The 60,948-nt window shown below is 38.2% G+C and overlaps 5 protein-coding genes across 7 annotated transcripts; 3 read left to right on the top strand and 2 right to left on the bottom strand.

Annotated features, from left to right (window-relative positions):
- The first annotated feature begins 3,156 nt into the window (after nt 1–3,156).
- On the top strand, nt 3,157–5,576 carry LOC126366090 (2-oxo-4-hydroxy-4-carboxy-5-ureidoimidazoline decarboxylase-like). The gene is made up of 3 exons (XM_050009022.1): nt 3,157–3,390; nt 4,050–4,200; nt 5,219–5,576. The coding sequence occupies exons 1-3, from the start codon at nt 3,201–3,203 to the stop codon at nt 5,397–5,399; spliced, it is 522 nt and encodes a 173-aa protein (XP_049864979.1). The 5' UTR covers nt 3,157–3,200; the 3' UTR covers nt 5,400–5,576.
- A 141-nt stretch (nt 5,577–5,717) lies between these two features.
- LOC126366097 (proteasome maturation protein) lies at nt 5,718–7,582 on the bottom strand. Its single transcript, XM_050009031.1, has 4 exons — nt 7,426–7,582; nt 7,160–7,318; nt 6,727–6,828; nt 5,718–5,953 (listed from the first exon to the last, which is right to left on the bottom strand). The coding sequence occupies exons 1-4, from the start codon at nt 7,426–7,428 to the stop codon at nt 5,792–5,794; spliced, it is 426 nt and encodes a 141-aa protein (XP_049864988.1). The 5' UTR covers nt 7,429–7,582; the 3' UTR covers nt 5,718–5,791.
- Nucleotides 7,583–8,231: 649 nt separating this feature from the next.
- Nucleotides 8,232–16,160, top strand: LOC126366048 (uncharacterized). Of its 2 annotated transcripts, XM_050008949.1 has the most exons (9): nt 8,232–8,428; nt 8,931–9,035; nt 9,753–10,008; nt 10,279–10,406; nt 10,680–10,874; nt 11,104–11,636; nt 11,826–11,895; nt 15,047–15,214; nt 15,993–16,160. In XM_050008949.1, the coding sequence occupies exons 1-9, from the start codon at nt 8,306–8,308 to the stop codon at nt 16,158–16,160; spliced, it is 1,746 nt and encodes a 581-aa protein (XP_049864906.1). In that variant the 5' UTR covers nt 8,232–8,305. The 2 variants fall into 2 exon arrangements, with proteins under 2 accessions (XP_049864906.1, XP_049864907.1); XM_050008950.1 differs by lacking the exons at nt 9,753–10,008; nt 10,279–10,406.
- Nucleotides 16,161–17,495: 1,335 nt separating this feature from the next.
- LOC126366024 (uncharacterized) lies at nt 17,496–45,671 on the top strand. Of its 2 annotated transcripts, XM_050008890.1 has the most exons (8): nt 17,496–17,691; nt 32,300–32,489; nt 36,549–36,680; nt 40,292–40,551; nt 41,288–43,718; nt 43,800–44,006; nt 44,096–44,220; nt 44,469–45,671. In XM_050008890.1, the coding sequence occupies exons 2-8, from the start codon at nt 32,384–32,386 to the stop codon at nt 45,276–45,278; spliced, it is 4,071 nt and encodes a 1,356-aa protein (XP_049864847.1). In that variant the 5' UTR covers nt 17,496–17,691; nt 32,300–32,383; the 3' UTR covers nt 45,279–45,671. The 2 variants fall into 2 exon arrangements, with proteins under 2 accessions (XP_049864847.1, XP_049864848.1); XM_050008891.1 differs by lacking the exons at nt 17,496–17,691; nt 32,300–32,489 and adding an exon at nt 34,960–35,372.
- LOC126366446 (uncharacterized) lies at nt 24,220–29,769 on the bottom strand. Its single transcript, XM_050009554.1, has one exon. The coding sequence runs from the start codon at nt 29,767–29,769 to the stop codon at nt 24,220–24,222; it is 5,550 nt and encodes a 1,849-aa protein (XP_049865511.1).
- Nucleotides 45,672–60,948: the final 15,277 nt, after the last annotated feature.

Raw genomic sequence — 60,948 nt, 5'->3', positions numbered from 1 at the left:
AGGTGTAACAAAAGGTATCTACCTACCTGAATGTCTACTTTTATACGATTGTGCATGCGCCGCTGGAGTGCCTTATAAGACATTAAAACTAGGTACCTACCTATAATTTTAGTTATTGCATAACGCGTCATAAAATTATTTATATGCCTCTGTAGGCATTATAAAAAAGACAACGTGTTTATTTTATGTAGGTAGGCATCTACATAATGACATGTCATGCATGAATTAATTACAAGTACCTAAGCACGGATAAAGCCAAAAACTTAATCTTAAAAAAGGGTAGTTACAGTCCAGATTGGTCTTATTATTAAACATTAGACTTTAATACCAGACGATAAAAAAGACTGGAAAGTTTTATGATTCTTGTCATGACGGGCATAAAGAGTTTTTTCTGACGAATGCTATTAGGTAGTCTTCAGACGACTTGCTCTACCCACCCTATTTCCACACTAATTTAAAAGCCACGTTCTTGTGTGTAGCATTCTCCATTATTGTCTATCAAGGGCCAAATCTTTAACTTCCTTATAAGACATAACGTTAACCTTCTCTTTAGGCTGTTCCATGTAAGCTCTTCTTGGTCTTTCCCTTCCTTTTTCTCCTTGTAGCTTCCCTTCTATGATGTCTTAATAAAATCATTTTGCCTCTTCCGTCCTCAAAGATACATAACTGAAGTTATGTATGTTACGGTGACGAAGTTGATCCGTATGCAGGAATCGGGGCCGTTATAATGTTAATTTTAACTTGACATCTCCACGCGTTCCCGGTAAAAAGGACTGTCTGTCAAGACGGACGGACAGAAAAGTTCGGTTCGGTTCGGATTTCCTTGTGAGGTTGAACCCTGAAAAGTAACGAACTATACTACACTTCAGTTATTTAGCTATCTGTAGACAACAATAATCAAAACTGATTGCAAGTTTTATTTAGTCGTGTAGACATTCTGCCTACCCCAATAAGAGATATAAATAGTTTAAATATTACGTCATAATAATATCACAAATCCAACCAACTATGACACCCGTAATTGTCCGTTGAATGGAATTAGAATATGATAAACAGCAGCCGTGTCGAATTTCAAATTGCTATTAAATGTTTGCATTCATGTTTCGAGTGCGCGAAATGGCTGAGTAGGGTGACCATAACAATTCGTTGCCAAAAATATTGTTTACAATTTGGCAGTCTTTAACGAAAGAACGATTTTTAATGTTAAATGGTAAAATATCATAACATACACTAATACAGGTTAGATAAGGCTAGCATAGGGGCTTTTGAAGACTAGGTTTATCGAATACAAAAAAATATCGGGCGTGCTAGCGAAACAATTTATTTAGTAGGTATTAATTTCTTTAGCTTAAAATTAAAATATTGTGCAAGATTCGAGGGAGAAAACATACACAATGAACTCACACCCTAATTCCGAATAAGAAAGCAACTATAAGAAATCAGAACACAATATGCAGCTACTTTTGATGCCTACGAAGACTCATGATGAATATTATTGGCGGAAAAGAAGATTTACAACAATTATTGTAAACCAAACAGAATCACAAACAGGCAGAATAAAATATTCTGCTATACAAATATATCTAGCAAAATATTAAACCCATGGTTTTCTTCATCCCGCGCGTTCCCTAGTGGCCATTTGTCGCGGGCGCGTCCCCGCGGACTCGTTAGCGCGACGTCGCGCGACTCCGCGACAAGATTTATGCGCCTCCCGGTACATACCACTGACACATAAATGTCGCTTTTGTTTCCCTTTACCAGACGATTTAGTGGCAGAGAAACAAATGGTGAATTCGTGAACTGTTTATCTTACGCAGGAGACCTTATTATCTGCCTACATATCTTATGTTTGGGATTATCATAGAAAAATCATAGGTCCAAATGTAAACTCACGCTTATAACAGGTTATGATAGGGTCAGAACTTAGTATAGTATACAGTATCAGTAACAGTGTAGGGAATACCAGAAGACAACATGCAGCCTCTTTAGATACGAAGTCCTAAGATGGATACTTATGATGACCACTGACTAGTACGGTGACAAATGATCACATTGCATCGCCGCCCCCCATATTGTTATGTAAGAAAGCTTAGCTCAGTCAAACGTAGAAGCAAAATCATAACATGTGTATCTGTTCTTGACTAACTTTTGTCTTCTGTTCCTAATAATCTAGTATCAAATTTTAGTAAGGTGTGTGGCGCTTGATTTTCTTATCTTCTGGACTAAGAATAATGAAAAAACAGAACGCCTTCGCCTCCGTCACCTTCCGGGCGTATATTTTATCATCAATATCGTGTACCTAAGGGAATGCGCTTTCTCCCATAGGTGGGTAGGTCACCAGGGCTTGGAATATTTGAATTCAGGTAGGTACTTACCGATTCTCAGGTTTCACAAAAAATATTGTTTTGATAAATCGGAATAAAAGTACCTACAATATTAAAAGCATTTTAAAGTTCCTATTTAGTTTTATATCATTGAAGGTAAAATAATCGTAAGAAGTAATTTAGCGGTGTTCCTTGTCTTTGACTTCCTTATAAGACACGACGTTCACCTTCTCTTTAATTTGTTCCATGTAAACTCTTGTTGATCTTCCCCTTCCTCTCTTTTCATCTATCTACCCCACAATCATGTTTTTAATAACTTCGTCTTGTCTTATTAAGTGTCCGATCGTCTTACCTCTTCTGTCCTGGATAACTCTCAATACCTATTAGGAAGGAGTCATCGTTTCCTTTTACTAGCACTACTTCTGCACTTATTCTTTCTAGCACTTCTTCATTAGTAACCCTTTCTGTCCAACTTATTTCTTTTCATCCTCCTTCAAAACTACATTACAAAAGCTTTGAGTTTTTCTGTCTTTCTGTGTCAGTACCTAAGTTTCACATCCAGATCACATCATTGCACTTAGATACTATTCTACTTTGTAATTTTATGTATCTACTTTAATTTAAATACTACAGTTGAAAGAAACATAGGTAAAAAGTATGAAGAAATAAAGTATAAAAACTCAGTCAATGACGAAACGTAAATATCTAACATTTGTTGATAATAATACAAATGACATTACTAAACAGTAATGATAGAATGTTACTGATTGTTTGAACTAATGACCTAAGACAACAACTCGCGATATGTGTACATAAGATAACGCCGGGGCAAAGACGTTCAGAGTCATTCCAACTCCAGACAAACGAGGCAAAAGTATGGCGGACGCGCGGATTAACATTGAGCAAGTGAACGGTTTGGAGGACAAACAGTTTGAGAGTATCTTCAGCAATGTGATAGAACTGTGCCCTGATGCTGCAGTGCAAGCGAAGAAGAGCAAGCCATTCGACAGTCTGTCAGCCGTCGCCAGAGCCTTCAACAAGTATCTGGATAACCTTAGCGTTGAAGGTGAGCGACAACTTCACTGTCAACGAACGAAAAGTCATGCAAGTAATCCCTAATGCATTAGGAAGCATCAACAAAGCAATCAGCAGCCAGTCCTGTTATTTCAGTCTAAAATTGTGGTATGGTATGGTCAATCGGGGATAGCTCGTTTTGGACGACTTTTGTGTGGAAGGTAAGCGACAACTCGACAGTCAATTGCATATAAATGACACCCAATAAATTGAATGAACCGTACGCTTAATTAAGTACCGACGTTTTATGATTTTAGAATCTTTAAATTGGAATTTTAATGTCGCGCTCCACTTTACTAAATTTCGATAAGGAACTTGTTATTTAGCTAGATACGTGTTTATGAATCTTTGCAAACGTTTACATATTGTAGTCGTGACTGTTCGTACAATATTTGTGAAAATGCTGCTTGAACTAAACAAACGAACCTTTAATTGATTAGTTATGCTAGTGGTATGAGCTCCAAATGGTAGGCTAAGTTGTCTAATTGTTAGGTGCGATGGACATCATAAACGGCAAAACTATCCTAACTTAGGGCCCCTTAAAATCATGTAGTGTGTATTAGCGGTATTCCCTCCACTTTTCTACATCTTAGGTTATTGACATCAATCAAAGTGTAGTTATAAATACGTACGTACCTATTGTTTTTCCAGGCAAGATAACCATTCTGAAGCTGCACCCGGACTTGGCGGGCAAGTTGGCCAGCGGCGAGCTGACACGGGAGTCTGCCAGCGAGCAGCGCAGTGCTGGACTGGACAAGTTGACCGATGAGCAGAGGAACATCATCCAAACTGCTAACGAACGGTAATATTCAAATATGGACTATTTAGTTGAAATCTGCAGTTGTTCATTAAACATTCTGTCAATCATAAAGTAATCTCTTTATTGGAAATAATGTAACATTAGGATAATTAGGTACAATTTGACAATAAACTCAATCGGTGACATTATTCCTAAACAGCAGTTACTTCCAGATAACCTTAGGGTTAAAGAACTTTCAATTTATCATCTATTACAGGGCGCAGGTACCTACAAGTATGCAGTAGATACTATTGCGATGTCAAGTCAGGAATTTTCTTAGTGAACTAGGATGCATATTATAAATAACCAATTGATATGGTAACACTGGGGCAACGTGGTAGAATATGCTTTTTATCCCCTCCGGTTGACTGAAAGGCCTGTGTGCCCAACAGTGGGACAGAATAATATAGGCTATTTATGTTATTATATGGGAGGTTGCCTCCCCACTGTGGGCATATCGTCGAAGTCAACGACGATGTCTTCTTGCGAATGACTAGTCATTTGTCGCTGTTCATCATGAATTTCTGTACACCAATCTACATACATACATACATAAACTCACGCCCGTAATCCCTAATGGGGTGGGCAGAGCCACACGCAATCAAAGACTACTTGCAGCCACTGTTGATACGTTATCGTAAGCTGGATATGATGAACCTTATGGTGATAAGGGATCAGCCTATCAATCTAATTGGTGTAGCCTAGCCTACACCAATCTACGAATAAATAATATAATATTCGTGTACAGAAATTAGCAAAGTAAATTACAGATTTTTTTATTTATTCGTAAATAAATAATAAATATTATTTATTCGTAGAAACCAATGTATTTCGGCATGGGAGACAGTTCCAGCGCTCAAGCTTAATTTGAAACAGAGTTATACTACTGCTGCCATCTATTTGTGAAACAGTATACTAGTTGCTCAGAATACCTAGTTCGCATACTTGCAGCTTGTATAAAAGTACAGCGTACTACCACTAGAGGGCAGTATAATTAAAAAAATGTTTTTCCTTTTTTCAGGTACAAAGCAAAATTCGGCTTTCCCTTCATAATCTGCGCTAGAGAGAACAGAGTTCAAGCGATAATTGATAATCTTCGTAACAGATACAATAACACGAAAGAACAAGAAATAATCAATGGCATAAATGAAGTTAAGAAAATTTGCAAATTACGTTTAATGGGGATTATAAAAGACGATTAGGTTACTTACTTACGAATAGACAGAAATTTACAAAACATAACACGTAAACTGGGTCTAACATTGGCAATAAGGAACTTAAGGAATGATATTGGCTATGATGTTTATGGTAATGTTTTATAAGTAGTAAGTAGTGTTTAACAAGCTGAGTTAACAAGTAAATATTACTACTAAACATGGGATGTTTGTTTTGTTCATATACCTTGACAGAAATTACTTCGTATTAACTATTAATTAGTGTTCTATAAAAAGGTAAAAGAAAAAGAGTGTCCTGTATTAACACATTATCACCTTTGGAATGTATGCTGAATTCATAAAACGTTTAAAATACAAATATTTTATTACATAAAAACCAATATTTCAGAGATTGTACAGTAGAACTAGACTTAACTACTTCACAGCAGTCCGAGGGAGCGCTCCATGACCGCATGCGGCTGTCCAGCCACCTCGCTGAAGTCTGGGGTGTTGAGGATGTCTTCGAAGCCAACATCTAGGTTCCGGCCAGTGATCACATCCATTTGGAAGTTTGAGCTAGGCAGGAATGGTAAATGTCCTACCTGAAAATTCCATAGCAGAAACCAATTAACATGTTTAAGTATGTGTAAAAACATTTAAAGAACTAGTAGACCTTCTAGTAATGAATGGCAAGTTCTCTTCAAATAATGTTAATTTTTCTGTTTAAAATGTTTGTTAAATCATCATAATGAAACAAAGCATTAGCAATGATCATACTCGTAAATATATGAAACAAAGTAATATTAAGTGCTTCAAGTATGATAATGTAAAAATATACTGCACAGAAAACTTTGACAGATCCACTCTGTTTATACTTGCATCCATTGATATCTTGATATTATTGAATGATAAATTGCTATCAGCTCATTTCTTGCATTATAATATTATACCTTAGAGAATACATTTTCAGAGAAGATTATCATAAGTCTTCTGATAACTTATGGCTCTGTCAATGCCAACCCAAAAAGGAATACAGGTTTGATTTTGTGTATATGTTTAACATAGGATGCTATGTTAATGTTAGGTGTGATGACACCTGTATAGGGGTAGGCAGTGGAGTATGGTACACCTTATCCTCACCAGCTACGTTCAAGGATGGTGTATTGCCATTAACTGTGCATAAATATTAGAAATCATGTGACAGCAATTATTATGACCCAAATATGAATTCAAACTCATAAAGTCAAATTTAGTAGTTCAGAGCCCAAGCTACGTATCAAGCCTGTGACAATACAACATAAGTTACACATTCTCCAAACACGGTGCTATCACGGATTGTATGTATGTCTATCTATATGACGACAGAAATTACAACCTTTGAACAGAATTTCTTCTCCATAGTGAGTTTCAGTGGTGCATGTAGGCCTTGCATGTTCCGAAGCATCGCCATGTTCATCTTTTCTTCATTCATGTGGTACTGAAAGAATAATAAAAACTTGTTTTTTTAAAATCATTATGTCAGGAAACTACATAATCTTTTTAATAATAATGATATTACATAGGTAGGTATTGCTAAGGAACTTTTTATTGAGATAAAATCATGTAGAATTTAAAATGTACAATATATTAATTTTAAAATATTAATTAAATTGTACAAAATATAAACTTCACAAGAGATTTTAAGATTATTTACTCATTTGGTATAAATTAATTTTATCTTTGTTTGAAATGGATATGGACTGATTAGCAACAATATAAGGTGACACATTCTAAAAGAAATTATGCGGAAACAGAAAACCTGAACTTACATTTCTTTCAGAATATTCCAGAGGATGAGACTGTCCCAGCTTGGGTCTCTCGGCACCCAGACCGGCGATGAACGGGTTTGGCACTCCAAACGTGCCCTGAGGCATTTTGAAGTTGGCCTCATGCTCAGGCTTCACTTTCACAGAGGGCAAGCCGAAACTCTAGAATGGTAAACAAGAAAACTGAGATAGGAAGCACAATTTCAAGTAAATAAAACATGAAAGTCACGCCGAAAAAGAAAATGAAAACCTATGGAAAATAACCTTACCATGTTTATATTTTTTGTAGAAAAGTAGTAATTATAGTAATACAATTAATTTTCTTCACAGTTTTATGCGATTTAATCGTAACTAATCGTAAAATATTAACTAAATTCAGGAAACAGCTTCATACAACACAACTTTTTGTCTATGGTAAAATGACAAATCGTGACAAATCAAATTTTTATTTTTTTATTCGTGTAGCCATATTATAAAACTTAAAAAATACAAATTTACCGATTAATCATACTCTTTTCAGGTTTGTATTAATTCTTAACATAATACAATGTTATAAAATATTTTATTTAACATTGTATATAACATTTATATCCCTTGCGTTTACTATAATATGTTTAAATCAATCAATTATAAAATATTTAAAATAACATAGCATTAATATCAAAAAACTTTTTTTTTACTACAGGTAACAGGTAACATTTTACATCAAAGACAATAAAGTTGTTTTTTTTTGGCTTGGACTATAAGTGTTTGGTCTCAAACTATTAAAATTATTATATTTCGTTTTTTCGGAAGAAATTAAAGAGAATCTTTTTATTTCGACATTCTAGAAATGTTATTATATGACAGGGAAAGAAAGAATTACGAATAATTCATTAGAGGCTTTCTATCAGTTAAACTTTTTTTGTTGTATTATATTTTTATTGTTTTTATTATTAATAAGTATATAAAATAGTAATATAATAATGGCTAATCGCGCCAAGGATAAAAAAGAGATTGTAATTTTTTTACCATGTTTTTGTTTAATTTTCTATTCTTTTACTTTTAAATTATATATTAAATTTTTATGCTTTGTGGTAGGATCCAGAAGAATTGTTGAGAAGGAAATTTCGCGCGAAATGTTTGTTCCGTGCGCTTGGGCGACTTGTCATGGCGAATGTTTATTGGCTGATAGAGTCCGTGGAACAGTACGAGGGCGTGGAGGACGTCAAGCGCAGGGTCGAGCAGGCCGTGCGAGGAAAGGTTAAGCAGAAGCAGTTGCTGAGTGTCAACGTTAGTCATAGTCTGACTGTTTTTTTTACAATTATCATCATTCTCTCTTCACCATCATCAGTTCGACAACAACCATTTTTGCATGATCATTCTGACTTAGTCAGTACCTATTCGCTTATAAAAATGAAGAGCAAAAGAAATACTAAAAGTTATCATCCAGTTTGTCTATTGACACCTATTACAACAGCGTGGTGGAGTACCTATGTTCTGTGCCCACGTGACGTATGTAGAAAGGATGCAGGACAAGCGGTTTTGAATGAAACCACATACAAAATCTCGCACCACGGCTCGCTTGTTTCGCTGTTCAGGCTCTTTGTGCATCAAGCTTAAAATGTTTCCAAATACCTAAAATTGTTTCTGATTGTAGTTTTGGCTTGTTCTATTTATGTTTCTAGGGTAGGTAGAAGCAGCGGTTTGATAAAATTAACCTAAGTATCAACACAGGAGCCACTCGACAGACTAAAGGCGGCGTGATTTTATTTAGATGTCTTTGTGTTTCCAGGACAAGGCTTTATTGAATAAGCCCACAGAAGACCGCACTGATCATGAGAAGAGGTATCTTTACAGAATCATTGGTGGCCTGAAATGCTTTAAGCGTTATCCTAACGTGAGTCGGAAAATATTTGCTTCCAATCGAACAATATTTAACAATCTTCTTAATTGTAGAGTCATCTCAGACTCAGTTCTACTCTACATTGTTATCTCTTCTACATTCATTCCACCGCTGTACCAATTCTACATCCAAAGACTGATTTCTCACTAAGTATTTTATTTCTGACGAACTATTAAGAGAATCCCAGCGAGTAGACGATCTTAGATTAATTTCGGGAACCGGCGTCCAGGCCCCGTTCAGCCCAGACGTTGATTCCGATCTAGTTCCCTTATGGGGGAGTCTTACACTGCAAAATGTATTGTGACCTCTTTTTATCGCAACCAGTGCAGTACATTGTGGCAGTACCTGACTATTTTTCGGTTCGTAATTTTCATTCTAATCTTATAGCATCTACATCTAGTTTCTACTCGTAAAAACACCTCCATCAGCACGAACTGGAGTAGCGTGGAGGAGTATATGCTGCATGCCTCTGGTTGATTGAGGAGATGCCTTTGCTCAGCAGTGGGTCTATATAGTACAATATTATGGGCTGTTTGTTTGTTTGTTGTGTGTTGGAAAGAGAGAAAGGGTAGACCAAAAAGAGTTTACATGGATCAAGTTAAAGAGAAGCGAAAGTTGTCTTATAAGGAAGTCAACGAATTGGCCTTTGATGGACAAGAGTGGAGAATGCTACGACAAGACCGATGATAGGCTGTTTCTGTTATCTTACAGCATGTTAAAAGGAAATTGGCAGCGTTGACGTACTTTAAGTACTACGGGCCGGGACGTGTGATAGTGAAGCAGCACCAAGAAGCCCATGCTCTGTACTTCATCGTGACTGGCGACGTCGCAGTTAGCCAGTCCGCATACGACGATCTTCTTCAACAATACGTGTCTATAGAAATCGGCACTATGCATGCCGGAGATATGTTTGGAGAGGTCTCCCTTCTACATAATATTAACAGAACAGCTACTGTTACTACTGTTGGTTAGATGATTTTTTTATATAGACGTATACGTAGATAGGTACTTACCGGAATATCTTGATTTAGAAACGTGTTCACGATATTTTTTGCTTTTTGATGACAAGAACGGAGGAACAGCGAAAATTTTTCAACTTACTACTACTTTACTTTACCAACTTCCATATAAGCGATATGCTATCAAATAACAATCTACTATGTTATCACACAAATCATTTTGTTTTTCATTGTAATAAATGAACATTGTTCAAAAGGTTGCTTATCTTGTCAAATAGGCCACTGTGAGTTGCTGCAACTGTTAAAGGAAGACTTCAAAAACGTGCTCTTGTCGTCTGTCCAAAAACAATGGGATGAAGTGCGCAGGGCCATGTCAGCATTTACTTATTTTGATGCTCTGGACGATGTAATTATACCTACTATATAATTATTATATTTCTATCAAATTTTGAGGAGGAAGTTGTTTTTTTTTTTTGACGTGACTTATTGTCGGTACAGGAGGGAGTTGCATAACGCTATAATAAGTATGTGCCTGTTGAAAAGTTACAGGAGTTTGTACACCTTAAACATTTCGATATAGTTGGTGGTAGGTAGTCTTTTCTCTTTAAACATATACTATAAAGAAATAAATAAATCTGCTCTTCTTTATATATCTTGTCATTATTATTGTTTGCTGCAGGTGGCTAGTCGAGAAGGTTGTATAGTGGCTAAACTGAAGTCATTCGTCATCGATGAAACGCTTCTCGGAGATGGGTGTGGAATACCTAATTACGTGTACTTCATTCTCTCCGGCCGAGTCCAGATGATAGAGTCGCTACAAGTTATCGTTACCAGTCGACTTGGCCACAAATATTATACTCTATATGATCCATGGGTGTGTTTTTTTGAGACGAATTAATCGTTACCCTATTTGTTTAATCCGGTAGATTTAAGAAAAAATACATTATATAAGAATATCTATTTAATCGTAACGTGCAGTTGAATCGATTAATGTAAGACTCTAAGGCTTGCTTGACTTCTAAAAGACGCCCAGAATCTCTATTATCTAAGTCAACTCATACCTATATTTAATTTGACATAAGTAATAATTATTACTGTTGTAGGTACCGAAAGAAGAAAGTGAACAGGACTTTGAAAAGAAATGGTTTGCCGCGTATCCAAATCTAAACGCAGAGAGTCAAGGAGTGCCAAAAGAACAAAGTGGAAGCGGAATGTTGCCAGAGCGGGGCACATTGAGCACCGCCACACAGACACACTCCAGGAGCGCAGCTGGTAGCATACTGAAGCTACGAGCATCATCCACTCCAAATTCTACCGTATTCAGCCGGCAACTGTCCTTTGTAGCACAAGAGGATAAAACAAGTGAAGTTGCACAAAAAGATTCTGGTGAACTGGACAAAGTAGAATCTGGGTTACATGTAAATGTAGGCGTTAACACTACAGATGAGTTCAAGAGAACCAGTTTCGATAATAGTGCGGATGATGTGAAACCTGGACAAAGAACTTTGTCACGTGTCAGGCACAGTGATGTCGTATTATCACGAAGATTTAGTGCAGGTGGGTCAAGTCGCCAGGAGAGCGCTACGGATTCAAAGTTGCTGCTGTCTCCTATTGATGAAGGACGACCATCTGTCAGGTAGTGTTATGTTTTCATTTACAGTTAGATGTTTTTAATAGCTAACATTACATAAGCTCACAACTTTGCCCTAATTGACTCGAATTGCGTCAGGTGTAGTCAGAGGTACAAACGTCGCAAAATGAACTAAGTACCCACACCTCATCGAGCTTACATTATTAGCTAATATTTTATAATTATTTTTAACAGATACAGCATTATGCCGACTAATGAATTAATTGCAGCTGGTCATTCAAAAATGAAAACCTATTTTATGCAGGTAAACTACAATACCAAATAAAATAATAATAGATATTTTGTTGTAGATATTTATAAAAATCTGCGTGTTAGTGGCTGTCGGTAATGTTCAATAAAACGGTATACTCATATATAGTTGACAGAAGAGATATACTGATGGCTCTAGTTACCTTAAATTACCTATATCAAACATGTGTTTTTATTAATTTAAGCTCGCAGGTTCACATTCCACACAGGGGTTATAATTTTACCTACTAATACTTTTGAATTTAAAATATTGTGTGTTGAAGTAGCTCCCTACCTAATTAAATTATAAATGTGATAAAAGTGTGCAAATAAATAAAATTTGCTTTTTTATATATTTAATGTTAACATTTGTTTACCTTATACCTTATTACCTTATACGTGATGCTGTCAGACGGATTTAAATTACGTCTGTTTGTGGAAAACTATAATTGGTTCTTCTGTATCCTATATATTTCAATAATGTTTATACAGGGTGTCCCGTAAAGAGCACGACAGACTGAAATGTAAGGAAGATTGAGGTGTGCCCTACTCGATAAAAAAAAATGACCTCAGTAAAAGTGTCACTGTTTTCGAGATATTCCCGACTTTTTATTTTTTTCGACAAATTCCGCTTATGGTCAGTTTTTTTGTTGCTGTGTGTACAAAAAAGCAGATAACTCTAATTTATTTTTGTAAATATTCTAGAATAGTAGATCTACCATATTTAAATACTATTTTGCTAAATATCATTAAGTATCTTTGAAAAAAAAATATTATTCTTATTATTTTTTTGTACAAAAATTATTTACCTCAACTTTGGCATTCGGTGGTGAAAAAAAAATGTACTGGACTGTCACTGCACATTTTACAGATAAATTACTTATTTAATAAGGATTTCAGAAAGGTATAATATTGGCCATATTTTTGAAGAAAAAAAAGAGATTGCCAGTTTTATGCCAAAGGGGCTGATTGTTATTAAATCCGATTTATTAATTTAAGTTTAAATTACACATTTTTACCCATCCCTGGCCATGCTAAATTGATGATAACAATAACATGAAACGACCACGTTCACACTCAGGTCTACAGTTAGCTTGACCGGGTAGTACCTGCTCTGGCCTTTTTTTATGATACCGACCGGTTTTCTATTGTCATATCTACAGCCGTTGCTATTGTGCTTATCTATCCTGTTTGCTATCTCGCTCTTACGATAGCAAAAGGATGCGTCTGTCTTTGTCACTTTCCTGCCCCTTCCTCTGCCTGCCAGCCGCCAGCCAGGGCAGCCAGTACGATCCTTAACGCTCTCCTGCGCACACGTCGTCGCTCTGTTACCGCTGTTGTTTTGCTATCGTACTACGTTTTTTGCTTGGAACTCGGACTCTGATTTGCCTAACGATTTGGACTTAGTTATCTGTGAACTTTGTGTTGTGAATTGAACTGTGACTGGCTGTGCTAGTTCGCTTGAACTTTAAATAAGGCGGCGGCGGCGTCCACGTACACGTCGCATGAGTATGCAGATATGCATCTTATTTATGGCGAAGTTCGCTGTAACGCCAGAGCTGCTGCGAGACTTTATGCTGAGCGATACCCTAACCGCCGGCATCCAGGTCATGAGGTTTTTACGCGAACCCATAGAGCCATTTCTGACGGGCGTGTACCTGGGCAGCGTACGAGCGAAGGACGACCACAAACGGCAGAGGAAGATATTGTATTGGACGAAGTTGAAGAAGACCCTTCAACTTCAGTGCGGATGATCGAACGACGTACCGGGGTTCCAAAATCTACGGCTCACAGAATTTTGCAACGTCATTCGTATCACCCATACCACATTCAACGAGTCCAAAGTTTGTAGCCACGGGATTACCCGGCACGAGTTAACTTTTGCCGAGAAATGCTGAGACGACATCAATCGGATCCCAATTTTTTTAATAAAATCTTGTGGAGCGATGAGTCATCATGCAAGCGCGATGGCTATTTTAATTTACACAATCTGCATAGCTGGCAGATATCCAATCCACATGAGATGCGGGAAGATCGATCTCAATACCAATACAAAATAAATTTGTGGACCGGTATCTACAATGGCCAAATACTAGGACCGGTCGAACTGCCACCCACTCTCAATGCCAATAACTACTTGGAGTTTCTTCAAAATCAGATGCCGATTTTACTTGAGGATATTCCACTGGCGGAGCGGCGTGCAATGTGGCTGCAACACGACGGGTGCCCCGCGCACTACGGCCGTCAAGTAAGGGACCATTTAAACTCTACATTCCCTCGTCGATGGATCGGACGAGGAGGCACAATCAATTGGCCTGCTCGATCCCCCGATCTAAATCCATTGGATTTCTTTTATTGGGGCTGCATGAAGGACAAGGTGTATAAAGAAGCTATTCAGAGTGAAGAACACCTGCGACAACAAATTAATACAGCAGCCCAAGAAATATCAGAATTAAGCTTAAGACGGTTAAAAAGGGCTTTCATTAAGAGGTGCCGCGCGTGTATCGCACAAGAAGGCCGGCAATTCGAGCACATACTAGATGTATTCATTGACTAAATATTAAAAAATGATTTTTTTACTCAAACATGTGTATTTTATTTATTATTCAAATTTAATATGAATTAGCCCCTTTTGCACAATACTGGCAATTTCTTTTCTTTTTCTACAAAAATATGGCCAGTATTATACCTTTCTGAAATCCTTATTAAATAAGTAATTTATCTGTAAAATGTGCAGTGACAGTCCAGTACATTTTTTTTTCACCACCGAATGCCAAAGTTGAGGTAAATAATTTTTGTACAAAAAAATAATAAGAATAATGTTTTTTTTTTCAAAGATACTTAATGATATTTAGCAAAATAGTATTTAAATATGGTAGATCTACTATTCTAGAATATTTACAAAAATAAATTACAGAGTTATCTGCTTTCTTGTACACACAGCAACAAAAAAACTGACCAAAAGCGGAATTTGTCGAAAAAAATAAAAAGTCGGGAATATCTCGAAAACGGTGACACTTTTACTGAGGTCATTTTTTTTTATCGAGTAGGGCACACCTCAATCTTCCTTACATTTCAGTCTGTCGTGCTCTTTACGGGACACCCTGTATAGTAAGTAGCTGTTATCCGAAAAATAAATAAATAAATCACACTTGTGGTTCTTTCAGGTTTGCATGATGAACCCTGGATCCACATTTGGTTTCGGCGAGAATATGCGTGACAGACGTATAGTGGCTTTGACTCCCGTAAACTGCATACTTATGCCCAAGGTATGGCTCTTGCAGCGCAATACGGCCAATATATGGACACGGATACAATATTACCTCGAGAAAAAGGTTTGTATATTTGTCACATTCAACAGCATCCAACAACCTCTCCTCTTATCTTTCTCTGATTAGGCCAATGGAGAATATTCCCTTGACTACATAGTTTAAAAAAATCATGACATTTTATATTGACATGTATTTTGACTCTTTGTTACACTGTTGATCATAACAAACAGAATAGAAGTTGAAGAAGTTGTTTCGTATAAACTTATCCTTTAGAATTTGATAGGTTATCGTGATTATTATGCTAAGATTCGTCATTCGTAACGGGTGTTATTATTTGGTATAAACCACTCAGGAAATCTCTATTTTATCCGATTTCAAAAAGGTTATCGATTTGACTCGTATGCATGTAATATTGGTAGAATTGCACAATATTCGGTATGTTAGTCTGTGTGTGCTTCTATTTCACAAAATACGTATGTATATGAAGTATCGTCCAATGTAAAAATAAAAAGAAAACCTTATTATGGAATAAAAACAATAAACTCGTTGATGTCTGTTGTATGAAGGAAGCCTTGAGCAGTGTTGTGTCTATATACAAATATCATTAGAACTGGTTTAGCGTAAATAAATGTAAATTAGAAAACGGTCAAGGGTGTGTCAGTCGTACATTATTCGACTGTCTTCCTACTTCAGAATTTATATTAAACACATACAAAACACATTACACTTTACTTTACTTTACATTTTTACATTGTATTAAATAAAATATTATTTGACAGTTTTTGGAGTTGGTTTATTTTTTTAGTTTTTTTTTGGTTTATTTTTGATTGTTGTTTGTCAGATCCCGAATAAGCAGCAGTTGTTCAACGAGTTCCTCAACCAGCGCCGGTGGGAAGAGTATAGACAGCAGTTGGTGGGAGACGTGGTGGCGGGCGCCAAGACCGTCAACTACACCACGGTGCACGACGTGCCTTACTCCGTGCGGATGGAGGAGATGTACGACATCTGAAACAACACTTCCAACAACACTTTCAACACTTCACTACCTCATACTTTTAACACTTCTAAGGACATGTCGAGACGACCTCGATTCCAATAGCATGGAATAAGGATTAATACTACTCACGTATACAACGGCAACTCTCCGCTCCCCACCAGCGGCTGAGCTAGGTTTACCTCACCCCCTTCAGTCTTACTTTAGTATTCAACCGTATGGGCGCATACACAGAGAGACGCGTGTACGATAACGCAAATGTATAGTGTCTGTGTAAAATGTGTTTTTGTATGAAGTGTCCGGGGTGTGCTGATGGTAAGTGACTAGAGCAACTTAGAAACTCTTGCTGAGTTTCTATCCCCTTCACTCCCCAATCCTCTCGTATTTCGGGCGTGTCTTTCTGTCGTATTATATAGGAAACATCCAGCTGGTTTCTCCAAAATTTTCAAAAATCACTGTTCTCTCAAGACTGTTTGATGTTTAGCCACACGGATCAATATTATTTTATTTTTATTTACACTTTTTAAAAGTTTCTTAGTGCCGTTTTCAGGATGTTACTTAATGAACTGATTCTTTGTCGTTATTTTATTGAGTGTCTATCCACAACGTTCCAAAGTTGATGATGAGTTCTCTCACTTTTTCTATAGTGTATTACACAATTTAGTTCTTTATTAAATGAATAAATGCATTCTTTAATTGAGTGATTTTTGTTTTGTTTAATTCTTATTATATAAGTTGTTTAAAAACATTTTGCAGTGTAAACATTTCGAGTCAAATCGTAAGTGAGCACTTTATTAAGAGAAATAATCAAATCAAATCTAAACGTTGACTGGACTAAATAACCCTGCCTGTCTTTTGTACTAACTTTAAATTCTGCAGTGTACTTTCTGTCGTTGCCCATATATGAGGAGTAGGATGTTTGCTGATCATAGGCGGGGGCGGGGGCCGTACTAGACAGTAAAGCAAAAATACTTGTTCATATAGTAGGTAGATAGCTTGCCTTGTTTGCGTAGTTTAATAGGTTCCGATCGTATGGCAAGGACAAAGTAGCAGTGGCAAGGGAGTAAAGTAATTGATACTTATACTTAAGTAGATAGCTAATATTGTAGGTACTCAAACAAAATAGCCACTAAAACACTAATAAAATTCCTTACTTATTGCATATTTTACATTTACGTGCATTAGCAGTCAAATTAATTAAAAACTTTTCGCAAAAGAAAGGCTGGAAAATTGAAGACGGAAGGCACGCGATGACGACATTATGGTAACTATGGCGACCGGTTTCGGCGGGAAGCGCCCACTCGGCACAGGCTGCCTCGCATTCAGCCAGCGGCCACCACATTCGACCGCAGTGCACAGCGACGATACCGCGCCTCTCGACGACAGCCCCGGCTGATCGAATTTTCGCGACTGTAGATAATGTAAATAAACAAGCTTTCCAACGAACGACATCCTCAATTGTTTTCCAATTAACTAGCCTAACGTATCTATTAGAAACGATTTTTCGGTTCAATATAAGTGAGTTCCTGATAAGAGAAGCTTTCAGGTGAGTTTGCCTTTCCATAATGTATGCGGATTTTACGGCACTTATGCAAAACCTGATATTTTGCAATAATGTATTGTTTGTGTTTGTAGCATAGTGAATACAAAAACTTAGGTATTTGGTTTTTTGCTGTGCTTTCTAGAAGCATATCTAAATGGGAAATGTACGTACTTAACTGAATAATATTTGGCCAACCCGCAGTGGAGCAGCGTTGTAAAATATGATTGAGGGAAAGAAATGAGAAGAGAGAAAAGCTCCATACTCCGATTGATTGAGAGAAGGCCTGTGCCTAGCAGACGGACGTATAGTTTGTTTTTTTTTATGTTTATGAACGCTACAAACGTAAACCAGATTTAAAATATCTATAAAATGCTGTTGTTTTTTTCCTGGCTTATAATGAACAAAACAAGCATTTAGTAAGTACTAAATAAAAAGAGTCAATTCCTTTGCCACAAATTTCACACGGCTGTTGTAATTCGTTCTTCGAAACTTCAAGAGGCACACAAGAGGTAAATTAGCAGTAGTTGGCAAAGTTCCGCAACTCTACGGAATGCAGTGCATTACATTTACTTGCAGCGGTTTATGAAGCTACTAATTAGTGTTTAACTTACTTACGATTTCCTTTTTTGGGTGGGCTTTTTTTAAATACTATTTTAAATAATGTTTGTCGTGTTAACACCACATTTAGTTTAAATTATCTTAAGGGACCTCTGTTGGTTTCAGTACCACACATGCCTTCCAAAAGCCATAACGAAAATTTCCAAAATATGGAAACGAATAAAAATAATGCTTTTTAGAACCCGTTTACGCAAAACGACTTGTATTATTTCTGTACGATTTTTAGTACTCTATTGTAGTCGATTTTCAGCTAAGGTCGATGCGTTACTATATGTAGTTTTTCAGGTCAGGACTGGATGCTTTAATTACCCATATTATGAGTAATAAATAATTATAATATACATGGATCTTACAGAGAACAGTATTATATTATTTTCCCTGTGATGTCATTAAAGTTTGTGAAAACTGTTCGTCTTTACATGTCCGTTTTTTGTCCTTTATGTAATTGATTCTGATTTACGTGAGTACGTACATTTATCTTGTTTAGTTATGTCAGGTGTTTATAATGTTTCCCATCTGCAAGTTAAATGTCAAAGGTTTTTTATTATATTTACTTGTTTACGCAAAAAACAAGTCGATACAAACCTACACTATTAATTGTTAGTATTTATCTATTTGACTCTTACAAGGTTCAATTAAATAAGGAAGTGCATACCTAAGTCTCGAGGTCTGATACTTACATTAAAATGGAAAAGCATTTTTATGATCACGATCTTAGATTGGTTCCTTTATGAGGATGCTAAAAGAAGGTTATTAAGATATATTAAGATAGGTATATTATATATATATAGGTGGTCATAAGTATAAATCTCCGTATGTTTAATGAAATATCCTAAGGTGGGCAAATCCAAAAGCAAGCCATAGAAAATACTAATCATGCTACCGAATATAATATATTATATATTTCTTAGTAATCCTATATAATTAAAATGATTCTAAAGTTGACATCTACAGTAGTCCATTCATAAATATGCAAAAATTGAGTAAGATCCCTTCATTATTCGTTTTAGTAATTATTCGCAAGGAAAAACGACATTCTTCACATAGTTCCACTAACTCATCCTTAAAATATGGAACGTGTTAAGTAACAGCGGTCTACACAGTACATGTAATGTGGAACAACCGACTTGGTCGTGAAGTGAGGTGTTACATCGCCCACTCCAATGATTTGCAGCTGTTGTACACATTAACATGATTGCTTGTAGCCGTGATTTACTCGCGAATTTACATATGTTTGCGAATCACCCCGCAAGTACTGTCATATTGTTTTGTTTATGAATAAACATCAGTAGAGTACTTGTACGCACTACAGTTGAGTACTTGTGTGGTCAGAGAGGCCTTCGCTTCTGTAAAAAACTGCTCCTGTCAAATGTTCAGATTAGGTTAGGTCGCGGACCCTGTGAAAACGGGGTGATGCATCATCTCCCGATGATGATGAGAGTACTTGTTCGTACACGTATCACTTGTATAATCTGACGAACTTTTTCCAGAGGAGTTTTCTGGTATTTAGGTAGTCATTTATACTTACATAGAGCAATTGTTTAAACAAATATTTTTCTTTTACAGTTTTAAAGGTTTTAAATTATTCATTTTTGACCATTATTTGCTGCTTTATCAAGAAAAAGTTATCCTAAAATTTAAAGATTACGGCTTTTTATTGATTAAAGAATATATTTTTTCCACGACAAATGCTTTAGCTCATTAGAGTTAAACCACATAAGTAAGTAACCCCCTAGAAGATAACATAGCCGCTAGCTATCAAATATGTCTTAACTATAGTTTAATATTGTGTGCACATAGATTAAGTTATTCTTTGAATACCTACTATGCAAATAACAAACAAACACGAACTCTAGGTCATTACATGAGATCATCGTAAACAGCTCTCATTTACTTTTTAATGCCTTATTGATGAACAAAATGGCAAGATAAACTTCCTGATGCAAATGTTGCTATTGCTGGTTAGATCGTTAGATAATGGAATTGTAGCTGGACTGTACCTTTTTGTTGCCGTAATAGCTTCGGCATTATGACACGACTGTTTTGAATATAGTTATAAATAAGAGGCTTCAAAATGGTAGATGACGGCATGCCTCTGCGACCATCCGGCAGGTTATCGGCAAACGAGCTCAATTGAGACGTAGACACGCCGAGATAACGAACCATTTATCAGCTGACACGAACAGTCTCTATCTGTGCACTAGAGCATGCAATAAATGTCCGCCGTGTGTTTGTTACCTTGGTCCTACTCCTAATGTTTATGATATAGGAGACTACCAATAAAACGAGGTAGACTCCTAAATACATTAGCTTACTCTCTGTTATATGTACGTTATGAAGTAGTACTCATTACTTAATTACCTTTCTTATTCATTATTTTGGGCGCCATCATATTCGCGTCAGACAGAGTACTGCGTTGCGGAAGGCAAGAGGAAAACCACTGCCCTATTTTTCCCAAAAAAGTAGCATGGAGAATGCTACTTACATCGTCATCGATTCATTATTGTATTAAAAAGCTACGCTACTACTAGTGCATTGTAGATCATACATCACATAATACATCAATATTGTAATCTTATGCATCAATGATTTTATAGAAGTATGTGTGTCATAAAGCCTACCTAAGGGACAACTCATTGTTATTTCCGTTCTCGCCTCCCACAGTGTCATCTTTACATTTCTCTACTGAAATCTGTCGCATGATGGATTGGTGTAGAGTAAGAGCAACCCTGTGCTTAGGACATACTACTTAAGCTACTTCATTGCTAATAATATGTAACATATTGGCATTATCAGAAATAGTTTGCCCTACATACCTACTACGTGAACACATTTTTTACAAGGTGTATTAATTAAGTACCTTAATTAAATTTAATATTTACTTACCAGAAATTAATATCGTGTTTGGGACAACTTTTAAGTAAATATTTATTTGTATTAGTAACCCCGCAATACATTGGTATGTGCCAGATAAATACACAATAGTTAATTCGAAGTTAATACAAAATAATCGAAAGCAAACGTAAACGAAGTACAATAATGAATAAATAATTTAAAAGAAAATGAGAGGAACATTAAAAACAAGTGGGTAAGTATGTGTGAAAATAAAAAAAATATTCTTTCTTTCTTTTTTTCTTTCTAAACATAAAAGATCTATATTAGTTGTGTTAGTGTGTGTATGTGTAAAGTATGTCTGGTGTGTTGTATAACAGGGTGTGTGTGAATGTAGCGTTAATTACATGTATTCAAGTATATTTATTTTAAATTATATAATTATATTTCTTACCACTGCTGTATTTTTCCCTAGAAAAGTAACATGGAGAATGCTACACCGACAAGAGCGTGGTTCTTAAATTATTGATGATATTTTTTTGTAATCATCGTTAATGCGGTCAATTCAATTAATTTCATATTTACGTATAGACGCAGTTGCATAACATTACAACATGTTATTCTTACACCAATCGTTTTTTGTCGTCTGATATACTTCAATGACCAGCTGTAATTTTCCTTCTTGATTAATTATGTAGGTATATTTCACATTCATATTCGTATCCATTTACCATATCCATAATGTCTTTAGAAATGTAGCTATTTTTATGATTTGTGTCAATTTGTGACAACTCTCCATCAATCCGCAGTAGAGCAGTGTTGAAGTAAGCTCCATTCCCCCTTAGATTGATCAAGGGGAGACCCGTGCCCCGCAATGGGACGTGTATAAGCTGTTTATGTATGTTATGTTATGCTTAATATTGGTATAAATATGACAACAATAGAGAGGGAAAACGCATGATTTATTTTAAGCACACGTTGACGTACAGCTATAAAATATAACATTTGTCTGATATTTAAGTACGTAAAGGCGCTAAAACTAGTCCTTTTATGTTCTGCTAGTTTGTGCTATGAATACAAAATAACAATACCAAGCAACGTTTATGTTAAAAGTTCGATCAATTCGCGAAGGTTGTAGAAGGCGGACGAAATGGCCCAAATACGATTTTATTCATTTTTCACGACGACAGCGATTCGTACCAGCTGGTACAGAATTGGCTTTCTTTCAGCTGAAAACGGCATGATTTACATTTTTTCAGCTTGTAAATAAACGTTACGTAAACGACTGTGTATTGCATTTGGGAATTGAGACAGGTTTCAATGTTTCGGAACATAATGTGCGCCGGGTATATGAATGAATGAAACGCTATTTCTGTTTTCGATTGAACGAAAATACTTATATATTTTTATTCAGTATCTAGAAAGACACTGTTATGTAAGTGGATATAGGCAGCTACTATTAATCAGTTTCCGTCATTTGTGATCGTGGGCGAGTTGCGGAGGCGGCCATCAATGAATAATCAAGAATAACCTAATAGGATTCGCGATTTCAATACCGCGCCGATGACAAATAATAAGGTGTAGTGTAATGGTCTCATTGTTCACGCTGTCAAGGGACTTATTGACTTAATGTGAGTAATTACATATACCTACTCCTACTTGGTTTAGTAATTTCTATTATTGTGTCTAAATTCAATTACATTTGAAATTAATGGCTTTTAGTCTACTTATTAATAATTATAGTACAAGAACTGAGTATGAATGAGTAATACCAATACATTTTCAAATATTTTAGCTTTTAAGCTTGTTTGTAAGATACTACTACGACTACTAGGACTACTCATATCCAAAACAAACATATGACAAATCAAAAACTTTCCCATTACCTGAACCTGACTTCATTGTGGATATTGAATTTAATTGGTTATACGAACCTTATACGAAATATACATTTTTGTCAACAAAGTTATCATGTTGGTCATATGCCGGGCATAGCACACGACACTGCTACCAAATAAGGCAGGGCAGCTTTCTACAGATCGAATCGTAACAGTTTTGCGAAATCGTTAAGTCTCCTTAAATGGTTTCCGACACGTATCCTACATCACATTTGGTATTTTAATGAATTTCATTGAATGATTATCGACCTTTGATAATAAACATTTAAGCAGTGAGCTTTCGATATTAATGATCCAAACATTTCATACGCTTAAAATTTTGGTTTAAAGTTGTAGATAATATCAGCGATTGACTAACACTGTGACGTACGTAGGAATCTACAGCGCCGACCAACGAGATACGATTAAAATATCTACTTATCGGAAATAATATGATGGAACACTATTGAAACTCTTAGGTAGCATTTACTATAAAAGTGTAAGTGTGTTAGTAGAATACGACGAGAAAAAAAAACAATGTCTGTTGTACCTTATTTTACCTCTATAGATTGGCTATAAGTACCTACCTCATAAGTTATATGTAATATTAGTATGTAATCATATTTAACTTCTTTACCTGAAATGAATGAATGAATGTATAAAACCGATTTTTAATATATTATGTTTATCTGTGTGGTGGCATGAACGGGTTGGGAAGAAAACGAAAGAGGCCTTTGCCCTGCATTGGGACACACATAATCATAGTTGTGTAAAAACACTGTTTTCGACTCATTTACTTATGTTTAAAATGTGTATCAATGTCACGACTAAGTCTTGTGGTTACGACACTGCTGTTTGTGTAATTTAGGCACAGGGATCTTTGCGCACGTCTAGTGGTCGCATCGGAACTTTAATAAAATGAGCACTTTTCACTATATATCGTCTTTTACTTCGTCACACAATTTTTATATACAATTTTTAGCCAGAGCTAGATTTCCTTCACACGGAACAAAAAAACAAGTCAATTATAATAAAAGTAAGGGTACAATCATAATTCTAAATTTCCAAATACCCTACAAAATATTAATATTTATAACATAAATAAGTTTGTTTCCTATGAACAGATTAATAATAGGTAGGTTCTCGTTTACAACTGGTTCGGACCATAGTGCTGTCGATAACATAGCACCCCCTGTTGGAGGTTTCAGCCTAACAACATACCATCGGTAGGCAGCACTATGATCTTAACCACGGGGCGACGCAGCACCCCCGTTGACGTTCTTACATCTACCACTCTTATATGACCGTCTGAACCCGGGTACACTTTTTTCACAATGCCTTTAGGCCACATATTGCGAGGCAAATTGCCATCACTAATCACCACCACATCACCTATACGCACTGGCGGAGAGTCCAATGTCCATTTCTGACGTCTCTGCAAAGTCGGCAAATATTGCCGCAGCCACCGCCGCCAAAACATGTCTGCCAGCACATTCGCGCGCTTCCACTGTGCGCGCGCGTTGAGGTCTGCGGGATCAGCGGCACATAGTCCAGTATCTCCCGCTGCCGTCCCCAGCAGCAGGTGATTAGGGGTGATCACGACTGGCTCGTCCGGGTCGTCAGCTACATAGGCTAGCGGACGGCTATTGACGACCAACTCCGCCTCCGCTAGCAGTGTTTGTAACACCTCCTCTCGTGGTGCTCTCTCTCTTAGGGTCACCTTTAGCGCTTCCTTAACCGAGCGTACCAGGCGCTCCCAGCAGCCACCCATATGTGGCGCCGCGGGAGGGTTGAAGGTCCACTGGATTCCCCGATTCTCGGCTGCCTCTCGCACACGGTCATGGTCCAGGGTTTGCAGCGCTGCTCGAAGTTCGCGGTTCGCTCCCACGAAGTTGGTTCCTCGGTCGCTGTACATTCGCGCCGGTTGCCCCCGACGGGCTATCAGACGTCGCAAGGCCATTATCGCCGAGCTCGCATCCAGGGTTGCTGCGAGGTCCAGGTGGACGGCGCGAGTAACCATGCAAGTGAATAATACACCCCACCTTTTCTCTCGGCGTCGTCCAATGGCCACCTGCATAGGGCCGTAGTAATCTACGCCACAATGGACGAAGGCTCGGCGAGTGTTGAGTGTTCTAATGGCCGGTAAATCTCCCATCTTTGGCTGAGTATGCTTGGCGTGACGTATCCGACACAGCTGGCATCGCGCAACCACTGCACGCACGGTAGTTCTTCCTCGCAGTATCCAGAAGCGTTCCCTCATTTGGTTGAGCACAGCCTCATGGTTACTGTGCAGCGCACGCACGTGATAAGAGCGCACCAGGAGCCGCGTGAGATGATCACGGCCGTCCAGAATGACCGGGTGTCTCTCGTCGAAGCTGAGGTCCGGCGCGGCACTCAGGCGCCCCCGCACACGCAGTAGACCGTCGTCAAAAATCATGGGGTCCAGGGCGCGCAGTCGACTGTCAGCCGGAAGCGCGCGGCCAGCTCGCAACGCGCTAAGCTCCTTAGAAAATGAAGCCGCCTGCGATTGCACCAACAACCGCAGCTCGGCCTCGCGGAGATCCTCAGCGGTTATGCCGGCGCTCCGCCGGCCTCGGCAGGTTCTGGTGAAGCAGATGACCCGCGCTACGACTCGCAGCGCGCGACTCCACGATGAATGACGTGCCGCATCGATGAGGGGTGATTTTGGTTCATCAACCACATTTACGAATGCGATCGTGCCCTCGTCCTCCTCCACCGGCTGCATGCCTTCAGTTCCCACGCCCGGCCATTGCTCCTGTGGACAACGTAGAAAAGGCGGACCCGCAACCCAGTTACTCCTACCCCCCGGCCATACCAACTTGGTGGCTTCGTCTGCTGGATTGTTTTGGGAAGGAACCCAGCGCCAATTGCCTCGAGACACACATTGATCTATCTCAGCCAACCGGTGGGCAACAAATTTCGGGTAATCGCGATTGTCGTTCGCAATCCACGCCAGCACCGTCCTCGAATCCGACCATAAGGTAGTACTACTGATAGACTTACCTATCTCATTTACCACGGTATTTGCTAGTCGACACGCCAACACCGCTGCCTGCAGCTCCATCCGCGGAATGGACACTATCTTTAAGGGAGCAACTCTTGCCTTACCAGCCACCATAGCGACAGTTCGCTGTCCATCTTCTCCCGCGCCCACGATGTACGCCACAGCAGCGTAGGCCAACTCGCTCGCATCTGCGAACACATGGAGCTCCACTTCATCTCCCGTGATCCTATACCATCGCGCGATGCTTACCTCTCGCAGCAGTTGCAGGTCTTTCAGCCATTTTTCCCACAGCTCTTTCTCTAATTCCTTTAACTGCTCGTCCCATCCAATGCCTGATCGCCAAATCCTTTGCATAAGGATGCGCGACTGTATGGTACAAGGACTAGCCAAACCGAGTGGGTCAAAAATACTCATGACAAAGCTTAGAAACTGACGCTTCGTCGGTGTCACATGTCCCTCCACTATATCAGGTGGCAGCCTCTTGAATGACAGGTCAAAAGAGAATGTGTCTGACTCGGGTGACCACATCATTCCCAGAGTCCTCTCTTGCTCGCTGCTCAATTTCCCCTCTTCTATTCTCGTCGGTTCCGCCGTAACCTCTGGCAGCTGTTTTCGCAGTTCAGATGAGTTAGATACCCACCCTCGTATGTTGAAGCCTCCTTCTCGATGGATCGTGCTGACTTCCTCGATCAACTTCCGTGCCTCCGCGACCGTTGATACGCTGTCCAGATAGTCGTCCATGTAATGTTTATCATGGACGGCACTTACCGCCTCAGGATAAGTATCCCTGAACTCGTCCGCGTTTCGTCGTAGCACGTAGTTTGCTGAGCAGGGTGAGGACGTGGCGCCAAAGATCATCGACGTCATCACGTAGACGTCGGGCTCACGACTGCGCTCCATGCCTCGCCACAAAAACAGCTGCGCTCCCCTATCGGCTTCACGGATCTTCACTCGGAGAAACATATCCATTATGTCTCCGGTGAAGGCGATCGGCCCCGACCGAAACCTAAAAAGAATTCCCAAGAGGGAGTTGAGCAAATCAGGTCCACTAAACAACCTGTCATTCAGACTGGTACCCTGGTACTCCGCCGCTGCGTCGTACACCAGTCGCAACTTCCCCGGCTTATTTGGGTTCTTTACCCCAAAATGAGGTAAATACCACACGGGAGAGTTCTTCACGCCGTTAGTCACTTTATGGGCATAGCCCTCCTTTACCAACCTGTCAATCTGAGCACAATAGGCAGACGCATACTCCGCATCGGCATCCATTTTTCGCTCAATACCCAGCAGTCGTCGGCGCGCGTACGCGTGGTTATCCGGCATTTCCACTGCTGCGCGATTCCAGAGAAGACCTACCTCCCATCCGCCTTCCACTCGCCTCGCCGTTGACTCCAAAATCCTCATTGCTTGATCGTTCTCGGCATTCCGTCGTGGGACCTTACTTACCCCGATCGCCTCCAACTCAAATTGCGCCTTCACTAGGCTATGGAGGGATGCGTCTGACACCTGTACGCAATTTACCATCTCGATCGGACCCGAAACGGTACCCACGGGACCATGAACCACCCATCCTAACTGTGTCAATGAGGCAACTGGCTTACCGGATTTACCTTTTCTAACTTCGGTACCTACAATTAATTCCCAATTATCTTGGCCCAAGAGCAACATGGGTCGTACGCCCTCCATCGCCACGCAGTCCAAGGCGCGTAGGTGGGGGTTCGCTTCCAGCACGCGTGCCGGCAAAGTGTGCACCGGCAGTTCAGCGTTGTGCATCGTTCGTACGCTTACCACATGGCACTCTCCGTTGGTACCCCGAAGTTTGATCTTCACTCTTCGTGACTGATTGTCCTCAACAATATTGCCGCCCGCGGTCACCAGGCGCAGCGGGGCAACAGGCCCGCCAATACCCTCAACGCACGACTCGTCAACCACGGATATGGTGGCTCCGTCATCAAGGAGTGCGTAAGTGGGCGTCTCACGCCCGTCGTCGTCGATGATGGTGACTGGCAGCACCTTCAGCAGGGCGCGCGTTCTCTCGCCGCCCATGGTCGTTACTGCTTCTTCAGTCCTCTCGGGGTTGGCCGACGCGCTGCTCCCCGCAGCCGGCCTGTCCTCGTGCAGCAGCGTGTGGTGCGGCCATCGACACCTGCTACATCGCTTGGCTTTACAGTATTTTCTGGAATGAGACCCAAGAAGGCACTTAAAGCACAGTTTACGATCTTTTACCAACTTCCATCTGTCTCTTGTTGTCATCTTTCGGAACTGTTCACACTGTGGCAATTGATGAGGTAAGTTACACAAGACACACTTACAGTCTTTCACTACGGTCTCTGCACGGGCACTCGAGCCATTGTCTTTGCGGTCTACAGACGAAGTCGCTTCAGCCTGCGTCATCACCTTGTGCTGTACAGGTCGCACGCTCCTCTTCTGCTCTCGGCTTGCTCTCACAGGTACGTTCTGGACCGGCAGAGTAAAGGGGTTTGCTGGTGCATAGTACACTGAAGCTCGAGACAACTGTCCAAGAAACTCCACCACAAGTTCAAGACTCGGTGACACTCGTAAGTCCACATCACTGGAAATGTCTTTTTTCATAATAAACTCACCATATTGAGCGCGCTGGTACGGAGTCAATTTATTTAAAATGTCCGATACAACCTGAGGGTTATTTAAGTAACCGTCCGCGCGCACCGCCCTCAGCAACGACACACAGTTCTTTATGACCGCGGTGAAGCCGCGCAACTCACGTCCACTGTCTGTTACACGCGGCAGTTCACGAACTTTGTTCATCGCGCACTCCAGCAGCAAGGTAGGATGCCCAAACTCCTCTTCCAGCACCTTCATGATTTCTTCTGGCTCGTCGCATGCTCTAAGTAAATCTTCTACCGCCATTTTAGCTGCCCCTTGTAACGCTGCCTGCAATCTCGCAATATTCTCAAATGCCTCAAAGTTGTACATTTTCGTCGAATTATAATAGGTGCGTCTAAACGCCAACCAGTCTGCAGGGTTACCAGTAAAGGTCGGTAGCTCATACGTTTGCTTTGGCCTTGGTCTAGAAGAACGTCCCGTAGTTACGGCTTCAACGAGTCGATTCATATGTACGATATATTCCTCAGACGTAGGCGGTCTTGATGGTAGATTGCGGTAGCCTGTCAACGTCCCTGACTCCGGCTGATTCCGAAGGAGCGGCTTCTCATTTTTATTTTTGTGGGTAGGTGCATGCGAATTTAGAGGCCGAGGACGCGCAAGGAGCGCATCAGTGCCACCCCCGCGCCGTACCCATTCCTCGGTTCTATCCATCTGCACTAACCTTGACCTCATTGATGATTCATCACCTCCTTCATCATCAGCCGCCATACGTGCCATGTCATGAGCCAATTTTTTCTTTAATACTACCTTCTTAGCCTGTGCTCGCTGAATTGTCGCGTCTAGCTCTGCTAACTGTACCTCGGCTTCACATTGTTTTAAGCGCCGTTGTGACTCTCGGCTGGATGCGTTACTCCTGACGCTTTGCGCTTTCCTCCTCACTGTATTGGGCGTGACACGACTCGCATCTCCTCCTGCATGGTCCCGCAGCGGCTCACAGTAGCTATGATCCACGTGATCATCCTCCGGCATCACCGGGGTGCTACATCTTCCTTCTGTCGGGTCAACATACCCTGGGGACGACGCTAGTACACGCTCTTCACCATCAGTGGCAACAGTCGCATCCAAAGATCGTCTCGCATCCATATCGGCCACACGCCGCTGCCTTCTCGTCTTCACCGTACTCATTTTTTTTTCCGTTAAAATTCCGTTACGTAACCTCCACTAGTCGTACGATCCGGCGATTTTGAAGGACCACACAATATGTAATTTAGGCACAGGGATCTTTGCGCACGTCTAGTGGTCGCATCGGAACTTTAATAAAATGAGCACTTTTCACTATAATCGTCTTTTACTTCGTCACACAATTTTTATATACAATTTTTAGCCAGAGCTAGATTTCCTTCACACGGAACAAAAAGACAAGTCAATTATAATAAAAGTAAGGGTACAATCATAATTCTAAATTTCCAAATACCCTACAAAATATTAATATTTATAACATAAATAAGTTTGTTTCCTATGAACAGATTAATAATAGGTAGGTTCTCGTTTACAACTGGTTCGGACCATAGTGCTGTCGATAACAGTTTGTTTTGAGACTTAGTAGACTGTAGTCATACAAATCTTAGCTGAGTTAAACGAAACACCAAAATAGATTTATGATGCCATCATGGTGGTAGGCGGTAGGAGTGATAAACTAAGTAATATTAATACAGGATTTAAACCAGCTAAGAGCCTCAAAAAATAAAGACACGAATTCTATAGGATAACAACTTAATAGCGCAGAATTAAAACAAGCAATATTTCTTCAAATTGTAGGCAATATAAACTTCAACAACATGTATGTCAGACTTAAAAATAAATATGAACAGTCGTACTTAAATAAATAATGTGTGTCCTGTCAAGTAATTTTAACAATCCTTCGTTTTTTTTTAGATCTGTGACGTCATTGACTTTCTACGAACTATCGACTTAGGACAAAAAATATTTTTGTCCTGGAAGTATACAATCCAATACAATACAACAGTCGCCGAAGTTAACATTAAAACTAAGGAAATATTTTAAAACATCAAAATATAAGGCCAGAATATTCATATAGCCAACTAGATCATAGAAATTTAAAGAAATAAACATTTACAATTTACAGGGCACGGTTATAGAACCTAAAATTCAGAAATCAGAATCATTTATTCAACGTACTTAATTATGATAGAAAATTTTGTCAAACGTCAAGGTATACATTACAAGTTATTTAATAACTAGAGGAACATTTAGTACCAGGCATTTTTATAATTTAGGTAAATTTTAATAATTCGTTAGGTACGACTGTTAATTATTATTCGTGTTCCTCATACGTCAACAATGAGCGTATTAAAATGTGTTTATCTAAAATAAGGTTTACTATATTACCGTAAAGATTTCGTAACCATATTTGGAATGATTCGTTCGAGATATTCATGAAGCAGTGTAGAGTAGTCTATATGCATATTGGTTTAGCAGTCAACCTAGACATTTTGCGAGGTCGTATTGATTACGAGAGAACGTCATTCATATTTGTGCACAGCATTCAGATTGATTCTTTAAGTACGACTGTTTTAATTACTATGTTATAAGTATAAATAAAATTGTAGCCTAAAATAATGAACTGTGTAAACTAAATGAAAGGCTGAAAATTTATAGTACTCGTATTCTTCTTGGGACGAATATTAAGAGTGCCTGAGGGTCATCTTATTGATACTCGTGGTTCTACCTACTTCGATACGTAAGCTAATGAGTGTTCGTAAAATGGCATTGGTACCGTATAATATACCTACCTTAGTTAGCAATATCGTGTCGTGTACCTAATCTATAAGTCTAATAGAAACTAGCGTATAAAATCCCCCTGCCCTCCAAATCAGTTTTTAATTCATTATAGAATAACTACACAAGTATTAAGTGCCTGCGGGTAGCTACTAGAAAATGAATTATTTAAAATGAGAATATCATAATAAAATCTTTTTGTTGAAATTTTCATGGTAGGAAGGTTTTAGCTTTTTTTTGTTAAGTACAAACGTTATTTGATACGTGTCACTTCTAAGAAAATTTCTTACGAGTTTTTCCATTTGATTTTTTACTTCAATTTTATTAGCGATGAACAAGATATATCTGTGAATAATAATTTTACAACTAGTTTATAATAATAAATTATTTTTAGTCTTCTTTTATTTTGTGAAGATATATAATTTAATTATTTAATCATGCCCGAGTCCCAGTCAACAAAGTCCGGCGATAGCGAGCGTAGGAAATCGGTAATATTTTTTTAGTATAATTATAATGTTTTGATACCTTACTTCACCTTCCCAGAAATTCACTTACCTGCTAAGATCCAGACACTCATCAAAATCTTCTTGTATGCTTTCCTGTTCAGAGCACTTCTGATCTGGCCCTTTTCTTAGAACATTCTGAATTTGAATTGCGGTATGTAGGCCTTCTTCTTCCGACTCTCCCTGAAAATAAACCTATATTTAAGGGAAAACTTTACTATAACATATTTTATGATTACTAAAGAGTGGTGTGTGGAGATTCTAGTCGTGATGACCACACTTGACTTATGATACCCATACTCAGTATAAGAAACATGGACACCTATTTCTAGAAGAGAGTGAGACAGTTTATAGCAGGTTGTAACTTGCAGGTATCCGGCAAGAGACAGTCGATATCTGTGCGGCGGACGTCTTCCAGCTTGTCGAAGAAGACCTACCCGTGCACGGAGGAACCGATGGGCGTGCGTCAGAACCCGTGGACGCCGACCAAACGCCGCGGACCCATCGCCGCCGAGGCCGCTAGCCCGGGACCTGCTGTTGTCTACCTACCTTCTTTTATTGGTAAGTGTTCTCTATTACTATAAGGTGAATATTCTCCTTGTGTTGTCGTGTGGATTGGGTTAACATGCCTCAAGAGTCTCGGTGCCAGTCATGTATACCTCATGTAACCATCGTCATCATCTCCTAGCATTATCCTGTTTTCACAGGGTCCGCTTACCTAACCTGAAGATTTCACAGGTCCGGTTTTTTACAGAAGCGATCCGCCTGTCTGACCTTCCAACCCGCGAAGGGAAAACCATCCCAATACAGGTTAGGTTACATACCTCAGAAAATGCATTTCTCGGGAATGTGGGTTTCCTCACGATGTTTTCCTTCATCGCTGAGCACGTGATAATCATTTATGGTCCAAACGTGAATTCGAAAACAAATTCGAATCGAAACAGATTCGATTCATATTATTGGTTAAGGCCTGTGTTGGATAACGCATGTAACCATGCGTACTTAAGTGCTGAAGTATAGACTCTGGAAAACAAGGATTCAGTCTACAAAGTCCTTACTAAAGTAGGATCACTGCCTCAAAAAAATGGTCACTCTGGTCTGGTCTAGTCGATGAGACAAGGGGGTTAAAAAGATCACATCCAAGCAATTTATCTAAAAAGAAACATTGTTATTTGACATTTATGCATGTAAAAATAAGTGCGCAATGTCAATTAGCAATATTTCTTATGTGACCTTTTTAGCCCCAAGGCATATTGGAAGAAAACTGGTGGAAGACGCGTGCCTTTTCTTTATTGTTTCTTTGGTAGTCTTCGTTCTTCTTGTATAGTATCAGTGTAGGTGTAGTGTGTTTTAGGTAGTTGTACGGATCCTGTCTTCTTTAATTGATGACCCTCTACAGCCTCTATTATAATATTTATTATTTACTTCAGCAGTTCAGAAGCAATATTGTCACAACAATAAGAATTATATTCAACTTTGTTCATTATCGTTGTGTTATTTTGTATTATTTCTCTTCTATTATTTATTCTGTACCAAATCCTTTAACATTTTTGCGATGCATCTAAGATGCGTCCAGTAAAATCACTTTGTAACAAATAAGAAAATAATGTCGCAAATAGAAAAGTCCAAACTTTTTGTAAATTTATCAATCAGTTGTGGTATATTCAATTTAAAATCTACTTAGCAGGTCAGTCACTTTAAGGTCATTTTAAAGACCGTTCTTATCTCAGGTGTATGTTATTAATAAGTATAAGTGAGGAGTCGAAAGATAGCTTCGCAAACGTAATGATATCATGGTTAAAAATAGAATTGACCATTTTTCATAACTTATTACGTCATCTTGAGTATTTCTTCTTTACCTGTATATACTGTGTATAGGTAGATATGTATATGTATAATTGTATTGTGCTAACATTTTTTGTTGATATGAACTATTTATCACATTAAATTAATTAAGTGGTATTACAGTGGTACAGAAGTTTTAGGGGTCGATGTCCGTTTGTTTAGTTTTACATTTTCGGAAGGTAATTAGAATAATTAAGAAATTCCAAAAAGCTATCTGTATAATGTTCGGTTTGCTAGAAAATAAATACAAGTACTCAAAATCACTTAATATATCTGTTTAAAACAGCGAAGTGAATAAGCCCGTCTGTCTATTCTGAAAGTGTCGTGACTTCATGTTGCGCCTCTATGTAATGTTTTTAATATTTAAAGTACAAATATGTAACATATTCAGAAGCCGGCCTTTGTTATCTATAGTGCAAACATTATTATAGAAAAATAATGTTGTCTCATCGAATAATGTAAACATATTTTTATGAATTACAATGAGTAAAAACATGGAGTGGATTTTCCGCAGTTTATATTTAAGAATGGGCTGAAAATTGTATTATGTGTTTCAATATCGCAACTTTTAATATAGTTTTTTAACAAAAATGGTATCGAATCTGTCTATGTAACATCGCTTAGATAATTATCTACAATATGGTATACTTCGTGTACTATTGACGACGAGCATATTGGCACGGAATGTAGTCATTTTGCATACAATTATTGTTGGCTCTACTTTGTCTTTCACACATCCACATAATTATTTACTTACATATTTTATTCTTATTTAATGCAGTTGATTATAATATGCTGTAATTTAAAATCTTCCTACTTTTCTCAAGTGGCCAGGAAATAAGGCTTTTATAGGTACTAAGTCCATGATTTTTGGCCCACTCAATTACAAAGAGTGGTTTCTAAATCTAAATACACAGGACACCTCAGTATTGGTCTCAACATCTTTTATATCTATACATAAACCAAACTTACAGACACTGATTAATAGGACATGATATCCATTAGTACCTAGTGATACGCTTATTTCAAGAGATGTTCTTTCCAAGTAACACTCCTGATGCGAGTGCTTACTCTAGTGCTAATATTTGTGTACCAACACCTCGATGTGTTTACTGGTTCTTTGTGTATGTGTGACTTATTATGGCATATGTTTTGCGCGTTGTATGCGAGTTAGTTTCGGGCGCGCAGTGAGCGCGGTGTCTCGCTCGCTGACATCACCGGAGGTCGAGATTATCGCCTGTACCCATACCGGCCTTGCTCCGCCGCGCGCGCAGAACAACACAAGTGACATCATTCCTCTTGTTCAATAAACCACATTTGTCACTTTTTTAATACCAAACATGACATTTAAAAACACGAATCAGTAGCTCCACTAATCCCTCGCCGAACGGACCGGTTGAAGAAATCGATCTTTTTTAAATTGCGTTTAAGAAATTAAGTTTCATTCGAATGGTTTGCATAACTCGACACGGTGTTTTGATTATCTGAGCATTTTTTGAGAAGCCAGGTGTACGAACAAAAACTTTGGTGGTTGTGACACATCGGTACGGTTTATAGGAGGCAGTGGTGAGCGTGGGTGAGACATTGACCGTGAACAAGGTGAGCTCTACCAGCGAGATGGTACGAATTTGGACGTAATTGGATAACAATCCTCTGTGCCCTCGATTGTCTCGCTGACAAATTTGTTATTAAGTATCTGTGTCGTTAGCCGAAGTCCTTCGTCGTTGCTGATTGAGTTATATGTTTACTTTCCTTATATTGTAAATAAAGCTGATGATAAATACCTCACGGATAAATATAGTATCATTTTGTCTGACACAAGTTAGAATCTTGCTTTTGGAATATTTTATTTAAATGGAAATGCATCAATCATACATAATAATTTATAAGATGTAGACAGAATATTATTTTCTACGTCTAAAAAATATTAAAGTTTTGTAAAGCTATTTTTTGATGTGGCATAATGTAGCTTTTTCAAACTTGGCCGTACTTGGCCGGACAAATGGGAAGCCCTGAGGGCATATAAGCTGCAATATGATGAAGTTCATCAAACTTCACTCGGCAGTTTCGTTACAAAGCTAGATAAGAGCACCTATTTGTAAAACTGATGATGGGTAAACTAAAGTCAATCACGCAATATTCAGACACGTTAATGCAGTCATGCAAATTGTAACAAGCATTCACTGGATAATTAAACTGCATTATTTTTACTTAAAAATATGTGCTTTGTAATTTAGTATTACGTCGAGAAATTTTCCTGCAACTTTTTAACAATAATATCATTTAACAATAAAAAATAAACCAATTTGTTCTAGCAGTTTATGCGTTAATTTTATTTTACATAAATCTATCAACTTTAGATTACTAATGAAATACAGAAACATAATCCGGTTTTAGATTTTTATTACATTGTTAACACTTAATTAATTTTATTTCGATTTATTGTTATCAAATTTTGAGGAGTTTATATAGCTCGACATTTTATGAGATAGATGAAGGAGCCTTTAGATAAACAGCTTCAAGCCATGGTTATTACATTTCATTTTAATCACATTGATTTGAGCTTTAGGCTTGTCTAGTAAAATAACTTGGCAATATTGTTTTATAAAGGTATATAAATATTTTCACATATCTTTATTTTTCGTGGCGCAAGCGGACCACTCTACTCTCATGTTAATTGACGATATAGTCAACAGTTTGACAGTTATTTTTATGTACACCTCAAAATGTTTTTTTTTAATATAAGTAATTCTTATTCGAATTTCGTGTTTGCAGGCAAACCGCCACCAGAATCTCGAAAGCCCCGTGCCCCAGCGTTCACTTTTGGACATAAACTCGAATTACCTGGTACTCTGAAGGCTGGCCCAGGACCCGCCTCCTACAATACAGAAGGAATGACATCTAAAGGTAAGACATCATCTTCCTTTTCGTGAAAACTTTATTTTCATAGACTATATTACAAAAAATAATACTTTATCCAAAGTTTACCTGGAAGATATTGCTACCTACTTGAGCAGTAATGCCGCCTCTTGTACTTTTTGTTATTGTATGTTATATATTATTATTTTTGTTTATATTGTATGTTCCTTTTGTATATGTCACCGTAAAATTGTAAATAACGTTAGATTATAATCTATCGATAATCTGACGAATAATAATACGTTAAATTGTAAGCAGTATATTACGTTTCACAATTTTTCGACAGTTCACAATCTCGCGATCTAACGTTATTTACAATTTTACGGTGACATATATATTGTATTGTTAAGCAGGTACTAAATTATGAAATCGAATTTATTGAAAAGGTAGCTAACCAAACTCGTTATACAAAAAACTCAATTTGAGCTTTGTTAATAAGCTATGAGAAAGAAAATATACGTTGAGCTGTAAGGATTATTTTTAATGTCGTGCGTGTATTATATAATTAATTAGGTATGTGTCAAATAGGGTCAGACGTACACCCACATAAGTAATTAAGTTTCCGCAAACTCATAATGAGAAAGTATTAAGTTTCCCATATAAATGGGAACGGTAGAACTTTCGCAACCCATAAACTTTTGATGTAAGCATCGTAAATGGTGAACAGCTATTAAACACTTCCAATGACATTTGTTTCCATTTAACGTTGCGTGTTTTGGGGAAATTTTCTCTACCTGTAAATAAGCCTGGCCTGTGTTGAAAGTCATTAGCGACAAATTAGGACATTTGATGACGTAACCTGTTTTGCTTTTCTTTATAAACTGCAAGTCTTGGATATTAAAAAATGTGAAGGCTTCAATGAGAAGTTAAGCTCACGACTATTTTCCTACAGGGTAGTCAGAGGTACATCGTAAGATGAACTAAGTACCTACACTTCACCGAGATTTCCCGTCGAGGATGACCCGTATCGCTGTCTGTAATGGTCGATCCAAATATGTTAGTGAAAACTGCACTTAAGATACATTGATAACTCATTGGTGTAAGTCTAGTACCGGGGTTTGAACCGGCGCTCCCCGTTCGAGAAGCAAGCCCGTGTACCACAGGACCGCAGGGATTATACGAGTGAAAAGTATTTACATTTCGGTTGGACTTATATTTCGATCCCGTTGACAGAAATGTATAAAACTGATTTGAGAGAAAAAGCTCAGTTCCGTTTAGGCTGAAGAAAATTAAATGCATGTCGACATGTGTACATGTTTACGACTTAGACGGTCTAAAAATAAGTAAACAATTGCTCAAGTCGAGTTATCGCAATTACGTTTGATTCGATCTGTGAACACTATACGGCGCACCCACGGAACTACCAGCGATCCACTCGGGCGCATCGGAACCAACAGCCACCGATACATTGCGCAACTACTTTAGTCGGCTGAGTCGTGGGCAGTTCGCAATTGTCGTTTACTGGATAATAGTCTAAGACGCTGTGTTCAGCCAAACGTCCAGCAATTATACAGTCTGCCACCCACGAGCGCGTCTTCACCATTAAGGTTTCCTTTTTTGTATTTTTTTTGCTATAGGTAGTTTTATTGTTCTTTGCGATACGACGTGTGTCCTAAGAACCTATTTTCATCCATTGCCCTTAATTTTTAGTTCTGATTTTATAGCACACTCCAGTTTTGTGGCATTTTCAAATGCATGCAATGTTTTTTACAAGAATAAGTTGGATAGCGATGTTTTCGTGACTTGATACACCGCGCGACACATTAAGTGGGTCACGACTGCAGTCCTGATTTGCATAAGCGATGTCGTCTGCAGTCTGTCCGTTTATAAATATTCAATGTAGTTTACCCGTATGCTTCCTGGGGTGTTTATCTTCCACCGAAGTTCAGCGACTTGGAAACGTAGGTATAAAAGTAATTTATTAGATTCCTATTGTGTGTACCCACCTAACATTTTAAAGTGAAAAGAATAATAAAGTGATGTTTTTAGAAGCTCAAAGCTCATTCAATAAGTTTGCCTCGTTTTGCCAAAATCGTGGAAGTCAATGACTTTGTTAATGTTAATTTCTTAGAAAATATCTTTATAGTTATTTGATATCTTGAATAAAATATCACACACAACATTCAGGCCTTAGTTCCTATGTACAAATCTAGATTCAAGAAAGGTAGGTACTTATTTCTATCTATGGATAACCTACCTACGTACTTATTGCTGATGTAATTATCTCAAGTGGGTACTCACTTAAGCATATTTGGTCTATATTGAATGTGTGGCATTGAGTGGTTGTGATCGTCTCCGGCTGCATTGGAACGATGTCGCCAAATATGTCCGTATGTTCGAAGGTGATCGGCGCTGAGTCACCGCTCCGTGTAGGTGCTGGACCCTGAGAGCGGTAAACAGGCTCAGCCAAGCTCAGTCGCTCTTCCACCTCGCTGCTATCTGCAGCTACTTACTCTACTTGCTCTCACCGTTCCGTTTCCGTGTTGGGTGTTATTCAGTATTTGTGATTGTGGCAGGTACTTGTAGGTAATGTTACATTGAAATGGATTGATCAGTGCTTCATTTTCATTATTTTAATTTATTTCGTACTTATAATCGTGATGATGTAACAATAATGTATGATGTTTTACTTTTGTTCAACCTCACTTTTTTCGAAGTAAGGTCACATTATTTGGATACATTATAGGCAGGTATATATTTAGACGTAAGATGGTATTTTGCCGCAAAGTGACGTCAGCCTTAACCTCTAATGTGATCGTTATAAAATACAGATCCATAGAGAATTTGTGGGGTAACAGGTCGAGCGGTAGGGCCGGCAGCGTCGCTTCACGGCCGTTGGCCCCCACCACGAATTACCCCCACTCCAGCACCTTGCGATTATGAGCCCACCAAGTCCATCCGTGCAGTGCTGGAATTAGCGCCAGCTTTCTCCATCGGGCTGCGTGTTGCTCCACCACAGCCCGGAGCTAAAACACCAGGTGGATTTAGTTTACCTGTGCACGTAGCTTGAAATTCAAAGTAGGCTTTCTCATCTGTCTCCATCATTATTGTTTCCTATGTCATCTAGTTTGTCATGGTTGTAGTTTGGTAGATGTTTCCGTAGATATTAATTTCAGAATTTGGCTGTGCAGTTCCTGTTTGCTTTTTTTAGTATGACTTTAGCTCTCGATTTCAATGTTGCCCTATTTTATGTAGCTTTTGTCTTTTTCTACCTTTCTCTTATTTTCACTTAGTAAGTATTTTGACAGCTGATGTCATTACGTTCAGTTTCTGATTATTTCCTTTATTGAAATTTTTACACACCATCTTGTAGCCCTTAGCATAGAAATATGTCATCATTTTTGTTTTTGTAGTCTTTTTGGTTTCTATTCTCGTTATTAATTGTTTTTTTGGTAGTTAAAGTAAAAGTAAGCATACAAAAATAACCTTTTTATTTGTCGTAACTTTTATTTACGCATGAACGATTGACCTAAGTATATACTAATTATATAATTTTCTGGTATTTTTACATGAGTAAAAAAATATCCTTGGTGTACTTAATTATATAATTTCTATATTTATAAGTGTCATTTAATATTTGTTTTACTGTAAATTTCCAGCACCAAACTCATATTCTATGCCACCGGTCCTTGGAGAAGCAAAAGAAGGCAGCAAGCGCGCCGCACCAGCGTTCAGCATAACTGGAAGAGGGAAGACCATAGAGTCGAAGACACCTATGCCTGGTCCCGGGACATACACCCCGGAAAAAGGCGCGCAGGCACTAACTAAGAAACCTCCAGCATATACCATGGCCCCGAGAAGGGACCCAAGGCATCCGTCCGAGGGTGTACCTGGACCCGGAGTGTACTGCCCTGAAAAGGTAAAAGAATTGCGTTATTCATAACGCTATGCATATTGGCTTGTTCATGTTTAATTACTAACTGCAATGCATGCAGCGGAGCTAAGTTTCATACTTAGTGAACTAACCTTGGGCTGGGTACACATAACAGGTGTGCGTGAATCTGCCGTGGGCGCCGGCGCATACGTTCGGCATTCGACACTCACCATTCGCCGGGCGAGCGGTGCACTACCCCGCACCTGAAGGGATTTCTGTGTAACAACTGTCTGTAATAAGCTTAACAATTATAGAGGAATCATCGCCACCCACCCATTATGCGTTTTGCAAGCTAGTGACACATTTTGCAAAATTTATTATTTTTAATGTAATAAAAATTGATAATAAATATTCTTATAATTAATAGAGCACTGTTATTGATAAATCATTACTTATAAATTACATTTCATTGAGAGTCTTGTTGCATGCCGCCAAGTTCGTAAATGTTATGGAAACATTTTAAAGGTATTTATTTGACTAATATCGGTAATTAGTGCTAGTATTCGTAGCTTCATAGAGTTTTAGAGGTGCTGTAATAAATATTTTATTGTTTAGCATACTAAGTATTGTACTAAGTAGTATTTACATAATAATTGATGCTTGCCTATCTAACTATCTATTTGATTACTTGTGGCTCTGCCCACCCCATTAGGGATTACGGACGTGAGTTTATGTATGTATGTATGTATGTATCTAAAACTTATAAATTTTTCACTTTCAGAGCGAAACGGTGATCCGAGAAAAGGGACCTCGATACACTTTTACGACGAAGAGTAGGTCTCTTAAAACTGAACAAGTTCCTGCACCTAATGCGTACTGTCCTGAAAAGGCGGATAGAATTTTAAGATCGAAGTCGCCAGCATTTAGTTTCAGAACGAAGTCTGAAATTATAAAAACAAGCGATGCACCAGCCCCAAATATGTATTCTCCTGAAAAGGCTATCAATTCCCTCAAAAGTGGACCCAAATATACACTTGCTGGAAAAGGAATTGGTGAGAAACATGATGTAACGCCAGCTCCAAATGCATACTGTCCTGAAAAAGCTGACAAAGTTTTACATGAGAGTTCACCAGCTTACACAATACGTTCGAAAGAAGTAGTTGAAAAGATTGAGCAGACTCCTGCTCCCAATATATATGCCCCAGAAAAGTCTATGAATATGCTAAATGGCGGACCAAAGTACACAATATCTGGGAAAACTGTATGTACAAAGGTATCTGAGACACCAGCTCCAAACAGTTACGATCCACAGAAAGCAGATAAAGTATTGCACGAAAGTTCTCCATCATACACTTTCAGAATTAAGGAGCAAGCTGTTATAAGGAGTGAATCTCCGGCACCCAACGTATATGCCCCTGAAAAATCAATGCATATGTTGGATGGTGCGCCCAAGTTTACCATTAGTGGTAAAGGGCATTCCGATAAAGTTCAGGAAACACCTGCTCCAAATGCTTATTGCCCGGACAAAGCAGATAACTTTTTACATGAATCTTCGCCATCGTATACGTTTAGAATTAAAGATCAATCTCATAGAGCAGATATCACACCCGGTCCTAATGTATACGCCCCAGAAAAATCTATGCATATGTTGGATGGAGCTCCAAAATATACTATTGCAGGCAAAGGACCCACTGCTAAAATAGATAATATTCCAGGTCCGAATGTGTATTGTCCGGATAAAGCTGATAAACTTCTACATGAATCTTCACCTGCTTATACTTTCAGACCTAAACCACAATTGGGAAAACCTAATGATACTCCAGGTCCGAATGTTTACGATCCACATTTACTTGATGGCACCCCTAAATACAGCATGTATGGAAAAGGTCCTGATGCAAAACCATCTGATACTCCAGGGCCAAATGCCTACAATCCTCATTTACTAGACGGTACGCCTAAATACAGTCTATACGGCAAAGGGCCCGATGGAAAACCCTCGGACACTCCGGGGCCAAATGCCTACAATCCTCATTTACTAGACGGTACGCCTAAATACAGTCTATATGGCAAAGGACCCGATGGAAAACCCTCGGACACTCCAGGCCCAAATGCTTACGACCCACATCTGACAGATGGTACTCCTAAGTTCACTATAGCAGGCAGAGGCCTCGATGGAAAACTGCCAGATACACCGGGTCCTAACTATTATGATCCCCACTTACCTAGTAATGCACCAAGATATACGATATCCGGTAAAGGTCCTGATGGAAAACCTTCTACTTTCCCTGGACCGAATGCCTATGATCCTCATTTGCCTAGCAATTCGCCAAAATATACTATTTCCGGAAAAGGCACTGATGGGAAGGTATCCGATGTTCCTGCTCCCAATACCTACGATCCTCGACTGCCAGATGGTGCACCTAAATATACCATCTCAGGAAAGGGACCATCAGGAAAGCCATCTGACATACCAGGGCCAAATGTTTATGATCCTCTTTTGCCACATAATACACCCCGTTATACAATGTCTGGCAAAGGTCCAGATTCGAAGATATCAGATGTTCCCGCACCGAATGCTTATGATCCTAGTAAATACGATTACATGTTGAATGGTGTTCCTAAGTACAGTTTTGGTATTAAAGGCCCCGCAGAAAAACCCTCAAATAATCCAGCTCCAAATGCGTATTCTCCTGATAAAGCAGATAAAATTCTTCACGAAAGTTCTCCGTGTTACACCTTTAGACCAAAAATTGAAGATGGAAAAGTAAATAACACTCCCGGTCCCAATTATTACAACCCTGACAAAGCTGATAAAGTTTTGCATGAAACTTCACCTGCTTATACATTTAGACCTAAAATCGATCATGGAAAGATTCCCGATACACCTGGTCCTACAGCTTATGACCCACAAAAAGCTGATAAAGTTATATTAGAGAAATCTCCAGCTTTCTCACTGGCACCGAAAGGTAAAGATGGGAAATTGAGTGATACTCCTGCACCAAATGTTTATAACCCAGAAAAGGCTGACAAGGTTTTGTTGGACAATGCTCCGCGGTATTCATTCAGAATTAAGACAAATCCTCACAAGCCTGATAACGTTCCTGCACCGAATAGTTATAATCCTGATAAAGCCGATAAAGTACTCATGCACAGCGCTCCTCAATATACATTCAGGATTAAGACTGATACATTGAAGGTCCTTGATAGTCCTGGTAAGTAACTTTTTATTATGAAATTTTTAGTTAATTATTGTTGTAACAAAATTTATAGTAAATTTGTAATTTTATTTTCAGCTCCTAACCAATACACTCTGCCGACGCCTGTAAAAACTCCTTTATACACAATCTCTGGCAGACACAAGGAACCGATTGACGAGCGTCTGAAGGTTCCTGCTCCTGGCACATATAGCCCAGAAAAAGGATCCAAATTCGTGTTGACTTATTCTCCAGAATATTCCTTTGGAATCAAGGTTCATACTCCAAAATACGTTGAATCACCTGGTACGTTACATATTCTTGAATTATGATATTACATTATAAGTTTTGTAGCCATGAATGAAATTTTATATTAGGATTTGTGTTATTTACAGCCCCGAACTCATACCGCATTCCTTCAGTGTTGGACACTCCCGTGTACACGATGTCAGGCCGCCACAAGGTGCCGGTCGACGATCGCGTGCGCGTGCCCGCGCCTGGCACCTATTCACCGGAAAAGGTATCTATCTGGTGAAATGACGTATACAAGGACTATCGTGAATATTCAACAATTTGAACCTTGATTCGTGCGATCCATTTAAGTCGAAAAGTTCCATTGAATTTTAAATTTTGGTTTTCGCTGATAAAAAAGTCATCTTAGCATATTATAAATCAAATTGAGAACTTTACTAAGCATTTTTGTATAAGGTTCACGAGGATAAATGCAATTGTTATCAACATAGTTACATTTATTTTATTTGCTTTCAGGTGCAGTTAAACAGGACACCGCAAATCACATTTGGAATTAAACACTCTCCGTTATTGGGCCAGTTGAAACCAATTGAGCCATTCCGTTCCACTGAAAAACAGATAACGCAGAGTACGACTACTAAAGAGGTCACCCAGACAAGTCAAGGCAGAGTTCAGTTACAAAGGCAAGACACAGAAGTGATCAGACAAAATGGCGACATTACCGAAAATGTATCGAACAACGTCACTCAAAGATTAGTGAATGAATCTAACGCATCAAACACACAAACTCAGAACATTCGTACTCACGTTACTCAAGTAAGAGGAGAAAGTGAAGTAAGAAGCTCGACCGCTACTCCTGAACCAGTTCAAATTCAAGAGACACTCACCCAAGAATTAGTTTGGATACCAGAGAAGCCCATCCGACGTGGGTCGTATACAATTGATACGACAGATGGATTCACAGAACAATTCCAGAACAGCGAAATAATACCAGTGGAAAATGGAGTGATTCGCACTGCTGCAAGCGGTGAACGTGGAGCTTCGTGCACTGAAGAGGGTAGTCGCCAAGTGATTCGAAGAGAAGGATTTGAACAAAGTGTGCAAAAGAATAAGAAAACAGCCAGTGCCCATGAAAAAACCCAGGCAGCAACAGAGGAGGTCCGTACTGGAACAGAGGTACAGCAACTTCCTAACGGCGGTATTTCCAAGACTACAACTACTACTACTGTCAGGAAAGTTGGCACGGCGGCCAGGACTGCCAACTCCACCACCACGGTCACACGCACCGCCACAGCTGTGACGTCACGCGATGTCGGTGCTAAGTAATATTCACCCAATACATCATAGTGCCTTAGAAAGCTTTACATTGACTATATTAATACTATTCCATCGCTCCGATGGCTTTAATTTAACAACGAGCAGTCGCGTTTTACGATTAGATAATAATCTCGTAACTTTAGTGAGCTTCCTTTTACTTCGAGACAATATTTATTTCTACTGAACTCATGATTCGTTTTTCTATTATGTACATAGAAAAATGCGATCTCTCTTGCAATCTATTGTTGCATGTTATTTATTATACTTACTTATTAATTTTACTTTTCGGCGGCGGCGCAGCCGACTAGTTATCAGTAAGGAAAAATGACATTTATTAATAGTTAAACTTTACTAATGTTGTTAAACAATGCAGATATTAATAATAAACTTTATTTTTTCTCATTATTGTTTCATTGTATTTGACTTATTTCCTTTATAAAACATCGCACATTATATCGATATGAACCCAGATAGAAAATTAATATATCCTTGGATGAATGATCCTTTATAACATCCAAATTAAGCATGAGTCCGCTTATTCATGTAAGTACAAGTACTTTGTACATAGTTCATTATGTTTCAACAATACACTTAGGTACCATGGAGTGAGTGTTAGTTGTTTATTTTCCCCTTCTTTCGCCGGGTTCACCTATTTAGTTCACCCGGTGGACCACGGGAAAACATTTTTCCGGAAGTTTCTGGCCAACTTTTCAAGAAAATCTAAGAGTGCGCGTAATATTATTATGTGACCTGATTTTATTCAACTAGGTATAATTTTATAATCAAGGTCCGTGTTGCTCTACGTTTGTAATTGAAGCAGGATGATATCCTAAGGAAAACCATGAATGAAATACGAGCAACTAAATGGGCTAAATCTCTAATTAGGTAGTAGTTGGGTATGTATATGTTGCGATTTCCAAGAAGTAAATATTTTTATATTTTAAAAATATTCATTTCACGCTTTATCATTGGAACATTCCTGTACAATCGACGGATGTTTTCGCTTGATAAATGAAGTGAGCTGGAACGGAAGTTCAGAATGGACCCTGGATAAGGACAGTGAACTGACTGCGTGGGAGTAACTCCCATACAACAGAGTCAACAAATACGTTGAAAAAATACATTGTTCGACTTTGCGGCGCGTGTCAGTCAAACTACTTGTGATATGATAATGAGGCATGTCTTTTTTGCAGTAGTTCGTTGTCAACTCATTTTTTTATCAATACGGATGGTAAAAAAAGATTGAAGCGAAATTAAAGTGAAAATAATATTATAACTTTTTGTTTTAATACATAATTGGGATAAACGAATAACAATAATGGATACGACTTCTTACATGATGCTGACAATAATAAGTTATACTTACCTACTAGGTGATGTTTGTTGCCAGAAGTATTTACCCGAAGTTAGATGATGATTGAGGGACGTTCTAGGCTACGTTCCTCAAAAATAATAAAGATGGCGCTGTACAGATTTTCCTTCGTTTACCTTCTAATTTCATGGATAACAGACATACGTATCTTTTATCTTTGTTTTTGGGTATAAATGATGACTCTTTTTATTACACCCAGGCACAATTACATCTTCCGCCCATTATTATTCTGAACAAAATAAAGAGACGCAATATAGGTAGTAACATAAGTCTGTTCATAGTCACATTAATTAATGTGACACATTATATTATAATGTGATCCAAATATCAAGTAACAATAAAATTATTTTTATATTCGCTTTGCTATTACATTGTATTTTGGAATCATTTTGTACCCGTGTAATGAGAAAATAGGTAATTATCGACAGAGGGATTGTGTCCTCTAACATGATGGACTAATGTTATGGGCGATAGGCTGATCCCTTATCACCATAAGGTTCATCATATCCAGCTTACGACATCGTATCAACAGTGGCTGCAAGTTGTCTTTGATTACTTGTGGCTCTGCCCACCCCATTAGGGATTACGGGCGTGAGTTTATGTATGTATGTATGTAGGTAGTTATTGCGTCAAAGCTGTGCAACGCCATCTATATTGTTTTTGGTGACCGTAGCCAAGAAAGTCCCTCATTGGCAAATCTGACGTTGCAGCTTACTATATTTATTTTAAAATTTAGATTCATATGTAAAGTTGAACACGAATTGTGGCACTACTATCATTTAGTAATCAGTAACACATCTGTGATTAAGAGTCGAGTTTGTGTAAGTAAGTACTTATATTTGTACATATACGAAACGTTCTAATTCTATCGTGTGGGTTGTGAGGTGGATTACCAACCTCATCAACCCTGGTGCCAGGGTTACTATTGAGCCGCTAAAGGTCTGACATGACGTGACGCACGACTACGTACATACATCAGTAAGTAGTAACCGGGACTAACGGCTAAACGTGCCTTCCGAAGCACGGATCGTCTTACATTCCGACAATCTGGTGATCAGCGTGTAATGTCCTAACCAAAGTAATTTTTGTGATTATGTCCCCACCTGGATTCAAACCCAGGACCTCGGATCGTGAGCCCAACGCTTAACCACTGGACCACAGAGGCCGTTAACGTTTAATAGATCTGATTGTATAAATATTACTCTGATCAAGCATCAATATTACGTGCTTCTTTATGTCAAAACGTTTCCATAGTTGTCTATGCTGTTAGTATACAACAGATTCCCAGAATACCTGACATAGATACATAATCTATTGGTGAAACTAATTCCCTTTACGCGCGTCATACATACACAACTGACGTTTTCCTTGATTTAGAAATATGGTTGTTTCCATCACTCGTAAATAAACGATTAAGTAGAGCACATTTGCTATTGAGAATTCGAATTTTTAGACAAGAATTGGTTTAAATATACATCTACGATAAAGATACATAATACAATTGGAAGCAACAGAACTATTATACATAGGTATATTAAAATGCATGGTCAAAAAAATAAGGAAAGAATAACAATTAAGATTCAGGATGTTGTTTGTCGTTCGTTTGTTCTCTGAGATGTTTACGATTGCGTAGCTTTAGCAATATTTTTCCGTTTTGCGTTAGCGATGACTGTTGTTTTTATAACATTCCATAAGGCGACACCCTCGTTAACTTATTTCGAACAACAAAACTAAGCAAGTCATTGATGTTAAGAGGCATTTTGTTTACGTTTAGATACATAACACTGTAGGCTAAGTAAAGCTGTAGGTAATATATACCACCACAATGTAATAATATGTACCTATGTAGGAACCACGTAGAAACATTCTAAAGCATATTTTGTAATAAAAATATACGAACAGTGCCGCAACTTCGGCACACTCCGCACACTCCATATAAAAATCTTATTCTTACCGTGTGCCGTTTAACTTGCAAGTGCGAGGGACATAGACAATCCTCGCGCTTCCTCTTACTCCTTTGCAGGTTGCGACTATACAAGACTAATAAAGTAAAACCGCTAGGGGGTGAGGTAAGCGCCCGGTACGAATTGGTGCGGGCGGAGAGCTACCGTTCTATATAAGTACCTACGTAGGTAATTATTCTTTATTCTATGGTTCGAAACGAACTTAAGACTGCTTTTCCACCAGAGCTGTGGGAGTAAAATGTGTCGTACGAGGATATGCAGCTGTGCTGTGGAAATGTGTAGGGGTTTCCACCAGAGCTGTGCGAGGTAAATGTCTTGTACGATGAAGTGGAGCGGAGCTGTCAAAATGCGCGATCCTTCGCACACATTTCTCGCTTGTTTTTTAAATGATGTCGCTTCGCTAAATCATTTTTCACCAGAGCTGATCTGAGCGAAAAAAAAGTGAAAATGAAGTGATTCTATTCGTGGATTTATATATATATATATATATATATATGTTTATATATATATATATATATATAAGCCGTATGTACCTGTCACACTGAAAATAGGCACTATGTACACTTTGTCGCTCGCGTGACGAACGAAGTACAAAGTTTACACGCATACAGTCCACGCCGACAAAGCAGATATGTAAATTTTAATACTATTTTGTGTACATTCGTAATCCCTATCAGGGTGGCCACAACTTTACCAACACTTCGCCTATAGACACAGAGTCCATTATATTGGAGGGAACAGAAGCCCAGAGTATTTCACTTGTACGGATTCAAGTATCTACTCCCTAAAATCTGTGATAGCCATGTTCAGAGGACGCGTGACTTACGTCGTGGTGTCACGGGTTCGATTCCGGCTTGATCGGCGTGGTCGCCGATTTCCCCTTATTCAGCACTTATCGCTATCGGCCCACTACGGTCGATTAATTCTTTCAAATATAATCCTCAGACTCCCAGGTGACGCTAGGTCAGCGGTTCGCCCAACTGGCCACCGCCAGGCCTGTTGGCTTAAATTTTGTACCAGGTGACAGCCCTCAGCGCTCTCTATCCGGACAAGTAGCATAGAATAAGGAATATTACTACGTATAGAATGGCAACTCTCCACTCCCCACCAGCGTCTGAGCTAGGTTTTCCTCACCCCCCCTCGAACATAGTTTAGACTTGAATCCTATGGTGTCAGACGTAACACACACACAGATGCTAGTGTATGATAACGTCAATGTGTGGCGTCTATGTAAAACGAGGTTGTTTGTATGACATGTCCGGAATGTTTAATGCCATATACTTAAAAAGTTACGTTAAAAAATACATTGTAAACACATTATTATATTTTATCTCAGACCAAAATAATTGATATAGTTGGTGAATATTATGCATCACAGTGCATTATACTTATATGTAATTGGAACTATTTGCAGTGTACTGTGACAATAACATGATAATTTGCACGTGTACGCACTTAGTTCACTCATTCGTATTCTATCAGTGACTGCATCAACCATATTAAAGTGTTTAAGCATATTTATTTCAATAAATATTGTTTTCAAAGATGTAAGCCAACATTTTAGATATCTCTATAAACATTATTGTGAAAGAAAACTATTTATAAAGTAATAACACAGTCGTACTGTTTCGCTTCGGGCTCCTTCTCCCCCGCAAGGAAGCAAAATCTTACCAAACATTTTGTCATTGAACTTAATATAATCAAAACAAAAGTTACAAATAACGCGAGAAAGCGATCAAAAGTAAAATTAACTCTTGTATTATTCGCTTGTTACAATTCTTATCAGCTAACCCGCCCATAGCGATGACGTAAGGCGACTCTACGCCTTACACCAGCAAGCCTATATACCTAATATAATATAATCTTTTTTTCGAAACTAGGTACTATTTGTTTCAATGACATCTGAGAAAACAAAATTCTCTCCCGAGTTTTTACATTTACAAGTAAATGCTATTTTATAGATATGTCTTGCCTAAATCGCGATATTGTACCTATAATTATAATTAATTATATTGTTGTTTACAAACCAACTAAATACTTTTAATTTATTAGAAACGAAATCGCAATTTAAAACCAAATTATTTACAACACTGAATAATCTACTTATTACCTTCTTATTTATAGTGTGATAATTTTTAAATTGCAAGTTTTTTTAATCCGATTGTCGCGAAACATAAAGGAGGGTCATTACTAAATCACATTAGGTATAGACTAGTTGAAGTTTCAGGATGAATCCAGTCCAGTCTCTGACGTAAAAAGGAGCCATTAAATTACGGCACTATACTAAGTAATTCTCCGAACCGACCTTAAACTAATGATATTCGACAAACTCTGCTCTACGTTTAACGCGAAACTTTCGTGTTCCTTTTGATGATTACTTAGCTATTATAAAATTTAGTTTTAAATGTCAACAAATTAAGTTTTAGGGTTCCGGACCCCAAGGGTAAATAAAACACTGTTGTAACTATAAGTACCTGTAACTATCACAAGAATAAAATTCCTGTTTGTCATACTGGTGTGAGAACCTGGTGTGACCACGAGTCCGGAGGACAATTAGTAAGTATGTTAGTTTAATGAAATACCTTACGGACCCGAAAAACATTTTACTTTCAAATAGAATAATAATTCTAAACAAGCAAAGACACTTTTGCGTCTCGACAATTTATTTTTCAAACCATTTCATTTCTGTATCAACTAAGTACGATTATGACAATTCCTTACCCTTACACTGAAGATAAGAATCTCCGAGTGTTTATCACTGGTGCAATTTTTCCTTCCATTTTACTGAAACGTTGTAATTTATGGGCTGAGGGCAATGAAAGCCCCGGTGGGTAATGAAGTGAGCGACGACGCCCCGTCCGCGCTTGATTGACGTAATAGCAGCGACCCCCACCCCCCGCCGCACTATGGAATATGGTAGAACAAACGCGTATCAAAATTCATTTTTTCACTAATTGAAATAGGTCCTTCTATCAATGTAATATAATAGTTCGAAAGTCGGAGATTCATATTCTGTAGCGCAATTCATATTATATTTGGTGAAAGTAGTTGTTTTCATTTGGTAAAGTTAAGGTTCATGAAATTGGGAAATATCAAGTTCCTCATTGACGATTTTCAAAGTCAGATAGTTTTAAAACTTAAAATGAAAGGTATATGGTATTATATATTTTTGAAAAGCTTATCTATCGGAAAATTTAAACAAATTAAATTGATTGTTTTTAATACGAATATATACGTAAAAAAAATTAAAGAAGAAATGGAGGAAAAAAAAGGTTTTCTTCAACTTCGTCGAAGCTTTTAACATTTACCGGCGTTTACCGGTGCTTTGATTTTAATGTTAATTGATAGTTTAGTTACTTATCAACAACATATATAAAAATTAGCTGCGATTTTTTGCGAACTTTGGAGATATGAGATAAAATCGAATCCTAGTCAGGGAACGGAAATTGCTATCAATTGCGGTTTCGTGGTTGACTTGATTTAACAATACTTTGTGGTATAGTTTATCAATTGATTATTTTATATTGTTATGTTTTTATCATTTTGGTGTCATTTTCCGTGAGAAAATAGATATCTGAATTAATTCACACATTCTGAAACAATATATAAAGGGAGGTAACAAAATATGTTTCCATTACAATTTCAGTGGTATTTTCGTATAGTACGGCTATTTTACTCTTCAAAATGTCTACTTTTAACTGTAGTAAACGTGAATTAATAGAATCTTATATAGAAGGCGGTAAAACGACTGCGGCACTTTCGACATATTTGGAGGAAAAACAAGTATCAGAAGACAATATATGTTTTATAATTGGTAAAATCCAACAGACTATCATCCCTGCGTTTAATAGACGCTGGAAAGAAGCAGCACGCAATAAGAATATATTTTTAAAAAATAACACAAATTGGCTGGATTCTGAATATTCCGTGACTATACCTACATCAGAAAACGTGTCAACAGACTCAACACCGTCTACTTCTTCTGGTAAACGAGGAAGACCGTGTGTGACATATGGAGATTCTTCAGAATCAAGCAAAAAAAGAAGAAACACTATTTTGATGAACGAATATGGTTTGGAGCACATTCTGGGCGGATATCTTCAAGGATTGCGTTCTATGGGAGAAGGAACGGAAGCAAAACTAGTTGAAGAATTAAGGTTGGCTGATGCTGAAAAAAAGCTTTTCGTTTTGAATCACTTTGATAACGCAAAAATAATCAAAACGCTTACAGATGAAGAAGCATTCAGTGTTTTCATCGACTTGGAACTAACTAAAGCACAATATCTGTATCTCAGGAACGTTACAGATGAAAGAAACTGTCCAATATTTCCACCATATTACAAAATACAACAAATGAAACAGGAATGCTATCCACCATCGTCAACAATTGAAATCACAAACACATACGCGAAAATATTGAGAATTCAAGATCTATTAGATCACACTGCAGCTAGAATCTTATCTATAGATACAATGAAACTAACAAGAAACCCTATTACATAGCTAGTTAAATTAATAATATTAAGAAAATTTTGATTCATTTCTATGTTTAGCATAATGTATAGCTATAGGTACTGTACCATTTTTTATTTTATTTTATCATTAATATGATAAGTTATGTTAATTGAGTAATTAGTGTTAAGAAATACAGGTAAGATAATATAACTAAAAATATAAATTTCAATAAATATATAGCATTTTAAACGATTGTGAGTTTTCTTTATTTAATAAAAAAAAATACGCGTAATTTCAATTCACCAAACATTACTTATATGAATTGTTATATATTCCTTTATATTAGTGCAAAATTACATCGCTCTATCTTTAAAATTGACGGAGTTACAGATTTTTGATCCGAAACACACCCAAATATTCCACAGTGCGCCGGCTAGAACAAACCAACCTATGTACTCTAATAAGCAACTGCCATAGTTTACTAGCAAACTTATTGCGCTAAATTACAAGGCTTCGTGGTATGGATAGTACAAGTAATCTAACTGTGAAAACACTACACACGTATCTTTGTAGTGTAGAAAAGGAAAGTAATGGACCCCAACATTAATTCCTCATTGTAGTATGATAAAGTTTTGTGAAATAAACGTACTTTATAAATATAAAAAAAGATACCGTAAGTTAGATTTTTAGCTTCTTCTTCTTCATCGTGTGGGTTGTGAAGTGGATTACCAACCTCAGCAACCCTGGTGTAAGGGTTATTATTCAGCCTCCAAAGGCCCCTGACATGGCTCATGTAACGTTCACTCACTAAATTAGCTAAATTCATAAATCGTTTATATCAGTCTTCGGAAAATTGCTCAATCAAAATTTTCTTCGCCTGCAGTATCTATGTTAAGTATGAAAATAATATGTAAGTACTTACAATATTTTCATAAAATATTCTTCATTGCCTAGACTATTGCTCGTTATGCAAAGTATACTCTCAATCTGAGAACATGCTTTCTTATAAGTCCAATTTCATGCATCTAAGAAAAAATTTAAAAAGTACCATTAGGTACCATATGCCAAATATCTTATCGAAGAGACCGTAAGCTATACACCAACACCAACACAATACACCAACTTTTTTATGCTGTATAGTTATTACAGGTATAACAGTATAATATCACATAACCCAAGGTCACGACTAATTATAGTCGTAAGTACTATAGTCAGAAGTACATCCATCGCAGGATGAACTGAGTACCCACGCCTTCCCTGAGCTTTCTGTTAGACCAACGTGATATAATGGGTACCTATAACAGTTCGATATTTTATAACACGGTTTTTTAGCTCGGACTAGCTCTTTAGGGACTGTTTTATCGACAGAGACGTAACGCGCTAGTTATTCAAAATCAGAAGTTATTGGCACTACACGGTCTTTGAGCCCAGACGGTCTTCCCCACATTGACCTCAAGTAACATACTATTATAGGAGATTACTTACATGAATAAAGTTACATTCATAATAATGGAGTGAGTTTTGCCACAAGTCATCAATAACAACCCGCAGCGACTGAAGATATATTCCTTCTAAGATGGATGTGACGAACCGCATGGTGACGGGTTAGGTAACAAACTATTCGTCTCGCTCAAATAGATTATCCATCGTTTTGAAGAGGTCATTTGCGGTCACACTTCTAGAGGAGATTGGTAAAACTATAAGATAGGGTGTTAGTAATACCTTACCAAATACTGAGGTAGATGATTTAGCTCATGATTTAGCTTCTGAGTTAACATCAAGAATCATTTCGTATTCGGTACGGTGTCACTTTCTTCCCAGTCGACGCCCTGAGCCGAGGTTCGCGCCCAACTGGGCACCCTCAGGCCTGTTGTCTTAAACGTTGTACCGGGTGAGAGCCTTCAGCGCTCCCCATTTGTCCGGCCAAGTAGTTAATGCCATCTGCGGCAAATCTACAATAAGTGAAAAAAAAAGTACTGTGTCACTAGCACCCTGTATTTTGTTTAACTCCATTATGATCCCATACTCTCATGTTCCTAATTAAATAATCTTAGTATTGTCGGGTTTTAATATCGACCTCATAAATTATTTATAAGTTTTACTTTTCAACATGTCACCCTTGCAACTTGTCACCAACAGAGGGATTAAAATGCCTCATCAAAGCAATTCATCTAAAAAAACAATATTTGACATTTGTTTGCATTATGCACTTACTTTTATATTTGAAAAAATGTTAAATTACAATATTGCTTTTTAGATGAATTGCCTTGTTGTGGCCTTTTAACCCCCCAGGTCACAGAAGGCGGTCAGTAAAACCGCTCTTTTTACTTTTATACAATATAAGTCAGATTAGCAAATGTTTTCTTTCAATTTCTTTATTAAATTACATCAATACAGATTCATTTTGTCATACCCACCTAGTAGCAGGAACCTGCAAATTGAATGAAAACAGATACCTAAGTATCTGAATTTAAACAAGTAGGTATTTTGTTAACTAAAGTATATCTTCGTCGTGTCGACAACAAAGAACCTCCAAGACTAGTATGTGCTGATTTCAGAGAAAATGGTGTGTCAGTATTGTGGTAAGCGGAATTCCGTGGTCTCTGGTGGGGAGCGGGAGCAGACGTTGTATAGGTACGTAGTAGTGTTCCTTATTCTATGGTTATGTCTAACAGTCGCTTTTTGCGATTAATCCGAGATAACGAGCATCACGCGAGCAGAACTCCTGACTGAACGGAGTCAGGTGACTACATGATAACATAACATAATAATATACCAGTATCCTGAAAGGCGTAGGCAAGAGTATAGTATACAGGGTGTTAGTGACATCGTAGTGAAAACTTTGAGGGGTGATTGAGGCCATGATTCTGAGATGATATCAAGTGGAATTTTCCGTCGCAAAAATATGGAATTGAAAATAATTAAAAAAATCCACAAAAATTTACAGGATGATTCAGACTGTAAATTCCACTTGATATCAACTCAGAATCATGGTCTGAACCATTCCCCTCAGTATTCGTTACGGTGTCACTAACACCCATACCTACTTGTATGGCTACCGTATGTACTTGTGTGGGATGTAAGTGACATCGTAACGAATACTGAGAGGGATGATTCAGCTGATTATTCTGAGTTAATATCAAGTGGTATTTTTTATCGCAAAAGTATAGAATTGAAAATCATTTAAGAAAAACTAAAAAAAAACATGAATTTTGCGACGAAAAATTCCACTTGATATTAACTCAGAATCATGGTCTGAATCATCCCCCTGAGTATTCGTTACGATGTCACTAACACCCTGTATACACCCACTCTTCGTCAGCTACGTTATTGTTATAACCTATTGCCATTAGCCGGGTACATGTCTTGGAAACCACGTGATATCAATTATCTATGACGCAAACATGAATTCAAACTCAAAGTCGATACACATTTGAATGGTTTAGAGCTCAAGCCAGGATTGGGGTCCGTGACACTAAGAGGTAAGTCACGTGTTCCCCAAACAGGGCTGTCACGGACAGTATGAAACATTTTTAAGCTATTGCATAGCTTCTATCGCGGGCCTTGAGCGTGGAGAGCGAATCCAGAAATACCGTAACGAAAGTAACCTAACAGCCCCCACTCCGACCGGCATTGCGGTGATTCTGTTTAGTTTTTCCATCTATCGATGAATAATGTCTTTTTTTGCTTTTAATTGCTTTTTTTCATGTTCTTCTAATAGTAATAGTATTAAGCTTTGGAGTTTGATGTGCGTCATATACCTCTAAACACGACTACTCCATGCAAACGGCACCAATACCAGTACCTGTATAAACGTTCTCTGCTTGCCGTCTTTATCTTTATAGAAGTTTTAACAGTTTCTTTGTAATTTCGCAACGTCTAGCGTCTGGTGTTCGTCTGTTAACAGGTTTATTATTAGAGAACACGTAACTCTTGTGATGCACCTCACCGGGTGCACACTCATAAACAATGACGATGTTTTCAACAAACATACATACAATCACCTATTAGGTACACGGTTATTTGTTCCTTATTGTTTTTCTACTTAGTTAATAGTTTTATAATGATTCTGACAGTCACTTCCGAAAATGGAATGTGAGTCAAGATTGTCTTATCGTCCAAAATATTTTGTCGTAAGAGTATGCAGGTATGTGAAGGATGAACACATATTTGGGCACAGAATTTATATAGGTACCTACTAACGACAAAAAAGAACACTCGGCGTTTTGTTTTGTTTTTAAATAAATTCAGATTAAATCGTTGTATCTGTAAGAGCACCTACAGAAGTTTTGAAGTGTGTTTTGTTTAAAAAACGTACAATGTTAGAAAGACATTAATACTTATTTGTAAAAAACTTAAAGACACTGGTAGTATGGTGTCTAAATACGGGAATTATAGAGACTGTTTTCTTAGACATTAAGTAATTGGATAGATAGATAGATAGATATCAATTTTGCGCAAACCCTAGCAGGTCATTTACACATACGCGCGTGTAGAAGCGCAAGTCGAGTGTCCGCCCTGAGGTTTGGAGTTACGCGTAGAGCGTTTTATTCAATTAAAAAAGTTTGACTACTTATAGTGCATTAACAACGTGCTCGCTGCTCATAGTATTTCTACGCAATACTTACAACACATAGTGACTAGTAATATAAACACTCATTCAAAGATACCCACTAATTAGAGTAATTTTCTGTACTGGCAGTAATCACTGGTCTGGTATTGTAGGTACCTACCTGGGTAGGTACTTGTATTTCTTACGTAACGTGTAGTATAATTTATGTGAAACTGGTGTTCCATAATACATCGTTGTCGCCTACAATAATTATACCTACTTGCTTTTATATCCTGTCCCATTTTTTAACGTGTACATACTTGTACCACTTAAAATGATTGAAAGATGCTTACTGTGTTTTTTGTGATTGATATTTTTTTCTCTTTTAGGATGAACAGGTGATTGCTGTAAGATAGTAGGTAAGTACGTATCAAGGTCCGCGGAGGTCTGTGTTGCTATATGGTATGTATTTACAATACAATACAATACAATACAAAGACTCTTTATTGCACTTGAATCACATTAAAAATACATTACATCATTCATTCATCATTTCATCATCATTAGTATTTGTATACATACACTATAAAACTTGTATGACACCTTTATTGAAAAAAAATATATATATATATATTATTACATTATGATAAAGTACCAAAACGACGTACCTACTAAAAAAGGATTATATGTTGGAATGGAATCCTTTATTTCAGCATTGCGTTTGTGAAAGTGTTGGCGACGCGACGATATTTCGGCGACATTCGGCGAAAGCACGCGATAGGTCAAGGTTGTCTCGAACCACTAGCACCGGCTCTATACGCCGCAATTGTCATTTAGACCAATTTGGGGAATTAATGCCCGATGTACGTTCCACCTACATACTTGATTTAATTAGTGTGCTGCTCCTGAAACGCCTGACGTATTTTTGACGGCAAATGTATTTTATTTCAGTAATATACTTACTAGCCAGGTCATGTTTCTCTAACGATGACGCACGTAAGGTTCATCGTAACTAGCCCACATTATATGACGTAGTGGGTGCAAGAATGGAGCCACCCTGACGGTAACCTGTACTATTTAATTTTATTTATTTAGGTGTATTGGCAAGCAGACAAGTAAAATAATATTTATATATGTTGGCAATTTCAAAAAAGGAACGTCACGTCACTTTTTAAGAGAAAAACGTTTTGGCGGGTGTTCCGTCTGCGACTTCGAGGAAAGAAAAACAAGTGAAGACGAAATTTGTCGAGAGAAGCGAAAACTGAAAGACTATTTGTTGTATTCTTTTGTATTAATATTTCTTATTATAATTTGTAGTAATAATATTTGGTTTCCGTAATAAGAGTGATATTTGTGGTACTTAACATTTTACTGATTAATACTGGGTATGTTACTAATATTTACGTTTTATTGTAGAGTTTGCTAACATCAGAAGTGTTTCGGATCCATTGCCGTAATGGACGAGCGAAAGTCCAGATCGAAGCGGAGGCCTTCCCGTTCACGCTCTAAGTAGGGGGCTGAGCAGGTGAGGGACGCCGCTACCTTTGCCGCGAAGAATATCACCGGTAGCGGGGAGCACCAGGTATGGTGATGTGTTTACCATCGATTGCAGATCACGATCGAAACGAAAACGCGTTCATCTGCTAGGTATGAACTCATTAAGAAGAGGAAGTCGAAGAGCAGCCGAAAATAGAAACGTGAACCAGTGAGTACGTCTACGAGTACGGTTACTTTACATAATTGGTGATTTGGTACTTGTAATAATTATAAATCAATCAAATGACGGCCGGAGTAAAACTTGTTGCCTACATATAAGGGCCCTTATAAGGGTATACAAGTCCTGGGCCATGACACATACTTGTGAACGTCCTGACAAACGCTACACAGGAACAGTTGTCGTGGAAAACATGACGCCCTGGTTGCGGTTAGACAACTGGAGTCAATTGTAAGCTCATGTTGGCAATTATAGGTGATTGTTTACTAATAATATTTATTTATTTTATTATTCATCTATATATTTATATGTACCTTGACGCACGCACACGCACCTCTCTCTCTCTCTCTCTCTCGCTATCTCACACACACAAACACACACGCGCACACACACACACACACACACACACACACACACACACACACACACATGTTTGCAATCCACACTCATGTTTACCAAACTCGAGATTGGTACAGGTTTACCTAAGCCTAAAGGTAAATTGCCTAAACCAATCAATCAGTATGTTGCCTAAGTCTAAAGGAACAAGACTGATTTGGTATTGCATGAGTGGAGAATTGTAAATATCACACTCACACTTACACAAACACCAACACACTCTCATGTTTACCAAACTGGAGATTGGTACAGGGTTACCTAAGTCTAAAGGTAAATTGCCTAAACCAATCAATCGGGATGTTGCCTAAGTCTAAAGGAACAAAACTGATTTGGTAGTGCATGAGTTAACACTCACACACACACACACACACTCATGTTTACCAAACTGGAGATTGGTACAGGGTTACCTAAGTCTAAAGGTAAATTGCCTAAACCAATCAATCGGGATGTTGCCTAAGTCTAAAGGAACAAAACTGATTTGGTAGTGCATGAGTTAACACTCACACACACACACACACTCATGTTTACCAAACTGGAGATTGGTACAGGGTTACCTAAGTCTAAAGGTAAATTGCCTAAACCAATCAATCGGGATGTTGCCTAAGTCTAAAGGAACAAGACTGATTTGGTAGTGCATGAGTTAACATTCACACGTACACCAACATTCCACTCATGTTTACCAAACTGGAGAATGGTACAGGGTTACCTAAGTCTAAAGGTAAATTGCCTAAACCAATCAATCGGGCGGGATGTTGCCTAAGTCTAAAGGATCAAGCCTGATTTGGTAGTACATGAGTAGAGAATTGTAAATATAACACTCTCACGTATACCAACCTTCTACTCATGATTACTAAACTGAAAATTGGTACGGGTATATTATACTATATATAATAGATATAGATAATATAAGACACGAGAGAGTCGCCTAAGACTAAAGGGACGCAGTTAGATTAAAATATCATTCGAAAATGATGTCAAGATTGGCCGAACGGAATGATAATTAATTAATCTTTGAATGATTTTATGTTACAGTTATTTGAGCAGCGCCTGAGGGCATGCGCTTTGCAGAATGGCCGTGTTGGCAATTTCAAAAAAGGAACGTCACGTCACTTTTTAAGAGAAAAACGTTTTGGCGGGTGTTCCGTCTGCGACTTCGAGGAAAGAAAAACAAGTGAAGACGAAATTTGTCGAGAGAAGCGAAAACTGAAAGACTATTTGTTGTATTC

Source organism: Pectinophora gossypiella, chromosome 4, assembly GCF_024362695.1.
Source record: "Pectinophora gossypiella chromosome 4, ilPecGoss1.1, whole genome shotgun sequence".
In the NCBI taxonomy this organism is placed as follows: Eukaryota; Metazoa; Arthropoda; class Insecta; order Lepidoptera; family Gelechiidae; genus Pectinophora; species Pectinophora gossypiella.
Note: the sequence above shows the minus strand (reverse complement) of the source record. Positions and strands in the feature narration are given on the sequence as shown.

Excerpts from the sequence above, each read along its gene's own strand:
- LOC126366024 (XM_050008890.1), top strand. The coding sequence starts at position 32,384 with ATGGGCGTGCGTCAGAACCCGTGGACGCCGACCAAACGCCGCGGACCC. Across the intron at positions 40,552-41,287 it reads GAGTGTACTGCCCTGAAAAG|AGCGAAACGGTGATCCGAGA; the intron begins GTAAAAGAATTG and ends TTTCACTTTCAG. Across the intron at positions 44,007-44,095 it reads AAAATACGTTGAATCACCTG|CCCCGAACTCATACCGCATT; the intron begins GTACGTTACATA and ends TGTTATTTACAG.
- LOC126366446 (XM_050009554.1), bottom strand. The coding sequence starts at position 29,769 with ATGGATGCGAGACGATCTTTGGATGCGACTGTTGCCACTGATGGTGAA.
- LOC126366048 (XM_050008949.1), top strand. The coding sequence starts at position 8,306 with ATGGCGAATGTTTATTGGCTGATAGAGTCCGTGGAACAGTACGAGGGC. Across the intron at positions 11,896-15,046 it reads TGAAAACCTATTTTATGCAG|GTTTGCATGATGAACCCTGG; the intron begins GTAAACTACAAT and ends TGGTTCTTTCAG. Across the intron at positions 15,215-15,992 it reads AATATTACCTCGAGAAAAAG|ATCCCGAATAAGCAGCAGTT; the intron begins GTTTGTATATTT and ends GTTGTTTGTCAG.
- LOC126366090 (XM_050009022.1), top strand. The coding sequence starts at position 3,201 with ATGGCGGACGCGCGGATTAACATTGAGCAAGTGAACGGTTTGGAGGAC. Across the intron at positions 3,391-4,049 it reads GGATAACCTTAGCGTTGAAG|GCAAGATAACCATTCTGAAG; the intron begins GTGAGCGACAAC and ends TTGTTTTTCCAG. Across the intron at positions 4,201-5,218 it reads ATCCAAACTGCTAACGAACG|GTACAAAGCAAAATTCGGCT; the intron begins GTAATATTCAAA and ends TCCTTTTTTCAG.
- LOC126366097 (XM_050009031.1), bottom strand. Across the intron at positions 6,829-7,159 it reads TGGAATATTCTGAAAGAAAT|TACCACATGAATGAAGAAAA; the intron begins GTAAGTTCAGGT and ends TTATTCTTTCAG. Across the intron at positions 5,954-6,726 it reads AGAAGAAATTCTGTTCAAAG|GTAGGACATTTACCATTCCT; the intron begins GTTGTAATTTCT and ends TGGAATTTTCAG.